This window comes from Lolium rigidum, chromosome 2 (genome assembly GCF_022539505.1).
Source record: "Lolium rigidum isolate FL_2022 chromosome 2, APGP_CSIRO_Lrig_0.1, whole genome shotgun sequence".
Taxonomy (NCBI): domain Eukaryota; kingdom Viridiplantae; phylum Streptophyta; class Magnoliopsida; order Poales; family Poaceae; genus Lolium; species Lolium rigidum.
Window position 1 is genome coordinate 90168049 of NC_061509.1, and position 51650 is coordinate 90219698.

At 50.5% G+C, this 51650-nt stretch overlaps 2 protein-coding genes across 2 annotated transcripts in view; both read left to right on the forward strand.

The window, feature by feature from the left end:
• The window catches only part of LOC124689958 (mitochondrial carrier protein CoAc2-like), a 5718-nt gene extending 1188 nt beyond the window's left edge, over nt 1–4530 (forward strand). Inside the window, exons 3-8 of the mRNA XM_047223407.1 lie at nt 2281–2366; nt 2461–2668; nt 2922–3048; nt 3129–3313; nt 3398–3520; nt 4016–4530. Coding sequence (XP_047079363.1) covers nt 2281–2366; nt 2461–2668; nt 2922–3048; nt 3129–3313; nt 3398–3520; nt 4016–4159 — 873 coding nt within the window. The 3' untranslated portion in view covers nt 4160–4530. The remainder of the gene's footprint in view (nt 1–2280; nt 2367–2460; nt 2669–2921; nt 3049–3128; nt 3314–3397; nt 3521–4015) is intronic.
• Nucleotides 4531–27208: 22678 nt separating this feature from the next.
• On the forward strand, nt 27209–28806 carry LOC124689959 (BEL1-like homeodomain protein 1). The gene is made up of 4 exons (XM_047223408.1): nt 27209–27901; nt 27996–28402; nt 28493–28553; nt 28652–28806. The coding sequence occupies exons 1-4, from the start codon at nt 27209–27211 to the stop codon at nt 28799–28801; spliced, it is 1311 nt and encodes a 436-aa protein (XP_047079364.1). The 3' UTR covers nt 28802–28806.
• Nucleotides 28807–51650: the final 22844 nt, after the last annotated feature.

Consider the following 51650-nt stretch of genomic DNA (forward strand, 5'->3'; position numbering starts at 1 on the left):
GGGCAAAACGGTCCTTCACCAAGCTATATTGTTCCCAGCTACGCTCGCGGTTCCGTTAGATGCCATTTTTTCACACGTAGTTGCCGCGGCGCCTGGTACGCTGCGAGGGTTCTTATGGACTCATGATCAGTATTACAGAAGATGGTATTCTAAGCGCTAGTAGTATATTGCATTCTATTTTGGGCGTGGAAGATAGAACTCGCACCGGAATCCTTAGGCAAGTGCTATGTACATGAGTTTGGTGATAACTGGTACAAGCGTCTTCAGGTTTCGACATGGTTGCTTGCAACTTGTAGCCTATTCCTTGTGCCAGAGATATATGTGATTTGGTAACTTTGTAAATTTATGCGAGGTTCAAGATTAGTGTGGGAAGAATTGCGTTAGACAAACCCAAGTTGGGTGTGAATCAACAACGAGCTCAGACTGGTCTTGCTCAGTATGTTCAGACCTCTATAAAAAAATGCAGAGTTGGAAAATGTAATATTGGGGATTCTCGATTACTAAACTGTAAGTTAGGCAGAATAGTTAGGCAGGTGCTGCGTACTGTCACGGACCATGGACTATATGCACATAATTTCGGTGGTAAGTTTGGTTGGTACAAGCGTTTTCAGGTGTCTCGTAGTATTCTGTGTCATAGATGATGCAATTAGGTAAATTTGAAAGTTCTACTGTTCATGGATAAATGTCATGCAAGGTTCGAGATTGGTGTGTGATGTATCACACTAGGAAAACCAAAGCTAGGTGTGGATTTAGTTGAACTCTAAGCTCAGACTGGTCTTGCTCAAAACGTGAATATGTTCAGAGTTCAGACCTCTAAAAGAATTGCAGAGTTGGAAATAATGTAATATTGAGATTTCTTGATTACTAAATTGTAACTGAGGTCTTGGTTAGGAAGATCTGAAATCGTTGTCAGGTATTCTTGCTTAGCTGGACTACTATATGACCGCAATCCTATTTATGCTTGTTCCTGACAGTCTAGTTGAGCATGCAGTGAAAACTGAAGATAAGATCATATCAGTTTGTGAAATGAAAAACTCTGTACGCAACAAGTTCCTGGGAAGGCTAGGCTACTAATATTTCTGTCTTGGAATCAGAGTACTCATTGAGTAATGGTCAGTAATCATTATGGAGATATTTGGAAAGAAGAAGATCCCAGGTTATCAAATATCTCTGGTGATCCTCATGTGTACAGAGCTTATTGCTACTATAGTTATTGGCTGTATTTCTACCTCTCCCATAACCTCGGTGAAGAGGATTTACAATTCATGGTTGTGGTTAAGAAGAAGACGAGAATCTTAAACCAATTCTATGCAAAATGGAACCCCACAGGGATTTTCACACACAACAAAATTGGTGCCCAGCTTAGGTTACTTGCTGTATGATTTTGGTGGTAGTTTGGTGCCCTGCTTATGTTCGGACCTCTATAAAAAATGCAGAATTGGAAAAAGTAGAACTGAGAATTCTTGCATTTAAATTGTAACTGAGGTTCTAGGTTAGGAAGAGCTGGAATCCTTGTCAGTAATTCTTGCTTAGCTGAACTACTGTTTGACCACAGTCCCTATTTATGGTAATTCCCGACAGCCTAGGTGAGTATGTAGTGAGAACTGAAGATAAGGTCATATAGATTTTTGAAATGAAAAACTTTGTATTCAAGCAGTTCCTGTGAAGGCTGGGCCACTAATATTTTTTGTCTAGGAATCAGAAAAGTCATTGAATAATGGTCAGTGCTCATTAGGAAGATATTTGGAAGTGTTTGGAAGGAAGAAGTTCATAGATTAGCAAATATCTCTGATGATCCTGATGTGAGCATAGCTTACTGCTACTATAGTTATTGGCTGTATTTCTACCTCTCCCATAACCTTGGTGAAGAGGATTACAAGTCATGGTTGTGGTTAAGAGGAAGACAAGAATTTTAAACCAGTTCTATGCAAAATGGAATCACACAGGGATTTTCATACACAACAAAATTGGTCCCCAACTTAGGTCACTTGCTGCATAATGTTAGCAGTACCGCAGTAGTTCTGAACAATGTGGTCTGTGAACGTCGTGTGCAACTGAAGGATGTTGCATTCATGAGTTTCCAAATAGGAGCATGAATTGTCTGCTTATCTCTTTAAACTGGTCGTAGCTTAAACAAGGAGTAAAGCAAAACAACTATAGTCTCAATCTCAACCACTTCACTGTCACAACTTCAAAATTTATGCTTGTACAGAACTACCTCCCTGCAACTTTGCATCATAGTTGTGTAATCCTCTAATATTTTCTTGTTTGTGCTCTCAGACTAGAAGAGCGGAGTTCCGTGGTTCTGGATTGGTTGGATCCTTTCGGACAATCTATCGGACAGAAGGCCCTTTAGGGTTTTACAGGTTTGTCTCTTCTTAGTATGTAATAAATGTAGCCTAGTAATACATACTTATATAGTGCAAACGTAAGCTTGACTTTTGAATTTCTTTTCCTAAGGGGAAATGGTGCCAGCGTTGCTAGGATTGTTCCTTATGCAGCTTTGCATTACATGGCCTATGAAGAGTATCGACGATGGATCATTCTTGGTTTTCCTAATGTTGAACAAGGACCTATTCTTGATCTAGTGGCCGGATCAATTGCTGGAGGAACAGCAGTTATATGCACATATCCTCTTGATCTTGTTCGCACAAAGTTGGCTTATCAGGTTGGCTTTACTCCTTGTATCAGGAAAATAACACTTCTCTATTGTGGTTCTAAAAGTTTGCTTCTAATGTGCAAGACAGAAACCTGCTCTCTGAAAAATGATACAACAGCACATTTTTTCTTGGTGAATACTAGTGTTGCTGTTTTGAAGGAGAATTATTTAGTTACTAGTATACATGAATATTGACTCATTTTCTTCGATTGTGAGGCAATACTGTTCAACCCAACACTGATTGATTAGTACTCAACTGCAGATCAAAGGTGCAGTGAACCTCGGTTTAAGAGAATCTAAGCCCTCTGAACAGGTTTATAAAGGGATCCGTGATTGTGTGAAAACAATATATAAGCAAAATGGCTTGAAAGGCCTATACCGTGGCATGGGTATGCTTTCTGAATTTCACATTTGGCTCAAGCCCAAGATTTAGTTCTGTTGCTATATTAACTAACTTCTTGTGATCCAGCTCCATCATTATATGGAATCTTTCCTTATTCCGGTCTTAAGTTCTATTTCTATGAAAAGATGAAGACCCATGTTCCTGAAGAGCACAGAAAAGATATAACACCAAAACTTGCTTGTGGATCAGTTGCTGGTTTGTTAGGACAAACAATAACATATCCCCTTGATGTTGTTAGACGGCAAATGCAGGTACAATTATCTTCATTGTTTGTGGTTCTTAAATATCTTGATTATTCTAAAGAGTAAAGAATGATTCCGATGCATCGTTTGTAGGTGCAGGCGTTTTCATCATCCAACCTTGTGAATGGAAAAGGAACATTTGGAAGTCTTGTTATGATAGCGAAACATCAAGGTTGGAAGCAACTGTTTTCAGGACTTTCTATCAACTATTTGAAGGTGAGACACTTGTACCACTCATTATTGATTTGTAGTTAAAAACACCATTCTCTTTGACGCGGACAAATGTAAAGACAGATGTGGGCTGCCCGGCTATTGGGACACTGCCAAAAAAAATTGGAGTTGACTTTAGGCAGCCTTTACTTATTTTTTAAAACATGGCCTGTAACTTCCCCAGTGTAGTGTCACTCAAGATCTCCAAGTTGTTTTGTTCATTTTTTCACTTGTTAGGTTATGTTAATTAATTAATTCAATAGGCTCAAATTTTCTTTGCTTGGAGTATTTCGTCAATGATTATGGCTCCCTCTACATGATAATGCTTAAGAAGTTTTTAGATGGAAATTCAGTCTATTTTCTTGTCATAATGTTATAGTTAAAGATAAGTGCCATATTGACTAATTATAGTTATACATATTACATGTTAGTGGATCTTCTTTTTATGGTTCAGTTTATGTTCAACGTTCAATTTTTTTTTTCAATTCTCTTTTTTTACAGGTTGTCCCATCAGTAGCCATAGGATTTACTGTTTACGACTCAATGAAGGATTGGCTCAGTGTTCCATCTAGAGAGAAAGCAGCTGTGGTTGTCCCCGTGCTGACAGAAGACGGAAGTAATGCTACCCCTGTTCACTCCAGTTAGAGCGAATTACATATTCTGGTGGTGCAAGTGCAACGCCCGCCACTGCCCTAGTATCATTAGGCATGTAGTATAGTATTCTTTCTTGCAGCTGCACCCCCACAATTCTTAGGCTTCTCTAGAATAAATAAAAATAAAGTCGACTCTTCAATAAATCCATAAGCGGTTCTTCCCACTGATGCAGAGAAGTAGAGGTACAATTCCTTCCTGTCAACAAAAAGAAGTAGAGTTCCTTGCAAATTACTGATTCTTGTGGAATTTCACCTTGTATAGATTCTGTATATAGAATCGAATAGCTTGTGTCAAATTTAAGAAGTGCTTGGTGAAGTCAAAATTCATTGCCTTGCCACTGTCTATTCTAGTAGTTTTACCTACTTCCATGTGGAGCTGAGCTGAAACTGAAAACTATATTCGATGTTCTCTTGTCATAGTCACAGGCAGGAGCTGTAGCTTCATAGGTTTGAGTTGAGACTTTACTAGTTTGTTTCCTATCAGTTTTTTTCTCAAGTACATTCATCTTGTCATTCCTTGCTTTCCGCACCTTGTTGGATTCTTGCAACACGGCACCTGTTCATGTTGTGTGCTGAGTCATATACTTGCAAAATTCAGATACAGTAACCCTCTTGCCAGCTTGTACTGGTTCCAGTCCAGAGGTGTCCCAGAACCTTATTGAATTGGTGAACTTGCCAAAAAGGAAAAATGTGCTGAGTTGCTCCAGGATACTGACAGAGATGTTAATGTATGCTTCTAATTATGTTTTGCGTAAGGCCAGCTGTGAACTTCCAGTTATCCACTGGCACCAATTCAATGCAAACATTGTTGCATAAATGAATTTGAGGTAATAATCTCAACTCCATTATCATTAGTGCACATTGGTATAGTTTTGTACTGCTCCCTTGGTCTATAAAAGTATGTCTTAGATTTATCTAAATTGTGATGTATCTATACATTAAATAGTGTCTACATACATCCAACTTTAAACAAATATAAGACATTTTCTTATGGATGAAGGAAGTGCTTAACTTAATTGGGAGTGTCCTATGGAGATTTATGTGCCACTGTCCATCAGTTAGAGACTTGTGTGAGAAAATCAGGAAATTAATTTAATTTGGTAAGTTATGTATGTACTTTCACTAGCACTAGTGTTTATGAACCAATGCAGCCGGGGAGGTCACGTCGTGTCACTACAGGAGTCGTCAGGATGGACTCAGGTATAATGATTGGGCAACTGATTTGTAACACTAAGAGCATCTCCAGCCGCGTCCCCAAACCGCGCCGGATTGAGAGCATCTCCAGTCGCGTCCCCCAAACCGTCCCCCAAAGCGATTTGGGGCGCGCCGGACAAAAAAAGCATTCCAGCCGCGTCCCCCAAAGCCCTTTTTTGTCCGGCGCGCCCCTATATGGTGTCCGGCGCCCCGAGCCCGTCCCCGTCCCACAGGGGACGCACCGGGGACGCCGGACACAGCAAAGCGAGGCGGGGAGTGGCGGGGCCGACCCGTCGGCGGCACAATTAATTTAAACCTAACCGTCGCCTACCTCGCGACGGAAGTTATTGGCGCGCGGCCGACGGTGCGGTTCCCGCGAGGGCGCGGCGGCGCGTCCCGTCGCGCCTAGCTCGCGTGCCGGCGTTAATGAGCGCCACCGCTCCTCCGCCTCCCTCCGGCCTATAAAAAGGGGCGCCTCTCATCGTCCCTCTCACACACAAACCCTAGCGCCTCTCTCCCAAACCCTAGCCGCCACCATCTCTCAACAAGACTCGACGCTATGTCTGGTAGAGGCGGAGGCCGACCTCGCGGCCGTGGTCGTGGTCGTGGCCGCGGCACAGCTGAACGCTCGCCGTCGCCTCCCACGCCGTCGTCTTCATCGTCGGAGATGGACGTGGAGCCGGACGTCCTGTTCGAGTTCGTCCACGTCCTCAAGGGCGACCCGCGCGGCATCCGGAGGCTGCCGGACTCCTTCGTCGAGTACGTCGGCGGCGTACGCCCGCGCACGATGCATCCGCGGGAGCATTCGTGCGGCTACTGCCGGTGGATCGTCAAGGCGATCTACGACGCGCGCGGCAAGATGTACCTCAACATCGGCTGGGAGAAGTTCGCGCGCCACCACAGCCTCGAAGCCGGCTTCATCCTCGTGTTCTCCTACTTCGGCAACGGGGACATGAGCGTCAAGGTCTTCGACGAGAGGCGCTGCCTCCGGGACTACCACGTCGACAGGGACGACGACCGGCACCGACGAGGAGGACGATTGAATGAGTGTTGTTTCTTCGCAGCGAATACGTGCACGGAGGTTTACTGCCTGTTCGCCTCATCGGTAGAACCAACAAGGGCACCATCCTCCCGCTGGATTTTCCGGTTTAGGTGATCTGGGTGTGCCCTCGAGTGTTCTTTCTTAGCAGCGAACACACGAAACCTTCGATGCACGGCCTAGTTAGGTTTAGTTTCTTTGCAATATTTTATATTTGTGTCCACCATGGTTCAAACTATGTATTAGTTTGTGGAAAACCATGTTCCAAGCTGTGTTTTCGTGTAAACCACGTTCCAAATTATGTATTAGTTTGTGGAAATTGAAATAAAAATGCCGGAAAAATTATTTTAAATGTTTGGGGGCGGCGTTTGGGGGACGCGGCTGGGGAGCGACGTCCCCCAAACGCGGCACGAACGAAACACGTCCCCCAAACGCTCGATCCGGCGCGGTTTGGGGGACGGTTTGGGGGACGCGACTGGAGATGCTCTGAGCGTTTGGGGGACGTGTTTTGTTCGTGCCGCCTTTGGGGACGTCGCTCCCCAGCCGCGTCTCCCAAACGCCGCCCCCAAAGATTTAAATTACTTTTTTTAACACAGAACCATTTATCAGATATAGCATATGAATAAAAATGTTTGCGAGGATTGTTTTCAAATTAAATTACAACAAATAATAAAACAAGTAAACAAATATAATAAATAGGCGTAGATGCTACATCAAGGTGCCACGGTATTTCCTTTGATCCTCCACAAATGCTCAACGAGATCAGCTTGAAGTTGCTCATGCACATTGCGTCACGGATCTCTCGCATGCATGACGAGAAAATCAGCAAAATCTGCAGGCAACTCATGATCAACCTCCGCAAGAGGGCCTTGACACTCATAGGGACCAACATGTGACCTAGCATGATTCTTGCGGTCATCCTCGATGATCATGTTGTGCATGATCACACAAGTCTGCATCACCTCCCATGATCACACTAACAGCGGCCAATCGCGCCTACCTGGCAAGTCGTCGAGCACCTCCTGTGCGCGGAGGTGGGGCGGATTTGACGGCGCGTTCTGGGACGCGCTGGCGACACGGCGGCGGCGGCACGACCGGCGGGAGCCCCAGTCGCGACAACGGTTCCGACTCTCAGCAGAGATCAGACGCCCAACCGGCCGGGAAATCCAGCGGCGGCGGTGGGGTGGGAGGCGCGGGAACGAAGGAGCGACGAGAAAAGAGGCGCGACCAACGGTTTATGCAAATAGTCGTCGACATGTGGGAGCCCGCCTCGCTTTTCGTTGTGTCCGGCGTCCCCGGTGCGTCCCCTGTGGGACGGGGACGGGCTCGGGGCGCCGGACACCGTATCGGGCCGCGCCGGACAAAAATAGGCTTTTGGGGACGCGGCTGGAACGCATTTTTTGTCCGGCGCGCCCCAAAACCCTTTGGGTGACGCTCATTGGCGTACCCTCGAAAAGAAAAAAACTAAAATTGCATAGAGTCGTCTATCGTCCTGAATCTATTGCAGAGATATTGATCGATTTTGCTGCTTAGAGCATCTCCAGCCGCGTCCCCTAAAGCGTCCCCCAAAGGGATTTGGGGCGCGCCGGACAAAAAAACCGTTCCAACCGCGTCCCCCAAAGCCCATTTTTGTCCGGCGCGCCCCCATACGGTGTCCGACGCCCCGAGCCCGTCCCCGTCCCACAGGGGACGCACCGGGGACGCCGGACACAACGAAAAGCGAGACGGGGAGTGGCGGGCCGACTCGTCAGCGGCACAATAAATTTTTAACCTAACCGTCGCCTACCTCGCGACGGAAGTTGTTGGCGGTGCGGTTCCCGCGGCGACGCGGCGACGGTGCGGTTCCCGCGGCGATGCGGCGGCGGTGCGGTTCCGCGGCGGCGCAGGCGGCGGATGCGGCGGCGTTCGCGCCCATGGCCCCGCTGGCCGGCGAGGCCGCGGCGGCAGCAGCGTGGCGAGGAGCGACGAGGACGCCACCGTTGCGGCGTCCGACGCCTCGACGAGACAGGAGGCGCGACGGTGCCGGTGCCGGGCGGAGATGGAGCAGCGGTGGGGCGACGAGCGCCGGCGCCGGCGCGGTGAGCGGGAGGCGCCGTGCCGGTGAACGGCGGGAGTCGATAGAGCGCCGGCGGCGGGAGTCGATCGAGCGCCGGCCGGCCTGGCGACGGAGGAGCGTCATCGGCGGGAGGCGGCGCCGAGGGCGTTATGGGGGAGGCGGGCGGACGAGTTGGCGGCGGAGGGACGCCGTGTTGGCGGCGGCGATGATGGAGGCGCCAACGGATGTGGAGGAGGAGGCGCCAATGGAGGAGGAGGAGGCCGAGGCGGAGGAGACCGAGGTGGAGGACGACGACGAGTTCGAGTGGTCCCGACGACGACGGGCCGCACCCGGACGAGACGGCCGATCGGCAACGCGCGCTCGTCGAGTCCTTCGAATCGGAGAAGAAGCTCCGGGACGACGCCCGTGCCCGCGAAGAGGCGCGGATTCGTCGCGCCGTCGAGCTCTCCCTCCGGGCGGCCCACCGGGGGAGGGCGGAGGAGGACGCGCGGCGGGAGCGGCACCGTCTGGCCACCGCCGAACGCAAGGAGAGGAGGCGCGCGCAGCAGGAGCTGCGGCGTAGGGGAGGCGACGACGGGGCGGGGCCGTCGAACGCACCGCCGAGCGGTCAGTAGTCTAGGTTTAGATGAAATCTAGCCGTTTTCATTTAAACTTTGTAATATATAATCAAAATTGAATGAAAACCTTTATTTTCGTGCACCAATATTCATTTGGGGGCGGCGTTTGGGGGACGCGGCTGGGGAGCGACGTCCCCCAAAGGCGGCACGAACAAAACACGTCCCCCAAACGCTCAATCCGGCACGGTTTGGGGGACGGTTTGGGGACGCAACTGGAGATGCTCTAACATCTCAATACTGATGGGTTTGACTACCTGATAAGAAGACAACCCTTTGTTGCCTTAATACCAAACTGCTTTTATCATCTTATTATTATCAGCTGTATCTGTATTGTACATTTCCGTGCTGCATCTCCATGCTTCTTAATTTCGCTTCCAGTCATTGTTAGTCACTCTTGATCGTGATATATAATCAAGATGTTTTTTTTTTACTTCAAACAACGGCCCTAGGTAGTACAGTAAAACAACCGTCAAACATTTTTACTTGATGTTAGATGCACTCAGCTTATTTGCTGTGTACAGTCAGCAATGATGTAAGAGATGTGTCGCACGCAAATCCTAGGCTAGGTTGAGCCCAGAAGCTCTGCACAGGTATAGCTGATACTCCTAGGATCCGTAGGCTACTGCTAAAGACCTTGCGGCGGATCACCTCCATGTGCACGGGTACATGCCATGCATTGCACGCATAGTGGCAACATACTTGTGTTTATGAGGTTGATTATTAGGGCATCTCTTACGCGGCGGCGACTCATCCCGCGTCCGCGCGTCCGAAGGGGTTTAACCAGACAAATCCGTGGCCCAACGCAGCCACGCACCACAAATGCAGATAGCCGCGGCGTCCGGAATGACACAAACCTGGTCCAAATCTGGGCTAGGTTTGCATGGCCGCGGATGGCACGTGACGTCCGGTCGCGTCCGCCTGCTCGCCTGCTCGGCTCCCTTGGGCCCAGCTGTCGGTGGGAGTGGGCGTCATATTATATGTGGACCGGGAGGGATCTATCCCTATCTAGTTCACTCCCCACTCCAGTCCAGTCGATGGTTCCGCACGCACGCGCAATCGCCGCCATGGCCCCGAAGAGAAGGTTTGCTCCCGGCGCCAACGACGGCGAGGCCAGCAGCAGACGCCGTCCTCCACCGGCGCTGCGGGCCGGAGGAAACCGCGGCGGTCTCCACATCGTCTCCACATCGGAGAGGCCACCCGCGTCAGCGCGGCATTGGCGCAACCCGCGCCGCTGCTGCTACCGAAGCCTGAGGAGGAAGAAGACCCCGACCTGCGCGCCGCTCTGGTGCTATTCGCGGCGGAGGAGGAGGCGAAGTGGCCGCATCTCGCGGTGGCCATTCGCACCTCCGCGATGGAGGAGGAGGCCTGGCAGATGGTCGAGGACGCCGAGGCCTGGGCCTTGCTTGAGCAGGTCCGTCGGGAGGAGGCAGCGGTGCGGCGGCGCGAGGAGGCCAGGGTCCGCCGCGAGGAGGAGATGCGGCAGGAGGTCAGGCGCCTCGCGGAGGAGGAGAGGCGCCAGAAGGCCAGGCGCCTCGCCTGGAAGGAGAGGGATCTGCGCCTCAGGGAGTAGGCGCAGCTCCGGGCTGCTCCGGACCCGCACTCTGCCTGGGAGGAGGCCATGTGGTCGCTGTGGCCGGAGTCCCCGGCGCGGTCGAGCCACAACAGCGCCTCGCCGCCGAGGAACGTCGTCGACGGCGACGAGGCCCACAGGGACTAGGCGGCGCACCGGTGGCCACCGTGTCCTCCTCAAACCCTAATAGAGGTTTTTTTTATTTGTTTTGAATTTTAAAGCCCATATAGAGGGCTTCTTTTGCTAGTTAAATTTGCCCAAAATAGGCCTTATGTACAAATTTTCCCAAAATAGTGCATATGCTTAATGAAATTTTGTTTAGGTTTACATTTTTTTTGCTTTGTTTTCGATTTTCTTCACATTTGCGCTGCGTCCGCGCGTTGGGCGCAGCGTGCGATCCAAACGGACACGCGGACGCGGGCCGCTGTCCGGGTGTCCGCGCGACCATCCAAACGGCCCAAAACGGACGGCCCAGCGCGTCCGTTTGGGTTGCCGCGTTGGAGATGCCCTTACGGATCTCCAGACAGCCCCATGGCTTTGGTTCATGCAGATAGCTTATCGGAAGGTTGGTTGGTTCCAAATGTCAGAGCATCTCCACCGGCTCCCCCGATAGCGATTTGGGGGCCGGGAGGGAAAATGGGCTCGCACCAGCGCGCTCCAAACGGCGCCGGCGATTTTTCGAGCCCAATAGAAGCGTCGGCAACCCCGTGACAGCCCCTTGGCCAAGGGCGCGAATCGGGCAAGCCGACGCCTCGCGAGGATGAAAATTTTGGGCGTGGGAGCCGCCTGTGAGTGACGCCAGGGCGCCGCGCGGGATACTTTACCGCCACGACGCCTGGCCGGAAACTCTTCCGCCATGGTGCCGCGCGGGAAAGTCTCCCGCCACGACACTACACGGGATGTTTCCCGCCTCGCCGGCGGTCTATATTATCCCTCCTTCCCCGCCATTGCTGCAAAGACCCTATAAAAAAAGCACAATGTGGGATTCGTGGGACGAGGCGGCGCTAGAGGCGGCCGTAGAAGTGGTGGAGGCGGACCCGTAGCTCGCAGAGAGGACGAGGCGTGGGAGGAGGCGGTGCTAGCGGCGACCGTAGATGCCTACGACGCGGGCGAGCGGCAGCGCCAGGAGGCGGAGCGACGGGAGCGTGGGGAGGTGCGGCGGGAGGTGGAGCGGCGGCAGTGGGAGGAGGAGAACCGGCTGGTGCTCGAGGAGGCGGAGCGGCTGGAGTTCCAGGAGGCGCGGCGGCGGCGGGAGGCGCTAAGCCAGCGTCGGTTGGAGGCGCACCGACAAAAGGGGTGGGAGGAGCTTGCGCTGGGGTGGTTGCAGCGGGAGGAGACGCAGCGTGAGGATGAAGTCTACGAGGCGCGACGTTTGGCGCAGATGCAGCTCCGGCTACAGAGGCAGGAGTTGGATCACCGTCGGCGGCGGGAGAAGCTGGAGCAGCAGCTGCGTTAGGAGGCAGTGGTCGCGGATAGAGCCGCTACTTGACGTTCGTGGCGGAGAGAGCAGCGGGGGATCGGCGACGGAGGAGCATCGGAGAGAGCATGGGAGAGAGCTCCGGTCGATCGTCCACCTTCACAAAGCCGGGTGGCCAGTAGGTAGTAGGCTAGAGATAAACAGGTTTCAAATGTCATCCGAGGTCGAGGAGTGAATAATGTTTTACTCGATTTGCCCGAAAATATTATTCATCGATCCTGAATGACATTAAAATGAAACTCTAAGTATAAATATGTAGTTTGTGTAAAAAAAACATCTATCGGGATCTCCTGTTTGGGGCCGCCGGTGTGGGAACAGCTCCTCCAACTAGACGATGCAGTGCCGGCGTCCCCAAACGGAGGTGCCGACGCCTCTACCAGCGACTATTTGGGGGACGCTAGTGGAGATGCTCTCAGTTGTTACTAATTTTAGCCAACTTTTGCGAGAATATTGATTTAGATTAAATAGGGAGTGGTGTTTTGGAACATGGGAGCAAATGCTCTCTATATTTTGAAATGCATCTTAAACATATTTTGAATTTCAAAAAATTGAAACAAAAAATTCGCATGTACATCTTCTCGAGCTACGCGCTCTCACAAAGTTGTTTCATAAAAAAATTACTTGTCATGTGACATGTGTAAAAAGGATAAAATTTAGTTCTAAAAATAATGCTTTTCACAAGATAAGTTTTCTCTTTTTTACATAGACCATAAAAAATATTGGTTTTTTCATTAAACTTGACGAATGAACATATATTATGAAGATGTACATGTAAAATTTTTTGTTAAGTTTTTTGATATTTCAAAATATGATTTTCTGGTAGAGGGAGCATACGCACTCGGGAGCCGAATTGAATTTCCGAGATTAAGTAGATTTCAAAAGATCTTTGCGTCTGTTTGGGTTAGACCGAAGACATAAAATTAGCCTCGTTGATTGATATATCCGTCTGGGTCGGGTACGTCAGCGGCTTGACCCATTTTTTTGCCCAAAATATTTTTTCAATTATAATATAACCATATAAATAGTGTTGAAAATAAGTAAAAAAAAATACTAGAAAATAGCCATAGCTAACTAGGGTGCCTACCATGGCTGCCTATTTGCCGCCATCGTTGTCAACGAGGTCGATGAAGACCAGAGGCGCCCAAGACCACGTCCAATGCAGAGGTTGTTAAGGCGGTGTTTGTGCGGGAGGAGTCGCTAGAGGAGTGGGCGGCCTCCCTTGGGCCAGCATGGACCCCGCAGTTGGATGGCGAGGCCATCCCATTGAGCGAGCTGGTCGAGCTCGCTTTGGGCGATGACCATTTCGATCGCCTCCTCCTTCGTGAGCTTCAGCGGTTGGAGTTCCTCCTCCAAGGCACCCTCCTCGTCCTCCTCATCGTGGAAATGGGCGTGGCACTCCCGGTTGAAGCAGTCGACGTTGCCTAGGTCGGGTCGAACTCCCATGTCCCGAAGCTAGACCCGTTGTAAGAGTTGAGGGTGAATGCCGGATCCTCGCGTAGATCGGGCGGCAAGATGAATCGGCCACGACGGATCTCGTACTGGCGCTAGCGTCCCTCGTGTGGCACCGGGGGTACCGGGACACGACGTTGATTGAGGTACCAGCCCCCGCTCGGCAGGCCCGCATTCGGCCAAGGGACCGGCCGGTTCTCCTCGAACAGTCGGTGTGCGAACTCCACAGGTACTTACCGACGGTTGCACGGTGTTTTCCCCTTACCAGCGCGGCTTCGCGGTCGTGCTTCGTCTTGCGGAAAGGCCAACCCTTTCCCATGGCGATGTCGGTGGCGGTTGGTTGTAGGCGAGGAGTGGCCAGACTAGTCCTTTTAAAAAGGTCGGACGCCGCCTTCAACTGGCGGGATGCCTAAGCATCGCCCGCGCTAACACTTCCGCGCGGTGAAGGCAGGACAACACCATCGACGCGGCGCTAGGAACATAATTGTCACCGAAGCTATTACTCACGCGCGAAACATGAAACACATGCGGTCACTGACAGACGGGCGAAGGAAAATGAGGCGGACTCGTGCGCGGACCGCACTGTGTCCGCGAAGACACATTCTAGGTGCATATTTGGGCCACGAATGAGTCGTTGGACTGTTGGGCTGGTATTTTTACCTTTTTCTATCCGATCCAACGCAAACGGTCACTTTACCGTTTACGTTAGGCAGCTTGGCCAGCTGGAGATACTCTTATTTGTCAAACGTACAAATTTTTGACACGCCACACAGAACGTGGTAAATAGAAATGCACATACAGAGTGAGATGCCATTGATGCCTGAATGTAAAAAAGAAAAGTCAGTTCACTAAGAGCTTCTTTAATTCGTAGGATAAAAAATTATAGAAATACATAGGTTTGAGATGTTACATCTATTTGAATTTTATGAGAATATGAAGTTTGTTTGATTCTAGCAAAGAAGTTTTTTAATGAGATATGACCTAACGCTTTTTCTTTATAGAATTTACACAACAAGATTCCTATAGAATTAGTTTCTATAAGATATATTACTTTGAATCAAACAATTTGTGCATGAAACTTTCCATATGATCAAAATCCTACACACTTTATATGCAAATCCTATGAATCGAAGAACCCAAAAGAGAGAAAGAGGGTGTGGATGCGCTTCCTCAAATAAATTTGTATCACGAGTCTCTTATAATTCTCAACTACCCCTGCTTGCTGCAGAAACATCCTGTTAGACAAGTCGAACATGAGTTTTAGTATGGAAATGCACTTTGGATTAAAATTCTGCAAAAAACGAAAGAAAAAAGGTTTATGCAATCTGGAGGGCCCCGGTTGTTCACAAAAATCTTCGGAAGCACGATTGCTTACATAAAACTATATCTATGTAACTAGTTCTATATAAATTACTCGCAACAAGAGAAGATGGCAAAATGCACAAAATTAAATAAAATGAAGGCGCAAATTGGGCCGAGGTTGGGTGGTTAGGACGGTGGTTGTATCCCCAACCCACCAGAGTTCAAACCCCAGGTTTGATATCTGTGTGTCTCATAAAGGCGGAATATTCAATTAGTGGGAGTCGACGTTCCTGTGGGAGTCGACTTTTAGGAGGGCAGGTTCCTTCTCGAGGAGAACCCAATGATGCAAGAGATCATTGCCAAGGGAGAACCTGATCATGATGATCGATCTGAATTGAACTGATGAGAAGGTGAGGGAGTATTGTGAAATTAGAAGGGTGGATTATCTTGCATCAAGATTTTCTTGCGCCGAGATGATGGGACGTGGACAGTGGCGAAGCTAGCATTTCATCCTATCACATTTTTAAGTGCGATAAAAGAAAAATCTAACAAACCTAGCTCATAAATACATACGATATCTTAGTTGCCTCACCCTAAGAAAGTTTTCAAGATCCTTCGAATTAGGCAACAACGATGATGCATGGCGACATCGGTGTTGCCTAAATGCATGGAGACATTTGATTCCTAAACTTGCTTCATATATTTGGTCATGCTTTTCTCCAAGTTTGATTGCTACTTGTTCTTTGTTTGGTCACACTTTTTGATCGAAAACTATGATTGAGATTGAATTTACATGTTTCAAATTTGAATAGTATATTAGTATTGTCTAACGTTAAGCTGTGAATCTTTTGATTCATATAAGGTGTCACATTGAAGTCCAAGTTTGTGCTTTGTATGCATAGGAAAGTTAAAATCAGTAAAGTTTGGTTTTTTGGCGGATGGGTTTTCGGTATCTTCTGCCGGAACCCACGCCGCACTCAAAATATGTTTTATGATAATACCAAAGAATGATTTAACGGCATCTTCTAGAGTTGCACTTATGATTCTCAACTACTAGTATGTTTACAAGTGGAACATGAGTATTCGTAGGATTGATTTATTTGGATTATAATTCTCCTAATCCCTGACAAAAATCCTTCTTCAATCCAGGGAGGCTCGATTGATTATATACATCTACCGAAGCGCGACTCGTTACATAAATAAAACTACATTTGTGAAATTTGTTCCATAAATTTACTCGCCCTGCCGTGCGGTTTTTCCTGCCAAGAGAACGGTGAGTCAGGCATAGCCACGGCTAGGCTTGCTTTTAGTGTGGTCATGAGCATCCGGTAGGTACCCTCTGTTCCTCTGCCAGCCTTAAATGGCTGTTAGCCTGTGAGAGAGAGATCTTGCTGACCTCATCGATCCTGGCCACTAAGAGCAATTCCAATAGTATAGCCAGTTGCTGGCTATAAGCCAAGTGCCATGTCATCTATAGCTAACTTAGAGCCAACATATACAACAGTGAGCTATAAAAGTGTAGTACTTTTACAATACATGGCCCACCTTTTAGTCTTACATAGTGCCTAGGAGCACGTGCTAGAGCTGGCTATAAGATAAGAGCCCAGTTCTCTTCTCTCTCCTAATCTCTCTCCTCCAACTAAGCAAATTTATAATATTTTATCTCTTATAGCCAGCTGACTGTACCTTATTGTACTTGCTCTAATTAGGGCATGGCCAATGCATACCTTCGGGCTGGTTGACTCGCAGCTTTATCTTGGTTTGGGTGGTCTAAATTAGGTTTGGATAAGGAGGCGGTCTCTTCATCAGGAGGCACCCTCTTTAGCCATAAAGTGAAAACTGAGTGAAAATGTGAGAGAGAAAGAGAAAATCAAATCAGCTTTTGAGAGAAAGACATTAATGGGACCATAACATGGCATACATATGTCAAAAGTTTTATCCAAACCTAGTTGGACAGCTGCCTCCATTGCTCATGCCCTAACCAACCTTCCCAATGCTGCATTCTCTTCGGGGCATCTCCAATGGGACCACGTGCGATCGCGCTGACGTGCGACCCATAGTGACCGGGCCGTCCGCAACAGCGCAAACATGGCCATGCGGTAGATTTGCGTCTCTGTGGTTGCTGCGTGGACGCTGCGGTCGTCCGCACGGTCCTCACACGGGTCCGCCTGGCAGCGGCATAGATGGTTCGTCTTCAGCGCGACATAACTTACGAGGGGCGCGCTGCAGCTTTTCAGGACAACGTTGATGGCGCACCTCGGCTTCCGCGAGCATGCGCTGCTGGTAGGCGTCGCAGTGGCATGACATTTAAGGCGAGTTGACATCTGAGCCTTTTTAAAGGTTCGCTGTCGACGCCCATTTTCCCGACTACACAATTGCCAGAGTCCACCGTATCCACCCGACCGACGCCATGGGGAAGAAATATTGGCCGTTCCACAAAACCAAGAACGACCACGAGGCTAGTGGCTCGCGGTCTGACAAAAGTCGCGGGTCGGGCGGTACGTCCGCATCGAGTTCGCGCGCCGCCTCTTGGAGGAAAACCGGCCGGTGCCATGGTCGGACGCAAACCTGCCTAGAGGAGGCTGGTACCTCAACTCCAGGCGCGTCCCAGTCCCCCCGCCCCCCTTGCCACGCGAGGGCCGAGAGCACCGTGACGAGGTGCGCCGTCGCCGAGCCATCTTGCCGACCGATCTCCGAGAAGATACGGCGTATGCGCTGAACTCCTACAACTAGATCTCGTTCGGGGCATGGGAGTTCGATGTGCTCTGTCGAGATGGATACCTCGGCGACCTCGACTACTTCGACCGCGAGATCATCGCGAAAGAAGAGGAGAACGGCGAGGAGCATGACTACGCCGCCGAGGCCGAGCACGGAGACAATGACCACGACGACGACGGGCCTGCGTGGGATCCGGAGATCGACCCAGTCGCCGGACATTAGCGAGGAGGAGGCCATTGCCATGGCATGGCCAATAGCGAGCTCGACGAGCTCAACGAGCTCGCTACGTGGGACGGCCTCGCCATCATGCTGCGCGAGTCGGTGCTCGCGCAGGGGAGGTCAGCGACTCCTCCGGCCATGCCGACGCGTTCCAACGACCGCGCGACGGCTGCTGCTCCTTCAACGGCCTGGGATCCGTGGCCACCTCCACCAGAGCCTCATGCACCGTCGATGGCCTGGCCACAGTTGCCGCAGCCTGCCCTTCCTCCTCCATCGCCGGCATATCAGCTTCCATGGCCGATGCCGTAGTTCATCGACCTCATCAGCGATGACGAGCAATAGTCAATAGCTAGGTTTTAGCAGGCCTTTCTGGCCTTTTTTAAAGTCTTTTTTTATGTTTTTTATTAATATAAATTATGGCTTTATCAAAGGGAAAAAAATTATGTGTCGTGCCTCTAGAGCCACCCGACGCAAACGGACACGCGGTCGATTTCGGCCATTTGGGTCGATGCAAACGGACGCGACGTGTCCATTTTGGCGTCCGAAATGCGTCGCCCCGCTGGAGATGCCTTTAGGGCGTCTTCAACGGGGCGACGCAAATCAGACGCCGAAATCGACCGTCTGTGTTTGTTTGCGTCGGCTCACGGACATCGAAATGGTGGCCAGGCCAAGATTGTCCGTTTGCGTCGGGGTCAGCTCCAGCGGGCCGACGCATTTCGTCCGACGAGGCCAGCATGTTCTCTGTTTAAAGTAGAGAGAAAAAATGTTCACGTGGTATTTCTAGGTAGAATCGAGGTTTTAAACTAGGTAGTGCAACATGTTGAAAGAAATTAAACATACAAACTGCGAATAAATATGTCCAAACTAATTTTTAAACTAGCTACTTCTTCTCCACGGAGGCGCTTCCTACTAGTCACCTCTTCGGAAGAGCTTGTGTCGGTCGATGCGTCCGACGAGTTTGTGTACCCCTCCGACGAGTAGTCATTGGGGTCTTCATCGCCTACGTCCTCGCCCAGGCCCTTGCCTCCTTATTTTCCGCCGCCACCTCCTCGATCGCCTCCTCCGCCTCCAGTGGCGCCATCCTGGCGGCTTCCCCTAGCTATCGGTGTCCGATGGTAAAGATATGTTGCTCATGGCTCATAGAGATGAATGGCGCAGGCCGGTTGGAGATCCTTAGCGCAGACGCATGTGTCTTATTGAGCGGAGATTAATGACGGTGCATATACCAAAGAGGGCTGCGGTTGCTCTTCCGCGGTGTTTCGCGCTCCGTTCCGATGGTTCGCGCGTCGATCGACGCGGTTGCCACTCCGACGGTTGCCCTTCCCTGCAGTTCTTGTGCTTACATTCGCGTCGGCTCGAGCCAGAATCGCTGCCAGGCGGGCCCGTGGGACAAGCGAGCAGATGCTTGGTGCGACTACGCAGCGTCCGCGAAGACGCAAACGTGCCACATATTTGGGTCGCGTTTGGGTCTCCGCGAATGACCCGGTCACTATGCGTCGCCCCGCTGGAGCAGGATGCAGGCATGTGAGCGCCGACCTCCCAGAACATCTCCGTCACCCACACGGTGACGTAGATGCGCTGGCTCGGGCTCCGCCACCGGTAGCGACATGGTGAATACCGCCGGCGCGACCTGGTGGCTCGACCCCGCCTTGTCGTCGTTGCGGCCGCGCTGCTCCTTCTTGTGGGCCATTGCTACGACGGAATGCGTGTGTGAGAGTAGGTGTGGATAGGGACCACGTGGGGATGATGAGTCTCATCGGTCCCCTTTAACAGGACTCGCGCGCGTCGTTGCGACACCGACGGGTGGCCCCTTGAAGACCAACAGGTGGACGCGCGTCGTTGCTTTGTCCGCAGCCGCGTAAAACAAGGCCAGATTTGGGCTGGCATTGGATCGTGTAGGATGCCGCGGTGTTCGTTTTGGGTTTGCATCGCCGTGTTGGACGACGGTTTTGTCTAGCTCGCTCCATCCGAAGGCACGTGGGTGGGATATGTGGCCGCGTTGAAGATGGCCTAAACCGTGTGAGTTACAGCTGACGGCTAAAGTAAATTTTATTACTAATTATCACTGGCATGCAAGGTTGGAAAAAGCGGTAGGCGTAAGCGAGGCGATTTCCATTCGCCTAGTGCTTAGGCGATGCTTAAGCGGCCTAGGCGCAGCCTAGGCGGACATAGTTTATATCATCAAGTGTGTATATGGGTTATTATATGCGAATAAACATTAATTTAGAGCATGTAAATGTGTAAATTTCTAATAACTACCTTGAAAATAATACCCATCTAACTCGATCGTGAAGTATTGCATGATTTCATATTGCGGAAAACAATTTCTTGGTTACACTGCCTAGACTTCCGCTTATGCCCTAGGCGAGGCGTTTGTCCATCACCTAGTTCCTAAGCGTGCTTAAGCGGTGCCTAAGCGTCGCCTTGTCCAACAGAGCTGGCATGTGTGAAGGTGTTGGTGTTGGTGTGGTGTGGTGTGGCTTGGGGGAGCAGTACTCTTTTGTCTGAGGGTGTGATGACGAGAGAGCAGTAGGGCAGAGGACCCAGGCTGCCAGCACAGGAGCTACTAGTCCCTAGCTAGGATCTGCATCCCTGGCACAGAGATTCCAGATCTTCTGGCCGCCTTGATCATTTGCATGGAGGTGCAGATGCGAAAATCAAGAGACCTGCATGAATGCAGAGAGAGAAAAGGCTGACATTCACAAACACTAGTCTCCCTCTCTCAACAAGCCCATGCCTTTCTTCCCTCCTTTCTGTTGTCTCCTTCGGCTAGCTCAAAGTTATTGCATGCTCCCTTCACCTCAAAGAAAAGTTCTTGCGTTGCATGCACCAAGCTGATGATGAAGAGTGTGCCCCTGTAGCTTGCCCACACCCTGCTAAAAGAGCCCATCATGCAAGCCTGCTTTGGACGCAATGCCTAGCTTGGCTCCTTCCTCTTGGCCTCTCACCCTGAGCTGAGTTGCATGCTTTGCTTCAGAGCATCTCCACCGGCGCCACCGGTAGCGGCCTCGATAACTTTTTGAGGGCTGGGAGCGAAAATGGACTCGCACCGGCGTGTCCTAAACGACGTCGGCCAATTTTGGAGCCCAATAGAATTGCCGACAACCCCGTGCTGGTCCCTTCGCCAAGGGCGCGAATCGGGCGCACCGGCGCCTCGCGAGGCTGAATTTTTTGGGCGTGGGAGCCGCCTGTCAGTGACGCCAGGGCGCCGCGCGGGATATTTTATCGCCACGACGCCTGGCGGGAAACTCTCCCGTCACGGTGCCGCGCGGGAAACTCTCCCGCCACGACACCGCGCGGGGTGTTTCCCGCCTTGCCGGCTGTCTATATTATCCCCCTCCCCCGCCATTGCTGCAAAAACCCTAGAAAAAAGCACAATGTGGGATTCGTGGGATGAGGCGGCGCTAGAGGCGGCGGTAGAAGAGTTGGAGGTGGACCCGCAGCTCGCAGAGTACGAGGCGTGGGAGGAGGCGGCGCTAGCGGCGACCGTAGATGCCTACGACGCGGGCGAGCGGCAGCGCCAGGAGGCGGAGCGGCGAGACCGGAGGGAGCGCGGGGAGGAGCGACGGGAGGTGGAGCGGCATCGGTAGGAGGCGGAGCGGCGGCGCTATGAGGAGGAGAACCGGGTGGCGCTCGAGGAGGCGGAGCGGCTGGAGATCCTGGAGGCGCAGCGACGGCGGGAGGCGCGACGACGGAAGGGGTGGGAGGAGCTTGCGCTACGGCGGTTGCAGCGGGAGGAGACGCAGCGTCAGGATGATATCTACGAGGCACGTCGTTTGGCGGAGATGCAGCTCCGGCTACAGAGGTAGGAGTTGGATCACCGTCGGCGGCGGGAGGAGCTGGAGCATCAGCTGCGTCAGGAGGCGGTGGCCGTGGATAGAGCCGCGTACTTGACGTTCGTGGCGGAGAGAGCATGAGATTATCGGCGGAGGAGCAGCGGAGAGACCAGGGGAGAGACCATCGGAGAGAGCAGCGGCCGATCGTCCACCTCCATAGAGCCAAGTGGTCAGTAGGTAGTAGGTTAGAGATAAGCATGTTTCAAATGTCATCCGGGATTGAGGAGTGAATAATGTTTTACTCGGATTTGACCGAAAATATTATTCATTCCTCGATCCCGAATGACATTAAAATAAAACTCTAATTTGTGTAAAAAATATCTATCGAGGCCACCGTTTGGGAGCACCGGTGTAAGAACAGCGCCCCAAATAGAGGATGTTGTGCTGGTGCCCCTGCCGGGCGCCTATTTAGGTGCTACCGGTGGAGATGCTCTCAGTTTCTTGCATTCGAGCGTTCAGGCCACAAGGGGGACTGGAGGAGTATCCATGCAGGTGTAGATTTCCTCTCCTGCTTAAGTTGGATTTTTCTATTTGATGTTGCCTTTCCCCCTTCCACGGTGTTTTTTTTTAGTTGTTGAAACCCTGTTTTCATGAACTTGATAGGAGCCTACCTTGCCTGTTTCGCTCTATGCACGAGTCACATAATTCACACTGCAACCATGTGCATTTGGATTAGCTAGACTACTAGAGCACTAGTGAGGACCGGCCTTATTCTTCTTTTGGCCATCGTGTGTCTCACCAGTGACCAATCATTTGGTGATAAACCCCATGAATACCCTTTTAACTAAGGGCATCTCCAGCGGCGCGACGCAAATGGTCGTTTTCGTCCGCTGTGACCGGAAATGCGTCTAGCACCCTCTCCAGCGGGGCGACGCAAAGTGACCGGGCCGTCCGCGGAGACGTAAACCTGGCCCAAATATGCGCCTCGGATGCGTCTCCGCGGACACTGCGCAGACGCCGAAAGTGTCCGCTCGTATCCGGCGGACGTTTCGTCGGGCCCGCCTGGCAGCGACCCTGCGTCAATGCGTCTTCTCAAACGCGCCTGCGACTGGCGCCGCTGCGTCGCTTCGGCAGTCTACGCCACGTTAATGGCGATGGCTCGGCTGCCGAGCGGCCGCAGCCCACCTCCGCCAACCACGTTAATGGCGTCGCCACGCGTCCCGCGGCCACCGCATGCCTCCGGCCTATATAAAGGGGCCGCGCCTTCTTCTACCTCATCCACTCCTCCATAGAACCCTAGCCGCCACAAAGCTCCAGCGTTCCGCCGCCTAGGTGTTCCTGCGACGCAGCCAGCCCCGCGAGGAAGACCATGGCGGGTCCTGGTGGCCGGCGAGGCGGTCGAGGCCGCGGCCCTGGACGGCCCCGGGGACGGGGCGGGGGCCGCCGTGGTGGAGCAGCTACGGCCCCACGCTCGCCGTCGCTGCGCCCTCTTCGTCTTCCTCCGACGTGGAGGGACGCTGCTTCGAGTTCCTCCTCCGCATCGACGACGACCCGCTCGGCATCAAGCGTCTCCCGGACAAGTTCGCCGAGTTCGTCGACGGCGTCGAGCCGGCGCATTTGCGGCTACGGGAGGCCAGCTGCAACTCCGCCGCCGGCCCGTGGAGGTCCTGTTCGACGGCCGGGGCAAGATGTACTTGCACACTCGGGTGGGGCAAGTTCGCCCGTGACCCGGCGCTCGAGCCCGGCTGCCGGCTCACCTTCCTCTACGAGGGAGACGGTGAGATGGTCGTCAAGGTCTTCGACGACACGGCCTGCCGCAGGCACTACCACACCGGCGAATCCGAGTCGGACTCCGATAGTTAGAACGTAGAGTGTTCTTTCTTCGCAGCGAATCTGGCTACGGGCCAGACGAAGCCAGTAGTGGAAGGTTTCTGTCTGTTTGCCATCGGTAGAACCAACAAGGGCGTCGTCAATCCTCCCGCTGGATTTTCCAGTTTGGGTGACTGGGTGTGCCCTCGAATGTTCTTTCTTGGCAGCGAACATACGGAAATCAACACAACTGGTTTCTATTTTTAAAATATTTATATTTGTGTCCACCATGGTGCAAACTATGTATTAGTTTGTGTAAACCATGTTCCAAACTATGTATTAGTTTGTGTAAAATAATTTTCCAATTTGTAATATTTGGAAGTATGTTGAAATGAAAAAGAGAAAAAAAATGCGTCGGGCCGCTGGAGCCAACCCCAGACGCAAACGGACACGCGGACGAAAACGGTCATTTCAGCGTCCGCTGCGCGACGCAAACGGACGCGCGCGGACACTAAAATGCGTCGCGCCGCTGGAGATGCCCTAAGGGCATCTTCCATCGGGGCGACCCATATCGGACGGCCAAAATATTTTAATCGCACGTCCGTTTGTGTTTGGGTGTGCTCCCAGCTGGACGACCTATTTTTTGTAATAATATTTAAAACTCATAATGTACTACAAACTATGCAAACTATACTTACAAGCCTAGACTACTTGCTGGCCGACGGCTCGGCCCCGTCGTTGCGTCCCTCCCTCGTTTGCTTCTCCGCCGCCAGCCGTGTGGCCGCTAGAGCTCGGTGCGCCGCCGCGTCCTGTAGCAGGCACCACCGCAGCGTCTCGTTCGCGACATCCTTGGCCATCTTTAGCGTCTGGAAGGAGTCGACTAACGCTCTCTACTACGCCCCTTCTCCTCCGAGGTAGGCGCATCAGGGTCATCAGAAGACCATGATATGTCGGAGGAGTCGTCCTCTGCGGCGGCCGCCACCCTGCGGCGTTCCATCTCGGCGTCGAACGCCGCGTGGGCGGCCCGCTCCTCCTCTCCTTCCTTCTTCGCGTCAGCCAGGAACTTTGCGTCCCTGACCGGGTCAAGGAGGTCGTCGGTGTTGTCGTAGTCGTCGAACTCCTTGTCGGAGCTCGAGACTGGGGGAGGTGGAGTCGGAGGTGGAGGCGCGGTATCTTGGCCGCGGCCGGCGCTGCTCATGGTGGCAAAGGTGGAGGTTGTGCGGCGGCGACGCTACGGTGGAGGTTGTGCGGTGGCTAGGGTTTTGTGTGGGAGGAGATGAGATGCCCGCGGCACGCGTGGCATCACCATTACTTCCTGCGTAGAGGTAGGCGACGGCCGCACGCCATGCGAGTCATCGCCATTACGCGGCCGCAGACTGCCGAATCGACGCCTCGGCGGCAGTACTGGCGCGCCTGAGAAGACGCATCAAGCCTAGGTCAGTGTCAGGCGGGCCCAACGCGAGCGGACACTTTGCGCGTCCGTGCAGCGAGACGCATTCGAAACGTATATTTAGACCAGGTTTGTGTCGCTGCGGACGACCCAATCACTATGCGTCGCCCCGCTGGAGTAGGGCCCGGACGCTATTTTTCAACTCCGTAGACCCAAATGATCGCTCAGCGTCCGTTTGCGTTGGCCGTTGGAGATGCCCTGAGCTATATAGCTTTTTTTCGATAAAGGGAATATATTAATATCAAGAGATACCAATTACACCCAGCCTCTGCAATAATGCATCACCCTAATGGCACTACGGATGCATACAGCCAAAAAAAAGGAAAATAAAATTAAGAAGCAAAAGTCCCGCTACAGTATCTCGGGCCTAACAACAGCAATACATCCACCGCCATGACAACACCTGAATTACAGACTCTCCAAAAAATGACGCCTCCAAGAAGGGAACCGTGCTCAAACACCATCGTCGCCCGATAAAAGATCTTAGGTATTCACCCTGAAGATAGTCCCCACTCTCAAAACAATGCCTCCACCAAGGTCACTGCCAGGCACAACCAGTTAAGGCCAGACCTTGGGTTTTCACCCTGAAAGGTAGGACTCTGCGCTTCACATGTGTTCGCCTCCACTTTCATACCGCTGCTATGAAGCCCGGACATCAAGCAAGCCCCTCAACAGCGCGGAGACTTGAACCTCCCTTAGCTAGTCCTCCCCTCCAGCCTTCATGAAATTCTCTTCTTCCGACTTTCATCATGGATCCATAGTCACTTGATGTCAACACAGAAAAAGAGCTTCGCGCTGCTCCCTCCAGAACCAAACGGTCGGAATAAACGCATGGGTGTGCACAACCGAATACCTCCGATCCAGCAAACTCCAGGCAAAGCACTATTACATTCGCCGGCGGAGCCTTCCGGAACTCATCCCTCCGGCCAGATCACGAGTCCAGGCCTCCGGTAGGTCCTCCTCTTCACGCAAGAGAGGCCCTAGGACCGCCGCCTTTATTCAGGTCGGACCCCCACGTCGGCGACCATCCCGGGCTGGCCAACCCAACCCTCCACCGGCGACACCATCGCCGGCTTCCATGCACCTCGATCTCACCGCCGGATGGCGGTGATAGATCAAAAATCCACCACCACCAACCGCAGGCCGACCCTCTCCGACGAAGAAGAGGCCACCTCCTCCGTCGAACCCAAGGCTGCTGCCTCGGGCGCCCTCGTGTCGCGGAAGATGCCCGAGATCGCCTCCACGCACCGGCGAGAGGCGGGGGTGGATGGCATGGCGCAGACCGAGGGCCTGGCCGCCGCCCACCACCAGCCCCTGCCGGAGTGCTGCGGGAAGCCGACGAGAGGAGGGAGACCGTAGCGTCGCCCATCCCAACCGCGCCGGCCGGTCTGCCAGGGGACAATCGACGGGAGGAGAGCCGTCGTCGTCGTCGCCCATCCCACGTGCGTCTGCTCCGCCATGCATCGAGGGGGTGGGATCCGGTCGCCGTTCTCCACGCAGCGACGAGGAAAGGCCCCCGCTGCCGCCACTCCCCGAGGGACTTTGCCCCGGCGGCGCTACCGGTGGCGGCGGCGGAGGGTGGGGTGTGGGAGAGGTTAGGTTGCGGGAGAGGTTAGGGTCACATTAGACGGTACATCACGACCGGGCGAACTATATAGCTATGCCTTGTATGCTTGCATGGGCACCCCTTTCTCACTCCTGCGCCATTGCTTCTCCTCTCTTCTCCTTCAATTTCTTTTCTGAGAGAAGAACCCAACCCCAAACCTCTGACCCGGTGTCAAGATCAGGTGAGAACACCTTCCTACCCCAATTGTTTTCTTCTTCCTTGTATGCATTCTATTTGGAAGTGATTATCTTTCCATTTTAGGATCCGTGTGAGGGGCTGAATCTTCAGAATTATCCTTCTCATTTTCTTCTCTTTTCTAGGCTCAACTCTGCATCTGCTACTATGATTTGCCTGTATGTTTTCCCCATATAAGCTTGCTCTGTTTTATTTCCTTGCAAGTAGATCATGAGTATTGCTTGCACCGCCGGTTCTAGTGGCACTGTAAACTAGTAGAAAGAGCTGTTGAAAAGATCGAATCCTTTGATCCATGGGTACCTACTAGTACTGGACTAGTACACCCTGATTTTGGAGTATTATCTGTCAAGAATCTTGGTAAGAACAGTGCCCCCAATGATCTGATTCGAGTTGCTGTCTCCAGGCATCCTTCAATCGCTGCAGTTCTTGGAGGTTCCCAACAAGGCTGCGATGGGCAGCAGCTATCCGTGGAGTCCGCAATTTGGAGTCGACGCCATGAACGGCTTCTTCGCGTCGAGTGGCGGCTGCATGCTCGGCGCCGACGTGCCGCCGTTCCACCCGAGCATGCCGCCGCCTGATCACGGCGGGTACGGCCTTGGCCTCTCCTCTGGCGGTGCCACGGCGTCGGATGTCGGCGCGCAGTTCGCGGGGAACAACCTGCTGCTCGCCTCCCTCGCCGGCCAGCTCTACGCGTCTGCTTACGCGCAGCCGCCGCCGCCGCCGCCGCAGGGCGATCACCTCGGCACCAGGACGCCACCGGAGGAGGAGATGGACGGCGGCTATGGCCACTCCGGTGCGGTCACCCTCGCCTGCCACGGCCAGTCGGATGCTCGTGCCATGGCTCCCTGCTCCGTTTCTTCCTCGGACAGCATGGCGAGCAGCACCGACCAGTTCTCGCCTGGACCGAGCCGCTCCGCCGTGACGCACACGAGCAGAGCAGAGCCGTCGCAGCAGCAAGGGTACTTCCAGCAGCCGCAGCAGAGCTTCTGGCCGGTGCATTTCGCCGTGGTGGTGGCGCGTTCGCCGTACGCGCCGGTGGCGCAGCGGGCGCTCAACAACGCCGTCAGCCACGTGCTGCACGGCGTCGCGGACGCCGACGCCGACGACCCGGACGTCAGCGGCGCGTCGAGCTGCTCCGCTGTGGGCCTCGGAGACCAGTCCATGGCCTCTCTCGAGGAGCGTTCGCACGGGCACGGCGGCGCGCGGTGGGGCGAGGCTCACAGGGTCAGGAACGAGCTCATCAACCTGCTTCAGCTCGTGAGCATTTTTTTTCCCACACATTTTTCAGAGTTAACTGCAAGATTGACCATGCGAAAGATTGACCATTGTGATCTCTGATGATGATGCGCAGATGGACGAGAAGTACTACCGATGCCTGGAGGAGATCCAGAGCACGACGGCCAAGTTCAGCGGCCTGGTGCAGCCGTCGGGCAGCAGCGGGGGCAGCATCTGCGCGCCGTTCGCGCACCGCGCCGTGTCGTCGGCGTACCGCGCACTGAAGCGGCGGATCACCGGCGAGATCATAGCGGCGGAGGGATGGCCTAGTCACCCCCACCCCCACCGCGCGGAATCCTCGATGATGGTCTCTGGCGTGAAGATGGAGGAGAGCGGCAGCTGGGACGAGTCGGCGTTCATACAGAAGCACCTGGTGCCGCGGCGCCGCGCGCTGCCGCACCAGGACTGGCGCCCGCATCGCGGGCTGCCGGAGAGGAGCGTGTCCGTGCTCAAGGCCTGGCTGTTCGAGAACTTCCTCCACCCGTAAGCTGGTCGCGCACCATGGCTGCACGCCGAAGTTCGTTGCTACGTTTTCTTGGACTGCTAATGATCTGATGATAATGTCTTCTTCAGGTACCCGCAGGACAGCGAGAAGGACATGCTCGCAGCCAGGACCGGCCTCACCAGGAACCAGGTAACAAGTTCATTCCTGACCATCGATTCCAAGCACTGATCCGCCATGGCGTTGATCGTGAGTGAATTTGGCGCCTGACATTTTGGTTGTTTCTTCAGGTGGCGAACTGGTTCATCAACGCTCGAGTTCGGCTATGGAAGCCGTTGATCCTGGAGCTGCACGAGGAGCTGAAGAGGAGCTCGGGTCGAGTGGATGGTCCGGCACCGCCGGCGATGGAGCACATGAGCAGCCAATACGTTGTGGGCTGAGAATCCTCCGGGCTAGCTGGGGAGACTTGTGCTGCAAATTGGAACGGGAGATGCTAGACCATTCAGCTCAGGTCATCATCTAGAGCCAGCTTGATTTGAACTGATCGGCGCATTCAACTTGCATCGATAGCAGAATTTTATGCCGTTCGACTCTACTAAATGCGATTCCAGTCCGCTTCGTGCACATCGCCACCAGTTATCACTTCTCCGGTCGTTGCATTTGAAGTCTGTAAACTGAAATGCGTCGTTCTGAATCGATCGAGAATTAACAAGAAAATCTCAGTCAACCCAGTTTAGAGCATCTTCAGTCTCTAAAACCATGTTCAGTACATACGCCGAATCTGCTGAATGGGAGATGCCGTAAGGTGCTGCCGCCTTCCCACCGTAGTTGATCAAAGTAGTCGCTTTAGTCAATCAATATTACAGATCGGGTGTAAATTGTTCGACGACGACGCCTGTTGAGTGAGTCCACTCTAGCCTGTCCAGCACGATGATCTTGGCCTGCACTATCAGTGATGCTAATGCTGTTGCTAGTGTACTAGTTTGATGCGGACGCATGTGTTCTCGTCGATGCGGACGCAGGTGTGCTGGCTAATGTTGTTGTGAATGCGCTTGCTGATGCTACCCCTGCCTCTAGAGCTGGAGTTGGTGCCGATGCCGTGGATGGCTATTATAGCATCGATCTTATCGAAGATTATGACTTTGTAGAAGTTGTCTGCCGTTAGAACCCGGGGATCCATTCCCGCCGTTAAGGCGGTCAAGAGCATCAAATACTCTCTGCGTTTCTTCACGACGACATCCTTCTTGATCCGCATCTTCTCTTCTTGCTTCTGCGTCACCCACCACTCCTCGTCCTTCTTGTCACGAATGAGCAGATTCAATGAGACATCGAGGATACATTTGTTGATCGACGACTGAATCTTCTTGGTCCACATTGCTTCAAGCGTGCTGGCCTTGGTCGCATTGTTGCCGATAGGACGTCCTGCTGATGCTGCAAGCGGTGCATCCAGATCATTGATTCCATCTTTGCCCTTCGTCAAGGAAATACGTGTCAACCACCACTTCTCATAGGTTTTGAGCTAGGTATAGCAATGCAGTAAGCCGAATCCTATATGGCCTTCTAAATTCTTCCGGTTCAAGCGAGAGAGTGTGGTTCAACTAATGAAAGGAAGTGCAAAGATAATCATGTATAACCATATAGAAAGAGATGTGAGAAGGGACGGTGGCGCACATACCTAGTCGACGGGGGTAGTGTCGCTGTCCACCCTTAGCTTGATTTTGGAATGGTAGAAATGGAAGATGTTCACATGCGCCAATATGATGGCCCAGCGCGTCGACATTGCCTTCTACCTCCTTTTCATTACCATCATGGTGTAGTCCTTGTCCAGGTACTTGCACTAGTTCAACTCTTCCATGATCCTCGCCCAATAGGTGCCATATTTTTTGATTGGTGCCGGTGATCGCGTCGATGCTCACCGTCTTCTAGGAGTCCCACAAGTACTGGTCTTCCAGATCCTTCCACTTGGGGCCTCGTGTGCCCGTCACTACATTCTTTTTTCTTCTTCTTGCCAGTCTCATCAAGACCACCCTCTAGCTCGACGTTGTCCTCTACCTCGACACCTCGCTCCTTCCTCGTCTTCCACCTCCACTTCCCCTTTCCCGCACTCGCCCTCGTCCTCTTCATCGCCCCCGCCCCCGTCCTCATCCTCTTCAACGCCCTCGTCCTTCTTTCATCCTCGTCTGCGGCCTCTTCATCCCCGCGCGTCGGTATTCCGTCGAGCGGGTTACCGGTGCTTCCCTCGAACTCGAGCGGACCCCTGCGCCTAGTGAAGGAAACATCATCACCATGTCCTTGGTGACACCTCTTGTTGTACGTCAGGGAGAAGAACATGACATTCGGGTTGAACCCGTCGTGCGGCGCAACGTTGGCGTATTGCGACGAGACCGTGGCGCCGCGCTCCCATGGTCGTTAAAGAAACCTGGCGTCAATAGGGAGTCCATCCACAAACTGTACAGCAGGCCGCTCGCCGAGCCGCTCCATGGGCTCGCGGTAGCGGAAACAACACACACAGTCAGCGCAGTGAGGTGCTTCGCATTGGCTGCTCTCGCCTTCTTCACGCCTGCCGATAAGCGCCTACCTCTCCGCTCCGCCATCACGAAACTGTGCTGCATGCAGTCTGCCACCAATTTCTCATGGGTCATCGACTCCAGCTTCATCTTCAGCATCGATTCTTTCCGCAGCTTCGTGAAGGGCGCCTTCACCCCATCCTGCTCCGGCGCCTTGCCCGGTGGCTTCGCTGCCACCTTGCTGGCCGCTATCTTGGGGTTTTTCGGCTACATGTCTACGATTTTATATAGTGCACCGGTAGATAACCTCCATGAAAGAAGAATTTTTTATTATCAAACACTGTCAGCCTAATAAGTACTTTGAACCTATGATCCACTCCATCAAGCTAGTTGCCAAAAATATTAGCAACGCTTCGCGGCGGGTATAAGGTTGAACCTTTTTAGCTGATTGACCATATAGACCTAGCGAAACCGCATTGGAAGAACAAGTGTTAAAATGTCTCATCATGATGACAAAATACACACTTCGTACTACCCTCTCATTTACGCTTTGCAAGGTTATTTTTGGTAAGAATGAACCATCGATGACGATACCAAGCAAAAAATTTCGTTTTCAAAGGTATCTTTCATCAGCCAGATTTTCTTAATATTAGCTACCGGCTGTAAAGGTTGGATCAACGCTCTATACATAGAATCACCATTCGCTATAAGATTCCACCGGAACTCATCCGCCCCTGTGACAGTTGGATGGAATTAAATTGAGCTATCAATGTATTCCAAGCTCACCGAAGGTGGAGAAGATTCCATCACCTTAACTAAGGTGTCACCTTTATGGCGCACAATAGTATATAGAGTTCAATATTGTTCCCGAAGAGTGGTATTACCTAACCATTTGTCCTCCTAGAACCTAATCTCAAAACCATCCTTAATAGAAAAAGAACAAAATGAAAAAAATCTTCTTAGTTGCCATGATGCCAACCCAGAAGTGTGAATCTCCATGTTTCCAAATAACTTGGAAAATTGCCTTCGAGCCTACATATTTCCTCCTAAGTATAGTCACCCAATCCCTATCTTCAGTTAGCAACCTAGCTAAGCATTTACTAAGAAGAGCTATATTCTTAAACTCTAGGTCATGAACACCAAGCCCTCCTTGATCTTTTGGCCGGCAGACAACACTCTATTTGGTAAGCTGGAATTTTTATTCTCACTATCTCCTTGCCAAAAAAACCTTGACACGAAAGTAATCCAACCGATGAAAGACTCCATTAGGCAATTGGAAGAAGGATATCATGGACAATACCATATTCGTTAGTATTGAATTAATCAGAACCAATTTTCCACCTAGAGATAGCAATTTTCCTTTTCAGATGCTAAGTTTCTTCTGCAGTCTTTCCTCGACGAGTTTCCATTCGGCGACCGTAAGTCTTCGAAATTGAATCGGAATACCTAGATAGCTTATTGGAAACTGTCCAAGCCCACAACCAAAGATCTCGGCATATAGGTTGCCATCGTCCTGGGCATCACCAAAGCATAACAACTCATTTTTATGGAAGTTAATTCTCAACCCCGATAATTGCTCAAAAGTTGATAAGGTTAATTTCAGATTTCTTGCTTTCTCCGGGCCGTGTTCCATATAAATAATTGTATCATCGACATACTGTAGAATAGATAGTCCGCCATCAACCAGACGGAATACCACCCCTTCAATTTGCCTATGAGCCTTTGTGCGCTCAATAATGATAGCTAGCATATCAGCCACATTGTTAAATAACATTCATGATAATGGGTTGCCTTGCTTTAATTTTTTTCGTCTTGAAGTATTTAGCAATATCATCATTGACCTTGATGGCGACACTTCCAGTGAAAACAAAGTTATTAATCAGAGCACACCACTCAGTTGAAAAACCTTTTATCTTGATTGTTTGTTATAGGAAAGATCATCTAACTTTATCATAGGCCTTTTGAAAGTGAATTTTTTGGATTACACCATTCATCTTTTTACGATGCAACTCATGAACTGTTTCATGCAAGGTGAAAAATCCATCCATGATATATCTTCCTTGCATAAAAGTCGATGAGTAGGGCGAACCACATGTTCATCGACCGAATTCAGCCTAATTGCACCAGCCTTAGTAAAAAATTGAAAGTAGACATTTAAAAGATACATGGGTAAGTACTGCTGAATTCTTTCTGCTTCATTAACCTTGGGTAGCAGGATATTTCACTAAAGTTAATACAAAAAAGTTCCAGCTGACCCACATGTAGGACGGAGAAAAGCTCCATGAGATCTGATTTGATAATCTTCCAAAAGTTCGGGTAGAACTCTGCTAGAAAATCATCCAGACCTGGGGTCTTATTATGTTCCGTTTGGAAAACAACCTTCTTAACCTCATTCCTCTTGTGGGACATGAGGAATGTGGTCAATCCTAGATTCATCCATCGATAGATTGCTCTCCAGAGGATCCCCAGACAAACCTTTATAATAGTTTGTAATGTATAACTTAAGCTGCTCATGACCTTCGATCGTACCCTCGTCATGTGTAAGAGAATGGATGAGTTTCTTCCTATATTCTCCATTTGCTCCACTGTGAAAGTATCTCATATTCGCATCTTCTTCTAACATGAATTGGATCTTAAATCGTTGGTACCATTTGAGTCCTTCTTCCCGAAGGATACCCGCCAAATTTGCATTTGCTTCACTTTTTTTTTGTCAATTTCTTGCATTGTTAGCAGTCTGACCTCCGTAATTGCCTCCAAGTCAATAGTGGATGATAGGCTGAGTTTTTTTTTCCTTTTTAAGCTGCGCACTCATATGTCTCGCCCATCCACCTAGAAACCTACCCTTGACATGTAGTTCATTATTCCATCGTTGGAGCGTCTGATCAGCTGCGGGCTTCCCCCACACTATTCTTACCAAGTTGGCAAAACCATCCCTTTGCAATCATTCAAGTTCAAACTTGAACGGACGTGTGCTCGGTGGTCTATGCACTCTAGTGAAAACTCATCCGAGAAATCCTCAACTCCTGGGAGTGCTCGTACAAAAACTATTGGATATTTAGATTCCCAATTAAAATCCATAAGGACACGATCAAAACTAAATAGTTTCTACCATCAGTGATTTAGTGCTACCTTTTGAAATAAAGCTGAAGGCCATTTGATGTGGAGATATGTACTATCATACTTTAATTTTCTTTAAGCGATACTATTTTCACATAGTATTATAGGAATATTAGACATGTAGCTCAAATTCTTAATTTCGACGGCATTGCTGTATATTCCAATATGGTGTTGGACCTTAATTTTCTTTATCGATAATACTAGTATTTTAAAATTGTTTGAAATTCCACAGCAACGCATGGGGAAGTTATGTGAATACATACGACTACCCCTCGCAGCTTTGGTTTAGACAAAATCAAAGTTCGATCCTTGGCATAGTGACTAGTGAGAGTGAGGCTATTAGAGCATGTCTAGTAGAACCCTTAAAACTGTAAAAGTTTTCTAGGATTTACAGGCCGAGATTTGCAAGTTTTGGACACATTTACAGGTTGAAAAACAGGGGCAAAGAATAGAACCCCTAAACCCAACCCGTGTAACAGAATATTCCGTTTTAGGGGTTTGAGGGTTTAGGGGTTCTATTCTTTGCCTCAACCCCAACCTCTAAACCTGTCACATATTCATCACAATATGACACAAAAACACAATGAATCATCAAACATACTACAAAAGTAATAATCATGGATGCATGGTTTAGTAGTTTTTACATCACATAATCATCATCTTGCCCATCTCATTGGCACCATCACCAAAAAATTACACGTCGGTGCCATATGCTAGGCCACTCCACCACCATCAAACCCCACCATCATCCTCCTCCTCCTCATCTCCTCCCTCCGCATCCTCTCCTCCCTCCAAATCATCATCCCTATAGGGATCAAGCGGTGGAGCGTTGATGTCCACCTCCACCTCATTGAGCATGTCCATGAAGGACACGGCGGCCGGGGCGGGCGGCACGGCGGCGGTCGGGGCGGGCGGCACGGCGGCCGGGGCGGGCGGCACGGCGGCCGGGGCGGGCGGCACAACGGCGGCCGGGGCGGCCATTTCGTCGAACACCTCCGGGGCGGCCGGGGCGGGCGGCACGGCGGCGGCCACCGGCGGCTCGCCGGGGCCCTCCTTCTTGGCCACGGCCTTCCTCGGCGCCGGGGAGGAAGCCGCCTTGGCCTTGGCAGCGACGAGGACCACCGGAGGACACCTTCGTCCGTGCCCGGGAGGCGCGGGTGGTGCGGCCGGTGCGGGGCGGGAGCGACGGCCGGTGCGGGGCGACGGCCGGCACGAGGTGATGCCCCGCACGCCGCCGCCGCGCGCCGACGTGGGTCGCAGCGACCACGGCGGCGACGTGCGGGTGGGCGGCCGGTGCGGGGGCGGGGGCGGGAGCGACGGGCGGCGGGCCGGGGGCGGGCGGCGGGCCGGGGGCCGCCGGCGGCGCGGCCACGGGCGGCACGGGCGGGCGGCGGAGGCGTCCATGGCGGCGGCGGCCGGTGCGCGGGGGCGGGGGCGGGGCGACGGGCGGCGGTGGCGGGTGGGTGGGATTGGGAAATTTCCCTCCCGCCCGAAACGAAATGGAAATGCAGTTTAGAGGGTTAACCCCTCTCCAACCCGTTTTTGTACAGGCCAAGAATAGATTCCCAGGTCGGACCTGGGAAATTTTTTACAGTTTTACAGTTTTAGGGGCTCTAGTCTTTGCGATTTTTTCGTCAAAAACTGTAAAAAACGGTTATTTTTACAGATTTAGGGGTTTAGGGGCTCTACTAGACATGCTCTTAGTAGTTGAACCTGAATGCATGGTAGGTGTAGCCGTGTAGGCCGGTAGCTTGTGATGCGTTTGCTGATCCACGATTTAATCCAAAAAGCTACGAATGTTTTGTGGGATCGTGCTGTGAGGCTGACGGCTCATGGCAGCACGACTGTAGCATCGCTGTGTATAGGTACGTACGTACATACACCAGGGTCCATAACCGGTCCCTGTTGGTACACATGTATTTGATTGTACGCGTCAGGTCAGCTGTGCGCCTACGATGGATGTATCCTCAGCGGTACATACTCCTTGTCCGCTTACGCCTGTCTCCTGCATCGTGTCTACGTGCGTTCCACGAGACCCCGGTACTCGACGCTCCAGCGTCTGAAATCTGGCGGCACAATCACGACGTGCCAGGCAAATAGCCTTTTCACTGCGTTCTGTAGCTGCTTCTTCACGGCCTCAGGGCATCTTCAACGGGGCGATCCAAATCGCGCCCGCGCGTCCGGATGTGTCGAGCTGGACAAAAATGAGGCCCAACGCGGGGACGCACCGCAAAAACGGATGGCCGCGGCGTCCGGAATGACGCAAACCCGGCCCAAATCTGGGCCGGGTTTGCGTGGCCGCGGATGGCACGCGCAGTCCTCGCGTGTCCGCCTGGTCCGCCTGGCTGGTCCACATGTGGGTGCCCCAGTCCTATTAAATGTGGACTGGGGGAGGGGGACTGTCCCTATCCAGTCCCCACTATCCACTCCGGCCGCACGCGCGATCTCGAAGCTTCCGCGCCGCCATGGCCCCGAAGCGTGAGTTCGCGCCGACCGCCAACGACCACGAGGCCGGCAGCAGCCGGCCAGTCGCGCCGACGGCGTTCGCCATGGGGCCGCCGGCGACGCCCAGACGCGACCGGATCTACGTCACCGTAGCGGTGGCGCGGATGTTCCGGGACGCCGGCGTCCCAATGCCGTGGGGGACGTGCACCTCCCACGGCCGGCACCCGAGCCCGGATCGGGTTCCGGTGCCGCCCATCCCGGCGTCGAGCCGCGCCGCGTCGCGGAGATCCGGAGGCGCCGCGCGCGCCGCCGACGGACCTCCAGGAGGACCCCGCGTGCGGCGACGCAAGTCCCAACCGGGACTTGTAGTTCGAGGTGGAGCACGATGCGCGCCGGCACACGTGCTTCACGTCGGCGACGGCGCGGCCTCGCGCGCGGCCCGCGCACACCCGCAAGGCGGGCAGGCCGCCGCCCCGGCGGCCCGTACATCGACGAGCCGCAGCCGCAGCGGCCCCGCCGCAGCCCCAACGGCGAGGAGGACGAAGACGACCCGGAGGCTGCGGGCGGCGCTCGCGGTGTCCCGCGAGCGGTGCGACCTCGACGAGCCGACCAAATGGCCGCACCTCGCCGAGACGGCCGCGCGCCTCCGCCCTAGCGGAGAAGGCCAGGAAGGCCCAGGAGAACGCCCAGGCGGAGGCGTGGGCCTTCCTCGAGATGGCGCGCCGGCAGGAGGAGGACACGCGCCAGGCGGCGCTCCGGGAGGAGGAGGAGCGCCGTGCCTCGCTCCAGGCGGAGGAGGAGCGCCGGGCCGCGCTCCGGGCGGAGGAGGAGGAGCATCTCCGCAAGGAGTCCGCGACTGCGCAGGCCGGCGAGCCCGCCGAACCCGCACTCCGGCTGGGAAAGGGCGCAGTGGTCGCCCTGGCCGGAGTCCCCGCCGCCCTCCGGCGTTTCTAGCCGGAACAGCGCTTCGCCGCCGGGGGGCCTCGTCGTCATCGACGCCGACGACGACGAGTACTACTGGGGGTAGTACTGCCGGCGGCCACCGCCTGCTCGCAAACCCTAGCTAGAGTTTTTTTTTAGTTTAAAGCCCATATAGGGCTTTCTTTTGTGTAAAATTTGCCCAAAATAGGGCTAAGTTTAATTACCAACTAGTTTAAATTTATGTTTTATTGTTTTTCCTTTTCCTTTTGATTTTTGTTTCACTTATTTCATATGCGCTGCGTCCGCGCGTTGTCCGCTCGGCCACCCAAACGCCCAAAACAGACGGCCTAGTGCGTCCGTTTGGGTCAGCCGGTTGGAGCGGCGCGACGCAAATGGTCGTTTTCGTCCGCCGTGACCGGAAATGCGTCTGATACCCTCTCCAGCGGGGCGACGCAAAGTGACCGGGCCGTCCGCGGGGACGCAAACCTGGCCCAAATATGCGCCTCGGATGTGTCTCCGCGGACACTGCGCGGACGCCGAAAGTGTCCGGTCGTATCCGGCGGACGTTTCGTCGGGCCCGCCTGGCAGTGACCCTGCGTCGATGCGTCTTCTCAAACGCGCTCGCGGCCCGGCGCCGCTGCGTCGCGCTCGGCGGCCTCGCGCCACGTTAATGGCAATGCCTCGGCTGCCGAGCGGCCGCAGCCCACCTCCGCCAACCACGTTAATGGCGTCGCCACGCGTCCCGCGGCCACCGCATGCCTCCGGCCTATATAAAGGGGCCGCGCCTTCTTCTTCCTCATCCACTCCCTCCATAGAAACCCTAGCGGCCACAAAGCTCCAGCGTTCCGCCGCCTAGGTGTTCCTGCGACGCAGCCAGCCCCGCGAGGAAGACCATGGCGGGTCCTGGTGGCCGGCGAGGCGGTCGAGGCCGCGGCCCTGGACGGCCCCGGGGACGGGGCAGGGGCCGCCGTGGTGGAGTAGCTACGGCCCCACGCTCGCCGTCGCCTGCGCCCTCTTCGTCTTCCTCCGACGTGGAGGGACGCTGCTTCGAGTTCCTCCTCCGCATCGACGACGACCCGCTCGGCATCAAGCGTCTCCCGGACAAGTTCGCCGAGTTCGTCGACGGCGTCGAGCCGGCGCATTTGCGGCCTATGGGAGGCCGAGCCGCAACTTCGCCGCCGGGCCGTGGAGGTCTCGTTCGACGGGCGGGGCAAGATGTACTTGCACACCGGGTGGGGCAAGTTCGCCCGTGACTCGGCGCTCGAGCCCGGCTGCCAGCTCACCTTCCTCTACGAGGGAGACAGGTGAGATGGTCGTCAAGGTCTTCGACGACACGGCCTGCCGCGGCACTACCACACCGGCGAATCCGAGTCGGACTCCGATAGTTAGAACGTAGAGTGTTCTTTCTTTGCGGCGAATCGGCTACGGCCGGACGGAGCTCGATAGTGGAAGGTTTACGTACGTTCGCCTCATCGGTAGAACCAACAAGGGCACCGTCAATCCTCCCGCTGGATTTTCCAGTTTGGGTGACTGGGTGTGCCCTCGAATGTTCTTTCTTGGCAGCGAACATACGGAAATCAACACAACTGGTTTCTGTTTTTAAAATATTTATATTTGTGTCCACCATGGTACAAACTATGTATTAGTTTGTGTAAACCATGTTCCAAACTATGTATTAGTTTGTGTAAAATAATCTTCCAATTTGTAATATTTGGAAGTATGTTGAAATGAAAAAGAGAGAAAAAAATCCATCGGGCCGCTAGAGCCAACCCCAAACGCAAACAGACACGCGGACGAAAACGGTCATTTTAGCGTCCGCTGCGCGACGCGAACGGACGCGCGTGGACACTAAAATGCGTCGCGCCGCTGGAGATGCCCTCAGGCTCAGGTACCGTACCGACGTACTGCGGGGCTGCTACCTTGTTTAGCCTGTAACGATGACGTCACTTGGCCACAGGGACGCGCCATAGTACGTTGCGTCTGTTCTGTTTCTTGTAACGTCAAATCCTATCGTAGTAAATGTTACATGAGAGAGAATTGATAGGTGTTTGTACCCTTAAACGTTTAGGAGATGAGAGGTTTTAGCACATAGCACCACTAGAAATTTTTGCACCAAACACCAGTATTTGTTGTAAACGTTGCACAGAACACATAAATCACCATTAACAGCCTTGATAGCCATTAGTTAATTGGGCCCACACTTGTCATTTTATAATCTGCCCCCTCCCCCCGGCAAAGGTCAAGCATGGCGTGTGACGATGCAGGGATTGTGGTGGCTGACGATGCGACGGGGCTCGGGTAGATCGAGGCGACGCTGATTGCCTGGATCGAATAGACTGAACGGATGACAGTGAGTTGGTGATGCACGCCAGCGGTGGCGGACGGCAGTACAAAGCACGACATCGACGGGGAGGGGGGTGTTAGCACTATCAGAGGAAGTGCAGGTACGTTGTCTAGACGAGGGAAACGGCGGCGGAGCGCATGGGATGCGGCGGGGATGGCCGGGGTGCACGGGTGCTCGGGGAGGCGGTGGCGGATACATGAGCACTGGGGGATGGCGAGGAACGGGAATCGAACGAGCTGGCGGAAGCTGCGGAAGAGATCGACAAGGCGGCGGCATTCGGAGCTGCATCTTCGCCAAACGCCGATGTTGCTCCTCCCGCGTCGACCGCCGCAGCGCAAGCTCCTCCTACTCCTTCTGCCGGCGCACCTCCAACCGGCACTCCCGCTGCAGCCGCAACTCCTCCCGGCGCCGCTCGTCCGCGACAAAGGCATCTACGGTCGCCACTAGCGTCGCCTCCTCCCATGCCTTGTACTCTGCGAGCTGTGGGTCCTCCTCCACGACTTCTACGGCTGCCTCTAGCGCCGCCTCCTCCCACGCCTTGTACTCTGTGAGTTGTGGGTCCTCCTCCACGACTTCTACGGCTGCCTCTAGCGCCGCCTCCTCCCACGAATCGACCATTTTGGTATTTTCTAGGGTTTAGATTTTTGCACCAATGAGGCGGGGGACGATGGATAATATAGACAAGCGGCGAGGTGGGAAACATCCCGCGCGGCGTCGTGGCGGGAGAATTTCCCGCGCGGTGTTGTGGTAGGAGAGTTTCCAGCCCGGCGTCGTGGCGGTAAAATATCCCGCGCGACGCTCTGGCGTCACTGACAAGCGGCTCCCACGTCAAAAAAAAAAAAATCGCCTCGCGAGGCGCCGACGCGCTCGATTCGCCCTTGTCAAGGGGCCAACACGGGATTGCCGACGCTTCTATTGGGCTCGAAAAAGCGTCAACGCTATTTGGGGCGCGCCGGTGTGATCCCATTTTCGCTTGCGGCCCCCAAATCGCTATCGGTGCCGCTATGGGGAGCGCCAGTGGAGATGCTCTTAGCACCTAATATCCTGAAACAACATCACCACCCAAAAGGATGTCCATGGGAGAGGTTCGGAGCGGGCTGGTGAGGGAGAGGTCCCTTCTCCGCCGGCGTGCCCCTCCCTGCGGACGCTTGCCGCCTCGGAGCTGTGGTGCTGGTTGATGGCGTGTATTTCACACGTTCGTTGGGCAACCCCAAGAGGAAGGTATGATGCGCACAGCAGCAAGTTTTCCCTCAGAAAGAAACCAAGGTTTATCGAACCAGGAGGAGCCAAGAAGCACGTTGAAGGTTGATGGCGGCGGGATGTAGTGCGGCGCAACACCGGAGATTCCGGCGCCAACGTGGAACCTGCACAACACAACCAAAGTACTTTGCCCCAACGAAACAGATGAGGTTGTCAATCTCACCGGCTTGCTGTAACAAAGGATTAACCGTATTGTGTGGAAGATGATTGTTTGCGGAGAAAATAGTAAAACAAGTATTGCGGCAGATTTGTATTTCGGTATTAAAGAATGGACCGGGGTCCACGGTTCACTAGAGGTGTCTCTCCCATAAGATAAAAGCATGTTGGGTGAACAAATTACAGTCGGGCAATTGACAAATAGAGAGAGCATAACAATGCACATACATGACATGATAAGTATAGTGAGATTTAATTGGGCATTACGACAAAGTACATAGACCGCCATCCAACCGCATCTATGCCTAAAAAGTCCACCTTCGAGGTTATCGTCCGAACCCCTCCCGGTATTAAGTTGCTAACAACAGACAATTGCATTAAGTATGGTGCGTAATGTAATCAACAACTACATCCTCGGACATAGCGCCAATGTTTTATCCCTAGTGGCAACAAGCACAACACAACCTTAGAACTTTCTCATCATCGTCCTAGGTGTCAATGCAGGCATGAACCCACTATCGAGCATAAGTACTCCCTCTTGGAGTTAAAAGTAAAAACTTGGCCAGAGCCTCTACTAGAAACGGAGAGCATGCAAGCCAAGGGGGGGGGGGGCCGCGCCGCCCTATAGTGTGGCCCCTCCGTGGCCCCTCTTCGTCTCTCCTTCGGACTTCTGGAAGCTTCGTGAGAAAATAGGCCCCTGGGCTTTGATTTCGTCCAATTCCGAGAATATTTCGTTACTAGGATTTCTGAAACAAAAAACAGCAGAACAAAGAATCGGCACTTCGGCATCTTGTTAATAGGTTAGTTCCGGAAAATGCACAAATATGACATAAAGTGTGCATAAAACATGTAGGTATCATCAATAATATGGCATAGAACATAAGAAACTATCGATACGTCGGAGACGTATCAAGCATCCCCAAGCTTAGTTCTCGCTCGTCCCGAGCGAGTAAAACGATAACAAAGATAATTTCTGAAGTGATATGCCATCATAACCTTGATCATACTATTTGTAAACATATGTAGTGGATGCAGCGATCATAACAATGGTGATGACATGAGTAAACAGGTGAATCATATAGCAAAGACTTTTCATGAATAGTACTTCAAGACAAGTATTAATAAGTCTTGCATAAGAGTTAACTCATAAAGCAATAAATCAAAGTAAAGGTATTGAAGCAACACAAAGGAAGATTAAGTTTCAGCGGTTGCTTTCAACTTGTAACATGTATATCTCATGGATAATTGTCAACATAGAGTAATATAACAAGTACAATATGCAAGTATGTAGGAATCAATGCACGGTTCACACAAGTGTTTGCTTCTTGAGGTGGAGAGAGATAGGTGAACTGACTCAACATAAAAGTAAAGAGAATGGTCCTTCAAAGAGGAAAGCATCGATTGCTATATTTGTGCTAGAGCTTTTATTTTGAAAACATGAAACAATTTTGTCAACGGTAGTAATAAAGCATATGAGTTATGTACATTATATCTTACAAGTTGCAAGTCTCATGCATAGTATACTAATAGTGCCCGCACCTTGTCCTAATTAACTTGGACTACCGGATCTTTGCAATGCACATGTTTTGACCAAGTGTCACAATGGGGTACCTCCATGCCGCCTGTACAAAGGTCTAAGGAGAAAGCTCGCATTTTGGATTTCTCGCTTTTGATTATTCTCAACTTAGACATCCATACCGGGACAACATGGACAACAGATAATGGACTCCTCTTTTATGCATAAGCATGTGGCAACAATTATTATTCTCATATGAGATTGAGGATATGTGTCCAAACCGAAACTTCCACCATGAATCATGGCTTTAGTTAGCGGCCCAAAGTTCTTCTCTAACAATATGCATGCTCCAACCATGAAGGTGGTAGATCTCTCTTGCTTCGGACAAGACGGACATGCATAGCAACTCACATGATATCCAACAAGGAATAGTTGATGGCGTCCCCGAAACATGGTTACCGCTCAACAAGCAACTTAATAAGAGATAAAGTGCATAAGTACATATTCAATACTACAATAGTTTTTAAGCTATTTGTCCCATGAGCTATATATTGCAAAGGTGAATGATGGAATTTTAAAGGTAGCACTCAAGCAATTTACTTTGGAATGGCGGGTAAATACCATGTAGTAGGTAGGTATGGTGGACACAAATGGCATAGTGGTTGGCTCAAGTATTTTGGATGCATGAGAAGTATTCCCTCTCGATACAAGGTTTAGGCTAGCAAGGTTATTTGAAACAAACACAAGGATGAACGGTACAGCAAAACTCACATAAAAGACATATGGTAAACATTATAAGACTCCATACCGTCTTCCTTGTTGTTCAAAACTCAATACTAGATGTTATCTAGACTCTAGAGAAACCAAATATGCAACCAAATTAACAAGCTCTAAGTATTTCTTCATTAATGGGTGCAAAGTATATGATGCAAGAGCTTAAACATGAGCACAACAATTGCCAAGTATCAAATTATCCAAGACATTTTAGAGTTACTACATGTAGCATTTTCCAATTCCAACCATATAACAATTTAACGAAGGAGAAACTTCGCCATGAATACTATGAGTAGAACCTAAGGACATATTTGTCCATATGCAACAGCAGAGCGTGTCTCTCTCCCATAAAGTGAATGCTAGGATCCATTTTATTCAAACAAAACAAAAAAAACAAAAACAAACCGACGCTCCAAGCAAAGTACATAAGATGTGGCCGAATAAAAATATAGTTTCAGGGGAGGAACCTGATAATGTTGTCGATGAAGAAGGGGATGCCTTGGGCATCCCCAAGCTTAGACGCTTGAGTCTTCTTAATATATGCAGGGGTGAACCACCGGGGCATCCCCAAGCTTAGAGCTTTCACTCTCCTTAATCATATTGCATCATACTCCTCTCTTGATCCTTGAAAACTTCCTCCACACCAAACTCGAAACAACTCATTAGAGGGTTAGTGCATAATAAAAATTCACATGTTCAGAGGTGACACAATCATTCTTAACACTTCTGGACATTGCATAAAGCTACTGGACATTAGTGGATCAAAGAAATTCATCCAACATAGCAAAAGAGGCAATGCGAAATAAAAGACAGAATCTGTCAAAACAGAACAGTCCGTAAAGATGGATTTTATTAGGCCACCAGACTTGCTCAAACGAAAATGCTCAAATTGAATGAAAGTTGCGTACATATCTGAGGATCACTCACGTAAATTGGCATAATTTTCTGAGTTACCTACAGAGAATTAGACCCAGATTCGTGACAGCAAAGAAATCTGTTTCTGCGCAGTAATCCAAATCTAGTACTTACTTTTCTATCAAAGACTTTACTTGGCACAACAAAACATAAAACTAAGATAAGGAGAGGTTGCTACAGTAGTAAACAACTTCCAAGACACAAAATAAAAACAAAGTGCTGTAGGTAAAAACATGGGTTGTCTCCCATAAGCGCTTTTCTTTAACGCCTTTCAGCTAGGCGCAGAAAGTGTAACTCAAGTATTATCGAAGGGTGATGCACCTACAGCGGGGTTTGGAGTTTTCTCAACCATGCAAAGTATATTGGATACATAAGTTTCAGCGTCTCCCTTTTCATTAGTCTTGGGCTTGCTACTCTCATCAAACAAATTTTCGGGAACAAGCCAAGCATAGTTATGTTCTAGTGCATCATTCATAGCTAGGAGTTTACATGGTATTGGTGCTTTGATCTCCCCACCATCATTAATATTATTAGTGTATCTTATTCTATCCATGTCCATCTTTTCAAGGAGACTAACAAAATTAGTATGAGAACCAAGCATATTAAATTTAGCAAAGACCTTTCTAGCTTCTCTTGCTAGACCACCAAACTCTCTAAGAAGGGTTTCTAAAACAAAATCTTTCTTCTCCCCCTCTTCCATATCACCAAGTGTAAGAAACATGTGTTGGATTATAGGATTGAGATTAACAAATTTAGTTTCCAACGAGCGAACTAAAGCAAGACAGCAGCAATTTCATAGGTGGGAGCAAGGTCTACCAAGTGTCTATCTTCGAAATCTTCAACGGTACTAACATGGGTGAAAAATTCTTCTATATTGTTCCTCCCAATTATAGACCCTTGTCCTACAGGTATGTTCTTTGCGGTAAAATCAAAAGGAAACATGATGAATCAAGTAAAGTAAATGCAAGTAAACTAATTTTTTTGTGTTTTTGATATAGCAAACAAGACAAGTAAATAAAGTAAAGCTAGCAACTAATTTTTTTGTGTTTTGATATAAGTGCAGCAAACAAAGTAGTAAATAAAATAAAGCAAGACAAAAACAAAGTAAAGAGATTGAGAAGTGGAGACTCCCCTTGCAGCGTGTCTTGATCTCCCCGACAACGAGCGCCGGAAAATATGCTTGATGGCGTGTATTTCACACGTTCGTTGGGCAACCCCAAGAGGAAGGTATGATGCGCACAGCAGCAAGTTTTCCCTCGAAAGAAACCAAGGTTTATCGAACCGGGAGGAGCCAAGAAGCACGTTGAAGGTTGATGGCGGCGGGATGTAGTGCGGCGCAACACCGGAGATTCCGGCGCCAACGTGGAACCCGCACAACACAACCAAAGTACTTTGCCCCAACGAAACGAGTGAGGTTGTCAATCTCACCGGCTTGCTGTAACAAAGAATTAACCGTATTGTGTGGAAGATGATTGTTTGCAGAGAAAATAGTAAAACAAGTATTGCAACAGATTTGTATTTCAGTATTAAAGAATGGACCGGGGTCCACAGTTCACTAGAGGTGTCTCTCCCATAAGATAAAAGCATGTTGGGTGAACAAATTACGATCGGGCAATTGACAAATAGAGAGAGCATAACAATGCACATACATGACATGATAAGTATAGTGAGATTTAATTGGGCATTACGACAAAGTACATAGACCGCCATCCAATCGCATCTATGCCTAAAAAGTCCACCTTCGAGGTTATCGTCCGAACCCCTCCGGTATTAAGTTGCTAACAACGGACAATTGCATTAAGTATGGTGCGTAATGTAATCAACAACTACATCCTCGGACATAGCGCCAATGTTTTATCCCTAGTGGCAACAACGACAACACAACCTTAGAACTTTCGTCACATCGTCCCGGTGTCAATGCGAGCATGAACCCACTATCGAGCATAAGTACTCCCTCTTGGAGTTAAAAGTAAAAACTTGGCCGAGCCTCTACTAGAAACGGAGAGCATGCAAGATCATAAACAACACATGTATAATAACTTGATAATTAACATGACATAGTATTCTCTATCCATCGGATCCCGACAAACACAACATATAGAATTACATATAGATGATCTTGATCATGTTAGGCAGCTCACAAGATCCGACAATGATAGCACAATGGGGAGAAGACAACCATCTAGCTACTGCTATGGACCCATAGTCCAGGGGTAGACTACTCACTCATCACTCCGGAGGCGACCATGGCGGTGTAGAGTCCTCCGGGAGATGATTCCCCTCTCCGGCGAGGGTGCCGGAGGCGATCTCCTGGATCCCCCGAGATGGGATCGGCGGCGACGGCGTCTCGGTAAGGTTTTCCGTATCGTGGCTCTCGGTGCGGGGGTTTCGTCACGGAGGCTATTTGTAGGCGGAAGGGTAGGTCAAGAGGCGGCACGGGGGCCCCACACCACAGGGCCGCGCGGCCAAGGGGGGGCCGCGCCGCCCTATAGTGTGGCCCCTCCGTGGCCCCTCTTCGTCTCTCCTTCGGACTTCCGGAAGCTTCGTGAGAAAATAGGCCCCTGGGCTTTGATTTCGTCCAATTCCGAGAATATTTCGTTACTAGGATTTCTGAAACCAAAAACAGCATAAAACGACAGAATTGGCACTTCGGCATCTTGTTAATAGGTTAGTTCCAGAAAATGCACAAATATGACATAAAGTGTGCATAAAACATGTAGGTATCATCAATAATATGGCATAGAACATAAGAAATTATCGATACGTCGGAGACGTATCACTGGTGCTGACCATGATTGAACTCCTCTGTTCATCTATGTCCGGCAAAGATCTTGTGAAATCCATGTTGCATGTAGCCTTGATTATGAAAGTGGGCCTAATGTGGTTAATTTCCCGTTAAGGCTCCTAATTGAAGTATTTGTGTTTTGTGCAAATCGTTATCCCAAACATTGGTGTTTGGTGCAAAGAAACATCATTGTTGTGGTTCTCTGCAAAAGAAGCCCCAACAGTTGGTGTGATCTGCTATTTCCTCACGAGATGATTATGGTTTCTTCGTCTCTTCTCGGCACCGCCGCCAATCTGCTTTGTTTCTGTGACGTTTGGGTTATGGAGGTGGGGAGGATCTCGGTCCTTGCCGACGGGAGGACTCCGTTCCTCTGATTTTAGGGTTTTAATTTGGTGGGACGGCGCTTAGGTGGAGGTGAAGGATTCAGTCCCATCTCGATGGCGACATTGAGAAGCTTTTGGGTGTGGTGTGGTTCTCGAGGACTTCTTCTAGCTGGAGGATCTCCGAATTGTTATAGAGCTTCATCGGCGGTCATTCCTTCTTCGTCTTCAGGGCAGATGTGGTCTTTTTGATCCGTTCGACGATTTTCCTTCCGCAACCAACATCATCAGGATGACTTAGGAAGGAGCGGCAGCAGCGGCGCGCTGTCAACACGTCTGGAGGTTGAAGACGAATGTAATCTCAAAAATTTCGTTTTTATTTTTTATTTTTGTTGATCTGCTTTATACTTTTTGATGTTTCCCTTAATGCTAAGATTTTATTTTTTTAAAATCGTATCGTAGCATATTTGTAGCCTGGTGATTCAAAAAAAAAAAGATTTATAGTATGGGGGTCGTAGTGGAGTGCTGCCGCGTTTGGAGCCGCGGAAATTTGGTGCCACGTTTAAGAACCTAGGCCGAAATATTGTGCCAAATGGTTTGGGCCAGACTTGGGCTGCACTTCATTATTTGTTGGGCCTCTGGGAAACAGGAGTTATCGTCCATAAATTATCTGCAATAACACAGCCCAAGTAAGTCCCCGACATTCGGCCCGTCAGGTTACTTCTACTAGTAATTGTTGAAAACAGTTTTTGTTTTTCAGAATCAGGAGATGCTTTCCTTTTATTTGTAGGCACAAGAAAAGACGAGATAGTAAGAATCAGTGTCTTTGACATGACCAACTTGATCCGGCATGCATGAGCTCCAAATAGCTGTCACATGTTCTACGAACGTGCGTTGCAATCTCATTTTCTCATATGCAACTGCATTTTGAACTATTCATTTTGATTTGGATGAAACATCATTCAGGTCATGTCTTCCGGCTAACTGTCGCTGCCAATGGCGCCAATCGGAGACAGGCACTCACCTCCATTCATCAAATGGAGTTTCACCAAAAAGTTGGAGTGCCTTAGTTAGAGCATCTCTATCAGATCTTAGATAAACCGAATCCGGATAACTCGAATCCGGGGTGCTAGATAACATATTTCCAGTATGTATGGATGAGTGAAAGAACAGATGGAATTTTCTTTAAGAAAAACTCCCGCAATTATAAACGGAAGTCGGAAGAGTAACATAATTCATCATAGTCCATACTTCATTAATTTACAATGAAAACGTGGACAAATTAACACTGTAGAGGACCTAAACCTAACTCTACCGTCACCAGACCTAATTAACCCTGCCCTAGGTAGATTGGCCCGAAGACATACTAGGCTGCGTCGGTGGCGCTCACTGGAGGACCAGCGATTCGTCAACCAATGAGTTTTTGTCGTAGTCGTATAGACTTCGTACTGCCTAAGTTTACTTATTATGTGATGCAAACAGTGTGATAAACATAAGGTTGTATGAACGAATGATGCTGAGACTAGCAATGAAGATAAGCTGCTATTTTTTTTGAAGAAAACAACTAGAATGGGGCCTAGAAACCCTTTGAGGGGTAGGAGGAATCGGAAGAATAGATGTGAAGGCCGAAGATAGTCATTACCACACTCTCATCACAGATGAACAACGGTGGAGATACACAACGAGTTTTAGAGTTTGACCTTGTCGAGGTGTTGAATTTTTTTTCTAGAGATGTTAGAGCATCTCCAGTCGCGTCCCCAAACATTGTTTGGGGAACTGCACACAAAAGAAACATCCTAGTCGCGTCCCCCGAAGGTAAAAAGCGTCACATTTTATGTCCGGCGTCTCCGGTAGAGACTTTATACACAGGGGACGGGTTGGGGACGTTGGACACAAAAAAAGAGCGTCGGATGAAAGGCATGCATGCATGGAATCCCTCTAATCCTCACATGTCATCCGCTTTTTCCACCCATCCTACATTTAATCTCACCTACATTTTCCAAATGGACTAATCTCCTCTATTAAAATGCATGTATTCGGACGCTGTTTGAAACACACGGCTGGAAACATTATTTTTTTTTTATATATTTTTTGTCCAGCTTTCTCTCGAAAAGTGTTCCAAATCGTCGCGCTGGATGTTTTTTGAGGAACGCGACTGGAAATCCTGTTAGACAAAATACTACCGCATTCAGGTGTTGACTGAAGTTAAGACGAAGATTTTGTTTGTATGCTTGTCCGCCTTGGATCGGCTATTGCACACACAGCTCAGGAGGTATAGACTAGGCTAAACAAAGTCATGTCAATATCAACTTTATTCCACTTGCAAAATAATCAGATTGTAGACCATGAACTAACTTGGCGACCAAGTATTATATTGGGCGGGACAAGTCATCACCATACTCTCACCACAGAAATCAATTTAACAAATTATAAAACCTCAACCAATGATAAGTCCTGAGAACCTAATGCACCAGATTAGGCAAACTACTAAACAGCTGATGTGTGCATTGTTTATTGACCTCACGATGAACAAAATTCTTTATATAGATGCAATTTGCCTGCTTCTCGATGCATCTTATCATCATTGTTTAATTGTATTGTACTACAAGCAACTGACCAATCACTTCCAGTAGACATCCTGAAACCGTGGCGGCGTTTAAGTTCGGTTGTGAATACAATATGCATTGCTCTTCCGTCGCCATGGGCAGTTGACCATTTGATGGGCCCTGCCAAGGTTATTCTTCTATTTTCTTAGAATGAGTATTTTCTTTTCTGTCTTTCATGAAGCTGGGTCCTTTGCTTACCAAGCAATTCTGGCCACAGCTTTTGATATGCAACTTGGCCTTTTTGTGACACAGATGATTTGTTAGCAGGTCACAGGCATTGAGAAAATAGCAGTTCAGTACATTCAAGAATATGGATAGTTCACACAACTTGGTAGATATAACAAAACAAATAGTATTAACAAGTGTGGTACGGGAAGAATATAAATATTATATACATATATGGCAGTAGGACCTGTAGCTCGTGATTAGATCTTCAGACTTCATTTCACAATGTACATCTCTATATTTTTAAAAGCTATATATCTGGGAATCATTACTCTCTCTTTTAAAATTTGCTTGAAGGTACGTTTTCAATAAGGTGGTGGCTTCAAGGCATAAACAACATCAATTATCGCAGTCCATACAAACCGATAAGATTATTTGTACCAATGTACATACACGAGTTATGTTGACATACTTTTTGAGCTAAACCACCTCAGACCTTCCATCTAATTTGTAATTATATGTTTAATGGAAATACCTTCCGTAATGACCCATATAATCTTACTTCTTAGTTAAATTGCTCCTCAATTACTCTCGAATTTCATTTTATGTATTGTTATTTATAGTGCTTACATAATTTGTTTCGATACGATTTTTGCTTCGTAATTAGGAGTAAGTGTCATTCCTCTCAAGATCCACATGTTATCTAGTTTTCTATAAAAATAATACTCTCTCTGTTTTATTTTAATTGTCTCTAATATAGATGTATCTAGACACATCTTAGTCTAGATATATTAATGACACGTAATATGAATCGGAGGGAGTGTATATTTTCCAATACGATAAGGCATATATGCGGGCTTAAACTTTTCTTGCACTTACAACATACCTTTGATATATGAATATTAGCCTACCATAAAAATATCCTAGAGTTAAATGTTTTTAGACTTTTCCCTACATCGACAATATTCAAGACAACAAAATATGTAAAAAAAACATTTAAAAATACTTCTAAATAAATAATGAACAAATTATTTGTTCATGTTATAGTTATAGGTAAGCTCAACATGCTTTTGTCTACTAGTATAACTAGGGAATTACTACAAAACCTAATTATTAAAATGGTCATAATTCTTCATTCATCATTGTATCATTATGTCAGTTTAGTTCGACACGTTGGATCTAGAATCAAAGTGCTGGAAGAAACTACACATCCACACCACCAAATTTTATGCCAGATCATCCATTCCATTCCCAACTGTCAAAACTTTGTCTTCTTTACTTAATTGACTTATGTACTATGTATTTCCCTAGCAATAGACTGTTTTATTGATATTCAAGATCGAGAGATATTGTGTTCATTAGAAGGGCTTGAATTTTTTTCAACACGACATGCTTTGTTTTTTTTTCGCATATTGAGCAAACTCACGAGCGACACACGAACCATAGGCACAAGAATAT

Coding starts and splice junctions, on each gene's coding strand:
- LOC124689959 (XM_047223408.1), top strand. CDS start 27,209: ATGCCGCCGCCTGATCACGGCGGGTACGGCCTTGGCCTCTCCTCTGGC. Junction 28,403..28,492: donor TTCGAGAACTTCCTCCACCC/GTAAGCTGGTCG, acceptor TGTCTTCTTCAG/GTACCCGCAGGACAGCGAGA. Junction 28,554..28,651: donor CCGGCCTCACCAGGAACCAG/GTAACAAGTTCA, acceptor TTGTTTCTTCAG/GTGGCGAACTGGTTCATCAA.